The sequence below is a fragment of the Octopus sinensis genome, linkage group LG9 (assembly GCF_006345805.1).
Source record: "Octopus sinensis linkage group LG9, ASM634580v1, whole genome shotgun sequence".
Classification (NCBI taxonomy): domain Eukaryota; kingdom Metazoa; phylum Mollusca; class Cephalopoda; order Octopoda; family Octopodidae; genus Octopus; species Octopus sinensis.
The window spans coordinates 91,510,563-91,582,651 of NC_043005.1; the positions used below are offsets into that span (position 1 = coordinate 91,510,563).

Sequence of the window (72,089 nt, forward strand, 5' to 3'; positions counted from 1 at the left end):
AATTGTTTTAATATGGCGGGGAACAACTCCAGATAGGTTTTAGTCTTATGCCCTCATCAGCAAAATACATTCTTCACTGTACTTGTTGAAAGAATGATGAAAGAACCATTAAATAAATGTACACATTACACACTAATTAATGTCAGAAATATAAAAACGTAATGCTCTATTTCTTTTTTCTGTATTTTTGCATGCATTAAAGTAGAATTAGCAGTTCTACATCTTAATTATCCAGCTCTCCATGTATCTTTTGAAAACAGTTGTGATAAGTTTATATAAAAGTAGAGTTGAAGAAGTTTAGATCAGTTGTTTAAAATTTCTAATCCTTCTAAATGTGAAAACTTGAGAAAATTCCTTGGTACCCTCCTCTAAACCAGTTTCCTCAAATAAGAAAGTTTTATAAATTTTGTAAGAAGAGTTAGTGATAAGAGTTCAAATCCTGCATGACACTGAATTATTGGGAAAGCATGTCAATGTTAAATTTTTTGTATTTGGAAGAATGTCCTGTTCTACAATAATTTATTTGCAGAAATATATAAATTTGTTTATTTAGTTATGGTTAACTACAGTAAAAAAAAAATAACTTAAGATAGTTACTTTTTACTTTTATCGATTTTAATCTTTGCAAAACTTCTGATATTTTTATCTAATTTGTGTCAATGGTCTTAGGAAGAAAACTATGCAAGCAAGTTGAAGAAATCTGAGAAGAAAAGCCGTAAGAAAGCAGCAATGTGTGAAAATGAGATTGAAGCTGAATTTAAAGAGGAGTTGGATGCCATTAGTCGCCCCCAATTAATTGATTTGTGGCCACTACGTCTGACCTGCTGGCTCTATACAAACACCCTCAGTATTCCTCTCTACTACTGTCTACTTAGACAATATCTCATATCTTGGAGAGAGAGATGTAAAGAAGTTGAAGTGGAAGAAGAAAAAACCCCTATTCAAGGTTTGTGTTGTCATGGAAATTTTACAATTCACTGCCTGTTAACAACAGTCCATTACAGATTTAATATTGTTATTCAAAGTACAAATTTTCAATCATATTCCACCTTATTACTTATATTGTAAGACAGTATATAATTATCAGGGGATATTGTGTACACAATGTTACATCCATGTGTAATTATTTTATAGCATTCATTGTGATTTCCTTCTTTTTTTTGGTTTTGAGATTAGATGTAAACAAAAACATACCAATGATATTCTATCCCACTTGGTTTACTGAGATTATAAGAAAACAAAAGTGAACAGGACTTCTGGTGGACCGTTCCAGAAAAACTGCTTTACAAGCAAAGAAATTTTCTATGTAATCTCTTAATTTGCTAAAAATAACAGATTTTCTTCAAACCACATGCTTTGGTCTTAAAATAGGTCACACTGAATATCAGTGGTATATAAAAACACTGAATTGTCAGTGGTATACAAAAAGATAGTGCGATGGTCACAGCTGAAATGATCAAAAGTCTACTCAATTAAGGCTGATCTTGAGTAAAACAGTGCAGACAACAGCAACAGTCTCAGTTGTAAAATGTGTAGGTGGTTATGAGGTGCAGGCATGGCTATGTGGTAAGAAGTTTTTTGCTTCCTGACCACATGGTTCTCAGTTCAGTCCTACTGTGTAGCACTTTAGGCAGGCTAACCTAAGCCTTGTGGAAAGATTTGATAGACTGAAACTAAAAGAAGCATCTTGTGTGTGTGTGTATGCGCATGTGATACTGTCTCCTTGCCTTGTCATTGTGTGATAGTTGCAAACAAGTATTGTCATGCAAGCAGTGTCCTTAGTTACTAAACTTCCATGAAAACATGTCTAGTCATGGAGAAATGTTACCTTACTTGGAAACAGGTTAGGGTTGGTTATAGGAACGACATCCCAACAAAGGAAAATCTACCTCAACAAATTCTGTTCAACCCATGCAAGCATGGAAACAAATAGATTGCAGAACAATTGATGATAATAATAAAAGATGTGTCTTGATACAGTTTCTGTCTTTGATCAGTGACTCTTATCCAAGGGTTGTGCAATGGAATCACATGGTTCCAAGTCATTATTAACCTTTTTGTTACCATATTTCTGAAAAGCACTATTTTAAATAACGAGGGATTTTGTAAAATAACTTTTTCATTATTGAGTTGATGTTTGGAACCGAGATTAACATGAAATTTTGATGGGAGGTTTTGGTTTAGATCACTTCAAAGAGGAAGTTTGTATCCTAGAACCTGGGGTCAATTTCAGGTGAGTTAATAAGAGTTTGAGATTTCATTGAAATAACCAGCTCAGGTTTTTAAATTCAGCTTTTGCTCTCTCCATCTTCAAAAGTAGAATTTGTAGAAATTACAGAATAGGTCATTATCTTCCAAGCTGTATTAATATTGGAAGCAATACAAAAAGGAAGAAGTATCACAGTGGATTAAGACGGCTCTGCTAAAGTTGCTTGGTTTGCAAATTGCATTTGTAGTTTCATTCAGCTCCTGAAATTTTGCTCTTTTCCTTTGTACATTGTAGAACCAGTAAAGAAAGTCAAAAAACGTCAAAGGATTGAACTTCCAGAATATTCTGCAGAGACGTTTGCATCTACAGCTGCTGTAGCGTATACTCCTTCCATTGACATCACTCTTGATTCAAAGCCTGAACAAAAAATAAAGGTAAATAAATTATTCATCATTGTTTTAACATTCACTTTTTCCATGCTGGGTTAGCATGAAGCAGTATTCAACAGCCAGATGTCCTTTTTGTTGCCATTTCACTAAAAACTTTCTGGTTGAATATCACATGGGATTTTTACATTTTGTGAATATTAGAGATTGCATTGACTTAATTTTAGGTCAACGTGAAAGAAATAAAATACGTGTTCTCTTCAGCTGTAAAGAAGTATTTAACATTTTCAATTACCAAAATACTATGATTTCTTTTTAGAAAATTGTTATTGTTACCAGCATCGCCTTACTGGCATCTGTGCTGGTGGCATGTGTAAAAGATTCGAGCGAGGTCGTTGCCAGTACCGCCTGACTGGCACGTAAAAGCACCCACTACACTCTCGGAGTGGTTGGTGTTAGGAAGGGCATCCAGCTGTAGAAACTCTGCCAGATCAAGATTGAAGCCTGGTGTAGCCATCTGGTTCGCCAGCCCTCAGTCAAATCGTCCAACCCATGCTAGCATGGAAAGCGGATGTTAAATGATGATGATATTATGATAGAAGTAGCTTTCATACTTTATTTATAAATAACTGCTGTTTTTGTCTTGCTGGTTTATATTTAACTAAAGATTTTTTTGGGTGGGGGTGAATGCGTGTTGTTTAGTGGTTAGGGTGTTGCACTCATGATGTAGGATTATAGTTTCAATTCCTAGATTGGGCAGTGCATTGTGTTCTGGAGCAAAACACTTCATTTCACATTGTTCCAGTCCACTCAGCTGTAAATAAGTAACCCTGACAGACTGACATTCTGTTTAATAGGAATGTTGTGAGCTTAGCCATGTAAACAACATGAAAATTGGGTAGCCCTTTGGCTCCTGGGACTTGAGATAATTATGTCTTAGGGCTGATAACAACTAAGAAAAAAAGTTAGTATCAAAGTCAGATTTGGCTGTTTCTGTTATTTATTATTACTTTATGAATAAGTTTTAATCTTTGTGCTTTTGATTATTTATCTATATTCCAAGATAACTTTTATATCACATGTTCATGAGGAAAACTAGCTCTCACAGTAGAAATAAACAGGTTTCCTTTATTTACATGTAAATATAGTCTGGTGTTGAATGGAATGAAGAAGAATATGCTTTGCTGGCCAGAGCTATTGCAAAATACCCTGGAGGAACTACGGGTCGGTGGGAAAAAGTAGCTGAGATGGTGGCTCGACCGGTTTCAGAGGTAACATTCTAATTATTATTATATGTATAATTATTTATAATAAAGGAGGCAAGGGTGTTCCAAAATAACTTTTATCCTTTAAAAGTATGTTTTTTAATAAATGTATCATTTGCCGTGTGTTTGATGTAGACGACCCTAAAATAGTTAGATATCCATTTGTGTGCAATTTTACGTTGCTGAATTCAAATTTTGTTTCTTTTCTTAAACATTTATATAAATACAAGTAGTTAAATTCAATTGACTTTATCTTCTTCCTCGAATAACAAAGGACATTAAATCTAATCAAAAACAACTATTTAGAACATAGTTTATAATGACCATTTGGCTTTATTCTACTAAATATAGCCTTGTTTTTGAATATCATGTTCTCTATTTTCATTTCGTGTTATTTTTATCTGTTACTCATCTAATGTTTAGATTCTAAATATTCAGCAAGCTCTATTTAATTTGGCATTTAAATTTAGTTTCTCATTGTTTAGTGTATATTTATTTGTTTACATATGTATGTGTACACACACACACAGGACTTTCATCATCCTCTATATAGCTCTAAGCAATATAAAAAAGCAAGGAAATGAAGTTGGCATTTTATTAATTTTTTTAATAGTATTTTTCATCTATCATTATTTTTACACTAGAATAATTTCAGGTTCTCTTTCCAAAATTGGACATTTATATTTCCATAAAATGTGCTTCTTACAGTTAATGAAGTCTGTTGTCAGACTGAAGCAAGTAGGGTAATAAGTTTTGTCTCAAGCATGAAATAAAGTATGCCTAAGAGTTCAGAGGACCAAACTAAAAGACATCTTTCTTTCAAGTACTCTTCATGTATCCAGGAATGTAAAGAAGTTCTGTTTTTTTTGAAAATATAAGTTAAATTATTAAAAAAATCACTACTGCTATCACCATTCATTTTTGAATTACAGGTTATAAGCAAATCAAAAAGCAACAAGAAAAACATTCTAGCAAATTCTATATCAGGCTTACAAGGTCAGTTGTTTTTCTCTTTTTAAATAAGCATGTGGCCTAGTGGTTTGTGTGTTGTATTCAGAAGCATATGGTTGTGTGTTCAATTCCTGGACTGGCTGGTGCATTGTCTTCTTGAGCAAGGCATTTTACTTTATGTTGTTCCACTCTACACAGCTGAAAATGAGTACCACCCAGTACTAGTACACCTCTCACTGTGTTCGTTTGTTATTTGTTTCACTGAGTCAAAGGTTAGAGGGCTGAGAGTGTGTCTATGCCATCTTACAACTCCGTAGACATCTAAATCAATAAAAACAAGGTACATGCTGTAAAGTCATACTTGCTTGTGAATGACAGCTATGGGTGGTTTGGATTAATTTATTATCTCTTTTCCCTTAACTGGAAACTTTCATACATTGGCCCTTTCTCTTCCCTTTTCAGTTTTCTATAGTAGTGGTTTCATATCTCTTGAACTTGCTGTGTGCATTTGGCTTCTCTTTGAATTTATTCCATTTCATGCATGTCTGTACATTTCACCATCTGCACTCAATTTCTCTCTCTAAACACCTACCTCAATTATCATTCAAAGTTTTCCATTCTATACCTTATTATGTCATGGTACTTCTTTCTATTTCAAATATACTTGTTTTACACTAACCTCCATCTGTTTGATTCCATATTAACTGCACCAATATTACTCATCACCACCATTCTGAATCAAGAGCCTTCTCTACCAAGTTAAGATTATTGCCATATTCAAGGAGAGTGCCTCTCCTTCAATATGGCAATAAGTATTGTCACCCTTACCAACAATAACTCTGAGCACCTTTTCAAATTCCACCTGTCTAACACCCGTGGACATGTTTACAAAGTCAGAAAACAGCACAGCTCCTATGACTTTCGGAAACATTTTTTCATGCTAAGAGTTGCTGAAGCATGGAACAAACTGCCGGCATCAGTTGTTAGTTGTCGGAGCACTGCATCCTTCAAAACTTCCATGCTTCCCGAGATTCGCCAACACTACACCTGATTTTCTCCCCTCCATACACACGCAAACATGTATCTGACTCATACACTGTTCACTTTCCAGACATTTGTACATTACTGCATATGCTTTATATGCACTTTTGACAAGTTGTGGTGCACCTGAGCACTGTATACAATAATTTCATTATTATTATTATCAATCTTTTTTATAACCATCATTGACATTGTTCTGACATTCCAGTTTCTTCTAATTTCTCTTTCTTATAAACCTTTGTTTAAAAATTCATTTTTCTTATTTTATTATTTCTTCTTTTTTTTCAGATAGTGTAAATGTTAAACCAACAACAAAATCGAACTTTGTTAATGACAACATTATATCTACTAAAATGAATTCGGAAGTATTTTTAGATACAATGTATGGTTCTCAAACGCCAAGTGAAGAGAAAGGACTCTCATCTAATCAAAAGAAAAAAAACAATATTAAAACTGTAGCACAAAATATTGGTTCAATTGAAACAGTTGAGTCTGAAAAGGTCCAGACAAACAGTGTACCCTCAAAATCTCTATCAACTACTGATAGAAGCAATAGTAGCAGTCATAGTTCCCATATCAAAGTAACTGATGAAATGTCAAGAGACACTCCAGATTTCTGGTCTCAGGCTGATCAGATGACTTTTGAAAAGATGTTGCGGTTGTATCCAAAAGGTACTGAGTTAAGATGGGAAAAAATTGCTGAAAAAATCCCTTCAAAATCTAAGGTATGAAGCAGTTTTCCTTTTCAAATAAATTAAATTTTGTTACTGTTCAAGACTGTGGCATAAACTAGTTTATGTATATTCGTTACTTTTTATTATAGGAGGACTGCATTTTACGATTCAAATATTTGGTAAGCATGATTAAAAAGAAGAAAGAAAGTTCAGCAATGACGTAAGGCCACAGAGGTAAGAAAACAAATGAAGGTATTGCTATAACTAATATGTAATTTCCAATATCAATTGTCATTCATTGTTATTCATTTATACCCTTGATTATATGGATTTTTTTTTTCCTTTTCCATTATATATCATATATACACGCACACACACATGTATGCATGTGTGTTTATATGCATATATGTGTGTGTGTGTGTGTGTGTGTATATATATATATATATATATGTGTGTGTGTAAATTGGAAAAAAACACCTTTTATCAATTCAAAGTGAGCGGTTGGGTTGCACCATCTGGAGAGTTGCATATGGTAGAAATATTAAAATTACGGTGGCATGTAAAAAGCACCATCTGATTGTGGCCGTTTGCCAGCCTCGTCTGGCATCTGTGCTGGTGGCACGTAAAAAGCACCCACTACACTCACGGAGTGGTTGGTGTTAGGAAGGGCATCCAGCCGTAGAAACATTGCCAGATCAGACTGGGCCTGGTGCAGCCTTCTGGCTTCCCAGACCCCAGTTGAACCGTCCAACCCATGCTAGCATGGAAAGCGGACGTTAAATGATGATGATGATGATGATTTAACACATTTCTTCTTTGACATGATATTTTATCTTCATTTTTGAAGCAGGGTAACTTATGACAAAATTCTTTGAAAGTTGTTTAATACAAAAAGAAAATTGAAAGTATTGATGTATTATTAGCTTTAGTACCCAATAAACCCTCACCACCAAAAGGAAAATGTATGTTGTCAAGTTAGCAGCTGAATCGTGTGTTTTTAACATTAGTTTCCTGATGTAAGATATTAAGTATGTAGAATTGGTAAGACCTACAGTAAAAAAATGTCTTGCAGAATATAGTTACAGCTATGAGTTTAAATAACACAGGTTAATTTTACCTTTCGTCCTTTCAGAGTTGATAAAATAAAGTACTGCTCAAGTATAGGGATCAGTTTAATTGAGTTTATCTTGTAGTCAGATTTGAGGCTTTGTGTCTAATTAAGAAATCAGTATGACTGTTATATGTAATAGAAAAAAAACTGTGACATGTAGGTTGAAAGCCAGAAATTTGGGAGAAGTGTTAGTCAATTAAATCAACCCCAGTATTGGTCTACTACATTATTTTGTCAATAGTCCCAGAAGAATGGAAGGCAAATTGACCTGGCAGGATTTGAACTTAGAATGTAAAGAGGTGGAACAAATACCACAATACTCTATCAATTCTGTCATAGAAATTTATATCACTTTTCAATGATTAGATTGGAGTGAGAACTTTAGAATTAGTACTTTCTTCTAAGTGGTTTGCACAAATCTTACCCGGATTATTTTTGACTTTCTCTCCTCTGGAGAATGTAATTGCCAAAATCAGCTAAAAGACAGAGTAATTCTAGCGTGTTTGGGGGATTTGTGTCTTCAAATGTGAATTTTTTCTCAACAACTTATTATTAATAGATCTGCACTTTGTCTACAAAGGATCAGTTTGAAAACAAACAATTCCTACAAGGTCTTTAATTTATCACTGATAATTCATAGGAATTTCACAACTTAAGCTGTATACTAAAAAAGGTATGAACTAACAAAGAAATCCCTACATGGTCACTCAGCTTGCTAGAAATAGAAATCAAATATCCTTTGAACCACACTTCCATCTGAAAAAAGAAAACATTAGATGATGAAGTGTGTAAATCATCATTATCATCATCATTTAATGTCTACCTTCCATGCTGGCGTGAGTTGGTTAGTTTGAGTGATGCTGGCCAAGCTCTACTGTTTGTAGAAGACTGTGCCAAGCTCTACTGTTTGTTTTGGTATGGTTCCTAATGCCAAACACTTTACAGTGTACTGGGTGCTCTTTATGTGGCACCAGCATCAGTGAGGTCTCCAGATAAATTTGTTAATCAGGATGAATTCAGGAGTAAAAACTTTAAGGTAGTAAAACTGAAAAGAAGGCTCTTATTTTGAAATTTACTCTGCTTTTGTACGAAATTCATTGTATCTAGGTCCATCCTTATTACATTGCCTTAGGTACATCCTTACTGATAATAAATTATCAATCTAAGCTTTTTGCTTTAATAGTTTCTTTTATTTTGTTTCAGGGTTTCTAACTGACTATTGAAATTTACTGCTGGATGCTTGAGAATGCTTGACGAACAAGTGTTGTTTTCAATATAAAGTCTCCACACATCATTTATATTAAAATACCAAAGAATATACCTCATTTGTTGCTTCTTCAGAGCTGGAATAGAATGAAAAAAAATACTCTTTGTTTTGTTGCTATTAAATACTTTTGTTACTGGAAGTTACCATTTAATACACTGGAAAACAAAACTAGATTCATTTGGTGATCAGAACTGTTAATCATTGTTACATTATGTCTTTCTTTCTATAAAAAACACAGGTATATACTCACATTTCATAAAGTACATTTCCATATGGTATTGGTATACCTCACTGGGCCTTGCAGAATTATTTCAGGTTATTTCATATGTAATACATTTTTATTTTAAATATATGAAATCTTTTACTAAAAATGATCACCATGTATGTCTATTAGTGTTTTATATGTGTCTTTGTATATATGTAAATGTTTTTATGTTTGTGGGTGCTTGTTTGAATATGCAAACATAAACATGTTTATTTCTATGTATATAAAAATATAAAAACAGTTAAATGTATATATCTAGAATAGAGAGAAACAGAGAGTGTGTGTGTGTTGTTCACAATTTTTAGAGCAAGATGTATTTCTGTATGTAGATATATACATACACACAGATATGGTGCTGCTTCTTGATAACATTTGGTCTTCTGTACTACTTTCAAAGAAGTTCTGATTTTAATAACTGCCTCAGACACAGATTTCAATCAAGAATCTCTTAACTCTTATTTCTAATTTATTTTTTCGCCAAATATAAATGATATCAAAGACAAACATAATCATTTGGTCAGTATTTGTTTGTTCTTTTGTTGTAGCCTGTTATCTGCACTGTAAACAATATTTTTGTAGCAAAGAAACATCAAGATTGGCTTGGAGAATGTCTGTTGAATATTTCTATGATGGACGGAATTTATTATACTAACTCTTCCCAACATAAAAAACTGTAGTCATGATGAAAGACTATTAGTAAGATTGAACAACATTCCAACATGTAGGACTTGTAGTTCAGTTGATTACATTCCTTGAGACAGGATTTATACTTTTGATATTTTAGTCAGTTACTATGTTTTTTTTTAAAAAAAAAACATAATTCTAGTTGTTTTCTTTTATACTTGTACAAAACTCTCCACCCATCCCAAATTTTCAGTGTTTATATCAGTTGCAGTTTATTGTTGAAGTGTTATATAACTTTATGTATTAAATGTTAATTATAATTTATGATTTTTTATAAATGGGATATATACTATTTTTATAAAAATATATATTTAACTGTAAATAGTAAAATAGAAGTGAACCATATACACCTATCTTTGAAAGTTTTCAATTCATATTAAGGCTAATTTAATGCAGCTGGTAGAAAAGTAGTGCATCTATAATACATTTATAAAAATAGAATAACTTTTAATTTGAAGAATTTAAAAGCCAAGTGATTCTGTTTCAATTATGTTACTGTTAACAGTTGAAGCCAGGTGAGTCTTTTACAATTATATATCATCACTAGTATTATAACCCGATTTCATTCGGGTCTACTCGGCCAATGTTTTAAAGATGAGAAATTTTGCCCTAGAGGCCAAGCCTTTCAATTGAGCAAACTCAAAGTTGCGATGCAAACTCGCCAGCACTTTTAACATAGGTGTGCAAATTTTCAGCTCAATCCGACCACATATGCACACATTATATATATACATACGCATTAAATATAAAATATAAAGTGGGAAAGAGAGATAATGGAAGCTGTCAAACATTGTTACAGAGAGAAAGTGGAGGGAAGGGAGGAAAGAGAGAGATGGAGGGAGAAGGGGTGTTAGCCAAAAGAGAGAAACGGCAAACACTTGTTAAAGTTTGTTTAAAGATGATGAATTTTGCCCTAGTGGCCACGCTTTTCAATGGAGCAAACTGAAATTTGCCATGCATACTCACCAGCACATTCCCCACAGTTGTGCACATTTTCAGCTCAATCTGACCACGTTTACTAACACCTTTGCCTGCACAACTGCAGCTGAGACAACGTCAGTCTTTTCCACAAATATATAATTGATTAACAGTTGAATTTCTCTCATAAGACAAAGTAAAATCAATTTTGCCAAATTTCTATGTAGTTACCATTTTTCAAAGAAGTAGACAAGGATTAATATTAACATAGACAACAATATAAAAATGGAGAGAAAAGGAAAGAGTAAGAAAATGAGTCCCATTTGCATATAAAGATAAAATTTGCCAAGTAATTTCCCTATTATTTTTACATAATTAACATTAAGTAAGCAATTAATAATTAACTTGTGCAAAATGTGTTGTGTCAAATATATTTGTGGATAAATATTGGTACTTTCCAAGTTTCATCAACCAATTATTTATATACTAAATAAACCATTGAACAATTGCTCGATTCCTTCTCTTTTCTTTCTCCATGAGGTAGTGATAACCATTCTGAAAGCCTGCCAATCATCTGTTTCAGAAATCTATTGGTTTATTTACTAATCCTTTAGTATATAAAAAAAAAATTTGTCAATATCAGTAAAGTACCGATATAGTTTTGTAATAACCTCTATAGGTGTTTGAAAGTTACAGTGCAGCTTAAATGAACTTAGTGACTAGATTAGCATAAAATGACATATTTGAGAAATCTGAATAGAATAAGTGTAAAGTAAATATATTGAACTGGAATCTTAACATTCTTGAGTTCAGTCTTTGTGCAAAGAACCAGTATATCACATCCAGTCTGTCTCACTGACTTCATTAATGAATGGTAAACGAACCATTTGGAAAATTACTTCAACAATTCCTGTCTTTCATTGCAGTAGTATTTAATATACAATTAGCATGGGATACTGGACAAAGATTTGTTAAAGATGTAATCTTTTATGTTATTATGAAAAAAGAATACAAACATAATTGAGGTGAGACAATCATTTAAGAACATGGGCACAGATGTGGTTGTGTGGTTAAGAAACTTGGTCTGCAACCACATAGTTTTGGGTTCAGTCTTACTGCACAGCATCTTAGACAAGTTGAACAATGCCTTGCAAGTGAATTTTGGTAAACAAAAACTGTGGAGGCCTCTCCCTCTCTCTCTCTCTCTCACACACACACACACACACGTGTCTGTTCAGGACCCTACTGCTTGTGAACCAGTGTTGATTTGCTTATGTCTCTGTACCTTGGCCAGTTTGATAAAAGACTAATAAAATACAAACCAGGCTTAAAGAAAATTAGTATTGAAGTCAATTTGTTCAACTAAAACCCTTCAAAGCAGTGCCCCAGCATGGGCACAGTCCAGTGACTGACACAAGTAAAACATAGCCAATTGCCAGTTGTAAAAGGCTATTCCTTTGTTTTATTTTATTTTGTGTGTTGCAGAGATACACAACATGCTCTTAGGTTACTGGAATCATATATTTCCCCACAAATATTCAGTGTCTGGTCAAAATAATTTCAGCAATAAATGCAACGGAATAGTGCAGCATAAATCTCATCAGTTTCAGGTGAACACAGCTTTATTTTAAAGTTTTAATGTAGCTGAATGCTATGTGCCATCAAATATAATGACTGTTCCTTGACACTACCTCATATCACAGATTTCCTAGACTCTGTGCTCTTGCTTTCATTTCCCCACATATTGATAATAGTAGCATCAGTAAAAGATACTTCTTAGAAATATTTAGGATGGGATTTGAAATTCTAGCACACACAGTCATACCTTGCCATATCGTGGTTCACCTGTCGCGGTTTCTTATTTAAGCTTACGTCAATTCTTCTGTGGTGTTGCTTTGCATTTATAATAAAATAAATATATACAAATTAAATATAAAAAAAAATACAGTACAGTACTATTTCTACTTTGCGAATTTTCACCTATTGGCGTAGGAGTGACTGTGGTAAGTAACTTGCTCACCAACCACATGGTTCCGGGTTCCGTCCCACTGCGTGAAGTGTCTTCTGCTATAGCCTCAGGCCGACCAAAGCCTTGTGATTTGGTAGACGGAAACTGAAAGAAGCCCGTCGTATATATGTGTGTGTGTGTGTGTATATATATATATACTAGCTGAAGGTGACCCGCTCTACGCGCGGGTAAGAGTGTGGTTGTTACTTTCTGTTGCTTCCTTTCAGCACGTAAAAAGCACCATCCGAACGTGGCGGATTGCAGCGCCACCTTGACTGGCTCCTGTGCCGGTGGCACGTAAAAAGCACCAACCGATCGTGGACGCTCCCAGCCCCCCTGGCACCTGTGCCGGCGGCACGAAAAAAGCACCCACTACGCTCACAGAGTGGTTGGCGTTAGGAAGGGCATCCACCTGTAGAAACACTGCCAGATCAGACTGGAGCCTGGCCTGGTGCAGCCTCCTGGCTTCTCAGACCCCTGTCCAACCCGTGCTAGCACGGAAAACGGACGTTAAACGATGATGATGATTCTCCCTCTTTGTTTCTCTCTCCTTTCTCACTTTCCCCACTCTCTTACTCTTCCTTTCTCTCGGACTATCCCTCGCTTTCTCTTACTCTCTATCTTTATCTATCTCTCTCCCATTTATAAACAACAAAAGATCTTGAGTAAGTTGAGAAATAAAATATTTAGAAAGATCAATCATAAATATCAGGCAGTAACAACGGAAAGGTCTGCTTCAAGGCAGACAGCAAAACACTAACATTTAAAAGGGACAGACGAACTTGCGAGCTGAATAAAAATAATAAAATATTGGAAACCAAAGTTTGAAGGGATAGAATGTGAGGATAGTAGAGTCACCATGGCTGGCATTTCTTAACGACGGACAGCAACGTATTGACAGTTCAATGGCTGGCGTAAAATTTTGAACTTGATGTAAAAGAAAAACCCTAAACACCAAGTTTTGAGGTGATTCTTTCTCACGACAGTAGACTCACCATGGCAAGCATTCAAAACTTCATCATGGACGGCAACACATTGACGATTAAAAGGCTGGCGCAAATTTTTTAGCTTGATGTAACAGAGAATTCCTAAACACCCGCTCCTTTAAATTTTAATCCCCTTCCAGCCCCATTTAGACCCCTTTTCACATTTTGGTTAATATAACCCGATGTCATTCGGGTGTACTGGGGCCACATTTTATAAGATGAGGAATTTTGTCCTAGAGGTCACGCCTTTCATTTGAGGAAAAAAAATAGTTGTCATGCAAACTTGCCAGCACTTTTAACAGGTGTGTGCATATTTTCAGCTGAACCGACCGACCACATAATGCACACCTTATATATATATATATATATATATATATATATATATATATATATGTGTGTGTGTGTGTTGGAGTCTCTCTCATACGTGAGTGTGGACGCTGAATTCGACTGGTAAGCAGGTAGGTAACCTTGTGTTTGTTCAAATCTTGGGGTTAGTAACCCACGTTCTTAACCACTTCCCCACCCTACAGCACATCAGTAACACTTCTCTTTCCTTCTTTTCTCTTGCTCTTTGCCTCTCCCTCAGTGTATCATTATACTCCTCTCTTCTTTCTCCTGTACCTACATTTCCCCCTCTCACTTTCACTCTACATCTCACTCATTCCACCTCTTTAACAAACTAAAGTGTGACAGGCAAACAAACAAGCAGATTATTATTATTATTATTATATCATCATCATATGAAAGTTTAGACATAAGCAGTATTGTTGTTGTCAGTTCTCTTATTAACAAATCATCTTTTTGAATTGTGTTTACAAAGCCACGAGGAATAAGAGATCTTTCACTTGAAAAATAGGGGTAGATACGAGGAAGAGCATTTGACCGTAAAACAAAGCTTCAATGACATTTGTCTAACCAATGCATGCAAATATATATGTAATAAATAAATACATGTGTAGAGTGACCCGCTGTTCTTGAGACCTATTGAGTCAAGTACGTTAACACCAACATCAAAATGAAAACCAAATGGAAATTGCAGTTAAGATACCTGTGCCGGTGACACGTTAAAAGCACCGTCCGAACATGGCAGATGCCAGTGCTGCCTGACTGGCATCCGTGTCAGTGACACGTAAAAGCACCAACCAATCGTGGCCGTTTGCCAGCCTCCTCTGGCCCCTGTGCCGGTGGCATGTAAAAAGCACCCACTACACTCATGGAGTGGTTGGCGTTAGGAAGGGCATCCAGCTGTAGAAACACTTCCAGATCAGACTGGAGTCTGGTGCAGCCTCCTGGCTTCCCAGATCCCGTCGAACCGTCCAACCCATGCTAGCATGGAAAACGGACGTTAAACGATGATGATCATGATGTATATATATATATATATATATGCATATATCGTCATCATCATAATCATCGCTTAATGTCTGCCTTCCATGTTGGATTGGATAGAACGGTTTGACAGGAGCTGGCCAAGTAGAAGCCTGCACCAGGTTTCTGTGACTGTTTTGGCAGGATTTTTTTTACAGCTGGATTCCCTTCCTAACACCAACCACTCTGTGGATTGGACTTAGTCCTTTTTATGTGGAGCAAGCAAGGTTTTTACTGCTGGATGCCCGTCCAAATACCAATCACTTTACAGTGTAGACTGGATACATTTCAAGTGGTTCCTGCACTGACAGGGTCCATAACCTTCAAGACAAAAGTCTTTTGAGGAGAGGGGGGGGCGTTGGAGGAGGCGATAAGTGAAACAGAGAGATGGAAACAGGTGTAGAGGAGGTACGGGGTTACCTGGCTGGAGAGCGGGAGATCAGGAATGAGGACAGAGACGGGTGTGCTGCTGCAAAGGAGATACATGGTTACCTGAGCTGAGTGAAGTGCAGGAGAAGGGGGGAGTGGGAGACATCAGGATAGAGATGGTGGCAAAGTGCCAGGCATACGCACAAGTGACAGGGATCAGAATACAAATGGGATTGTCGAGTAAAAGCAGGGAGTGATGATGGTGGCAAGTACCAAGACATACCCTTGAGGTTTGAAGGTCATAATATAAGTGGCAGGATATTACTAAAGAAGCATGATTGGAGAGTGGGGAGGAGAAGTGAGTGGTGAAAACCTGTGTATATAGACTGGGTGGGGGACTACCTGATAGCAATGATACAGAGAAACAGGATTGGGGAGTGAGAGGTAGGCATAGTGCATAAATGAGGAAGAGAAGAAATGTAGATTGGTTTGTTCAGTTTTCTTGTTATCTGTGGGTAGAACACAGATTGGGAGCTAGCAGACACAGTGAGACAGGGCCAAAAGGACAAAATTGGGGAGTGGAAGGTAAAACATAGAGCAGTGGAAATGTGAAGAAAGAGATGTAGTTTGGTTTGCTGTGGTAGGGTGTGGGTGGGACACAGCAATTCTAGAACTCAGTTTTGCTGACATGGACGGGTCTTCTCAAGAACCTCATATCGCCAGACATCTTGGTCCATTGTCATTTCCTCCATGGAGCCCAACATCTTGAGATCAGTCCTTACCACTTCATCCCATGTCTTCCTGGGTCTCCCTCTTCTGTGAGTACCGTCCACTTTCAGTGATAGGCACTTTATGCAGCTGTCCTCATTCATATGCATCACATGTCCAAACCAATGTAGCCTTCTCTCTTGTATGCTACATTTCATTCCTCTTATGCCCAACTTTTCTCTCAATACATTTGCATCGAGAATTCTTCGTTGTTTTTGTTGAATCAATCTTGGCTCTTCCTTTTCGCCTACACAAAAAGCATAATATATGAATATATGAGTCTGTGTGTACATTCATACATGTGTATAAGTGTACGATAAAGATTACCTTAGAACCATTTCAAAAACTGCATTGAATTGCAACAAATGGAGGTTTAACCGATAAAGCAATGGGATTTTCACTTACATAGCATGGACTGCTGAGCACATTTTATGAAAATGAGACTACCATGCACACACAAAAAGCAAAAAATAGTCAAAATATCTTCTTAGTATATAATGGTGGCAAGTTTTACATCATCTGAAAAGTCATTGCCTTATGGTAGGGTGGTGTATAGGAGCGTTTGAATGACATTAGACCCCTAAGAAACGCTCATAAATTAGATGCATCTATCTGGTCCAAGATCGTGGCCTGGCGAAACCTGTGCCAGACTGTCACAATTGTGCCTGGTCGTGCTTTATGTGTTAACATGATATAAAGCAAAAAAAAAAAAAAAAATTATGAATTGGGTCACCTGGATCAATTCATAATTGACAGCAAAGAGTCTTGAACTACTGACAGCTACTTGGTATAACAAATTTCATAAGAGACATTGGTATCAGAGCTAAAATAAAAGTAAAAATGATTTAGACTCTCATACGTCGGAATCGACGAGAGAAAGTACAAGTGGAACAGTGTAGTCGACTTACCCCAACCCCTCTAAAATTGCTGGAATCGTACCAAAATTTGAAAGCATTATATCTCAACATTAAAGCAAATGAGTACTACTAGCGAACAGTGGTCCCGGTGCGCGCACTCGCTAGCTAGTAAGTAGTCGACCCTACAACGACTTTTTAACCCTAACCCTTACCCTTACCCTAACCTTTGTTTATAAAAATAATTTATTTACTTAGTTTATTTACTTTGTTCGAAAAATATTATTTAATTTTCTTTGATATGTATTCAGCCTTGAAATAGAAACATACGCACAAGTCGTTGTAGGATCGACTACTTACGACTAGCTAGCGCGAGTGCGCGCACCGGGACCATTGTTCGCTAGTAGTACCAAGCAAATGATTTATATATACATATACTATACATATCAGCTATTTGGTGTAATGTTATAACTAATCAACACATTATTCGTATCTAACAATCTTGTTTATGATTGACAATGTTTTACGGAATTGTTACAATAAATTTGGGATCTTTTCACTTTAATCGGCAGATTTTAAAAATATTCTCTATGTAACTAAAAAATTTTAAACTTCGCATACTGGTAAAGTGAAAAGATCCTAAATTTTACTAAAGATATAATCTGGGTGTAAAAATAAACGTTTCTAAGCAAGTAGTTATGTGAATAAAGCAAAAACATTGATATATTGTAAAAAAAAATAAGTACTGAACTATATAAGCTTTATTTTCAGTTTATTGTTGTTGACGATGATGATGACAATTAAATATTAGATCATAGACTATTACCATTTAATTTTAAAATTTTGACTATTATTTAACAATAATAAAAATAAAGTTTAGGTAAATGTAACCAATTTCTTAAAATGTTAAATATTTTGGTTGCATAGAAAATTAAAAAATTACGTAATTCAGCACGGTACATTTCCGGGAAGATGATGCAAAAACATTTAATAACTTACTAAATTAAATTATTTTTTTCACTAGAAATAATATCACAAAAATAATTAAATGTCATTAAAGCATTGAATTAGTTTTTTAATAATTTATAGTTTTATTAAACTATTTAATAGCTGGTACGGTGAAAATCGGAAAAAGCCGTGGAAATGAATGTGTGAACCCCTAATTAGAATAAGTATATAAGGCGACGAAGCGCTCCGTTCAGTCAAGCTGCAGAGGAGTGGAAGGTTGCGCCATTTTAGCTGCTCATTATGGCCTACGTAGAAGACTCCAATGCACCCTTAAGGGAATGTAAGAGGATCCAGTTCGGCATTTTAAGTCCAGATGAAATCGTAAGCTTGTTTGTTTACATATCATACATATGTATATATATAAAACATGTGACAATTATTCGGTAGCCAAGATAAAACTCTGAGTTTCGGATGCCGAGGTGGAAAATCCACACCACCATCTCTTCAGATAAATTCCTCTATTTACATAATATCGAGGCCTCTTTCTTTCCTTTATTATCTTACCGTTTTTACCAATATGTATATATATATATATATATTTTCCGTTTGAGAGGTAAAGATAATAACCAATGGAGATTTTGGTTATTGAAAGAAGTGATTGCGTATATCAAATCCGTTGAGAAATTCCCAGTCATTATCAAAACCCAAAATAAACGTATTTATTGGATTTCGTTTTTCCCTGCAGATTTTAAATAACAAATTATGGTATCACAGTTGTTTAAAAACTTGAAATATTTTAAAAATTAGTGTTTCCATAATGAAAATTTGAAAGTAATTTTGTCTTTTGTGTGACTTCATTGTTTCTAAAGTTCAACAGAATCAACCTTATTATGCTGTGAAGAATTTATTTATTTAAACGTTCCTTGTTCATTAAATATAAAATTGGTTACCATTTAAAAGTGTGTCTATGCCGAATGAAGCTTAATATTCAGCAAACAGTCCTCCCTATTGAAATGTGTCCAAGTAATAATAGTCAATGTTAGAGGTGTCATTAGATAAAATTTATTTTTCATTTCCCGCAACCTTTTTATATATTTGAGGAAATGTTGGTTATCTCTGTAGTATTTTTCGCATAATGTGATACAGGCCAAGTTCTTTACCGTTCTTTTTATTTACTCTTCATTACTCCTGATGCTGTGTAAGTATAATCCATGCGGAATTAGGGAACAAGCCCTTCCTCGAAGTCTCAATGGGAAAGGAAAAGAGTATGGAAATTGGGGACAAAACTAGTGTGTGTCTATGTATGTATATATATATAATAGGAGGGAATTTTTCATTTTAAATTGATAAAAGAAAAAATATATAGTATTGTAAGATCAGCAAAATTTAGATTCAGATGAATATGGTACTTAAGTTAAAAGCACCAGAATTTGGTAGGGTATTTATCCATATAAATCAAATGGGGTAATTATAATCAAAACAAGCAACAAGGATATCCTTGTTACTTATTTTGATTATATATATATATATATATATATATATATATATATATACACACACACACACATTCTTGCCTTCATTCATCGGTATATAACGACCTATGGAAGTTAGTTTTTGCGGTGGAGGCGGCGGCGTTTGCCCCACTAGAAATAGCAGCTAAAACTCGCTCTGAAATCACATCCTATCGTCTAAAAGGAGAGGAAGACACATTGAATAATGCGGTCTTGGAAATTCGCTGTTCGAATAAGGGATAGAATGCTCACAAATTAAAATCTTGGATCTTAGGTCTGACATGAAGCTGAACATAATAGCATATATCACGAACCAAGGAAAGGACCTCTGTATTTAAGTAGTACCGGAGCCTTTACGTAGTCGTTCGACTTGCTAGAGCTTAGTCATCAAATCCTACCTTACCGTCTTAAAGAAAAGGACACATGGGTGGTCGGGCGGGTGTTAACATCGAATATACAAGTTCTGTTCATCACCGATTGATGAAGAGTCGGAAGTGAAGCCATGCTGCAAGAAAAAAAAAATCAAAATAAACTCTTGCAGTTCCACACACCGATTTAAAGTTAGCATTACTTTTATACACTTGGAACAAAGATTAGACATCGTATTACATGTGTTATGTTGGTTCATTTGAATATGATTTCTAACAGGTATCTCCAATATTTACTGTTACGGTGTCGGGGGAAGGCACCCAGTCGATTATATTGATCTCTTCCTTTTATCGGCTCCGTGTGACTCAGCAGCAAAATTAAAATCGGCGGGATTTAAATCCAAATGTTTCATTGATGATGGTTCTACGTGATTGCTTGACACGTTAGAAGTAACAGCTATATCTCCCTCGTTACGGCTGGTATACCTGAGGTCAGGAGTTTTCAACCATTTTCCATCTATGGACCCTATTGATTACTATTTTAGGCTAACCTTCGTTTTGGGCTATCTTTTATTCAGGTGGACCCCCATAGCCATTCGATGTTTAAAAACTTGTTTTATAGAAATTTCTTTCAAATTCCTATTTTGTTTTCCACACATTAATTTGTGTAGGTTGAACTACACAATGTTAGAGAAAGAAAACTAGCTGTTTCTTCCAATACGTACGTCTAAAGAAAACTATTTTCAGGGGTTCTTAAAATACTATTGTGGATCCTCGATTTACTATTTTGTAGCATGGACCCCGGTTGAGAACCACTGCCTTAGGTATTAGGTGTGTCCGATCAAAGCCAACCTGGGCTAAAAGACTACATTAAGCTCGTTGGATCAACGTCTGTAATATCATATCGAAAATATAAGGGGTGCGTTAACTGTAGCCACCCACTTGCATAGTTTGTAACCAGTGGTATCCATAATCGCCACGGAAAAAGTAGGGAATGTAATTCGATGTCATTAAATTTATGTATAAACCCAGCTTAGATTGTATTTTTTCTTTCTCATCCATTCTTTCCCTAATATGATCATAAAACAATTGAGCACCTATAGTCAACAATTGTAAATAACCCATATTACGATCTCAAGTGGTAGTTAAGAGCCAGTGCTTGGTCCAAATTTATGGTGTTAAACTTATGAGAAACATGTTTTTTCTGGTTTATATGCTGGTCTGTTGCAAGTGTTTATCTTGATCTGATAATCATTTCTGACAGTTACATGAACTGATAGTAGGTAGAATAAAGAATTATTTCTAAAAAAAAAACATTGAAATTACCCCCAACCCATAGATTTGCACTAATGGCTTATGATCATACGTATTTATTCAGCCTGGTGGTCTCCACAACACACTCGTTTTATTTACTTTATTTTGCCTGGGAATCGCTTCATAAAGCACTATATAAAACGTTGTGGGCCTAAACGACTTGCTAGAAATTGCAGCCAAATCTCTGAAAGCATATTTAAAGACATTTTGGATAAAGTTGTCACTCAGTACACCATCAGAAACTGACAGTTGCTTGATGATGATGAACTTGGCACTAACATTAGTAATAAATCGTCGTGTTGAATCCTCTTTTTTTTTTTCATAACGGCGATACTTTGGCTATATAACCCTTTCTCCATCTTTGTTATTTACAACTTCATGGCTGCTGTCGGGTGAACTGTAGCCAAGTCGAGTTGTCCTTACAACAGGAACATTTTAGTATAGGAATTTTTGTTACTTTGCATATCAATTATTGATTTTCTGACTTGGTTTATTTCGTAAGTATTCCTTACAGCCTTCTCTACATCCCACATAAACAAACTCACAGTACCAAATCTCCCAAGTGTTCAAAGAGGAAAAAAAAAAAACCGGCAACATTTTGAAGAAAAATTGCTTACCCCTTCAAACTTGATAGCTTTTACTCTACATCACAGCTCCTGCAAAACTAACATGCAAACTAGTCGTTCCTTTTGCTGCCTTGTTGCAAAGACCTTTGCTAGCTCTGTGAACTTATCTTTTCTCAGACATGATGGTTTTGTATGTAGTATTCTCACCAAGGGAAGCCTCCACATCCTCTGCCTGTTTTGCATGCAACTGCACACACTAACTAAATTGGTACTTTTTGGTTATCTCACCCCCATTAAAAAAAATGGGTTATCTCCCCACTAAAAAATTGAGTTTATGTGCAGACATTAGATTGGATTAAAAGTGTTAGATCCTTTTGATTCAATACATTGTTGACGTTTGGCCTCCTCAATAGGCATGGCATGATTTGTTATAAAAAATGTTATCAGATTCAATAAGATGGTTAATCTGTTCACTTTTCATGTTTTTTTGCTTTATTGAGGGTTAAGCAATTTTTTAGTTGAGGGAGATAACCAAAAGCACCGATATTTCTCGTAAAACGGTGGGGAGATAACCCAATTTTTTAATGGCGGTGAGATAACCAAAAGGTACTCTCCCAAGTGTTCCATCACCATAACTGGGACAGTGCTACCAGCTACACAGACATTCTAAATTTCTTCCACTCAACGTCCCAACATTTAAACCTTTGACCCACAAATGTGATGTTTCTCTTTTCTATCATTACTGTAATAGTCTCCTGAGAGACGGCTTGTCACGTACTACCTTCATTCAGCTACTTTGACTCACCTGCCTTATCTCTTCTTGTCTCCTATATTGTGTTTACGAAATAATATACAAGTAGAGCTAATTAAGTATAAGGCCACGGGCAAGTGTAGGCAATCACACATCCAGTCCTTACTTGTCACAATATTATTCTTGGAATTTTTTTGTTCCAGATGTTTTTTTTACAGTTGTTGACCAGTAGTTGCTTATTTTTCTTACAATTGTTGACAGGTAGTTGTTGATGTACTTTGTATTGATCTTACTAGACCACAACTCTCACCCCAAAAGGACTGCTTAACATTTTCTACAATCTCATAATTACACCTCTACCACCTCTTTCTTATGAACAATTCTTATGGAAATCCCTCAAATGCTCAGCATACACAAAACTGAGCAGATTGTCTTAAAAGTGCTCAAGTTCTACACAGTAACTGGCCTTTTTCACAAAGCCAAAATATGCTCTTTAGTAGTTGTATGCCTTTACGTGCCAGTCAGGTGGCACTGTCATCAGCCACGAATTGTAGTTGCAGCCAATGACAGTGCCGCCTGACTGGAACCTGTGGCAGTGGCATGTAAAATGCATCATTCAAGCATGGCTGATGCCAGTGCTGTCTGACTAGCTCCCGTGCCAGTGGCATGTGAAAGCACCCACTACACTCTTGAGTGGTTGGTGTTAGGAAGGGCATCCAGCTGTAGAAACCTTACCAAATCAGATTGGAGCTTGGTGCAGCTTCCTGGCTTGCCAGTTCTCATTCAAACCATCCAACCCATGCAGGCATGGAAAGTGAATGTTAAATGATGATGATGGTGATATATTTATATATATAGTTCAAATTTACAGAGAAGAAAAGACGAAGACCGGTGTATTAGTTTAACACTTGGGAAGAAATATATATATATATATATATATATATATATAATAGGACAGCAAACTAATCACATTCACCATTTCAGGAAAAAAAGAAAAACGAAATTCAAGTTTGGTGGATACTCACTCATTAACATCCGACCAGTGATCTTTGTGTATTAATACAATGACCCTTGTAAAAGTTTCTGCTCTTCTAAGGTTACCAGCTTTTATAATAACTCCAGATATCCTACATTACTGTATTATTCAGAAGCTTTCTTTCTGTAATTCGTATCCTCTTCAACTAATTTTTCTATTCTTTTTTATAAGAGAAATAAATCTTAATATTTAAAATTGTAAATAATTTTAATATTATAATAACATTTCAGCGACGTATGTCGGTCACAGAAGGGGGTATTAAATACCCAGAAACAATGGAAGCAGGTCGTCCAAAACTTGGTGGCCTCATGGACCCTCGACAAGGGACCACTGACAGATTGTCCCGATGCCAAACTTGTGCTGGCAACATGACTGAGTGTCCTGGACATTTTGGCCACGTTGAATTGGCAAAACCTGTTTATCATATTGGCTTTTTGGTGAAGACCATTAAAATAATCCGATGTGTCTGCTTCTTCTGTTCAAAACTCTTGATGGACTCGGTATGTATTTTCATGATTTAAATTTTTACTTGTCTGTGATTTTTTTTTGTGAAATATTACCAAAGTTACTGTTAATTTCATAGTTATTTAAAACAATTTATATTTCATGGAAAAACAATTAAATTTTTTATAAAGATGTATGTGAAGCATGAATATTGTAACTTCATATTTCATGTTTTTAAAAATGAGGTTCCATACCTATGGAATAGATAAATATAATTTTCTAAAGCAAGCGATTATAAGATTATGATGCTTGGTTGTATTTGGAGTTCAGCTATGTACCTAGGCATGGCATTATTACACTTAACTTAAACCTGCACATCTGCAAAAATAATAAAGTTAGTTCTGTCAAAATGCAATTAAGATTTTCTTGATCTGTGCTACCATGCATATAAAAATAATTGAATGTGTATTGCTATTGGAAATGTTGTTCAAGTAATTAAGATTAATATTAATTGATTTGTAATGTTACATACAAAACATTGTTGATCAGTGGATGTGTAGATAGCATTTAGTGTGAATTCATAAAATTTATAGCTTTTAAATGGCAACAAAATTAGAAATTTTAAAATATTAATATTTCTATTATATGTCCAAAGATGTAATGTTTATATCCTTTGAATTATTTCTTAACATTTTATCCTTTAGGAGACTTAAAAATTCAATTGCAATGTTAATGCTTTTGTAAACCAGAATGCTAATTGATTGATTTAGATTAAAGATTATAAATTTTTTTGCTTCAGCAAAACCCCAAAATCAAAGATATTGTGAACAAGTCAAAAGGTTACCCACGTAAACGTCTTGCTCACGTGTATGATCTCTGCAAAGGAAAGCGTATTTGTGAAGGTGGAGATGAAATGGATGTTAGCAAGAATGAAACTGAAATGGAACAATTAAAAAAAGTAAGTATATTATATTTACAGTCAAAATGTTGGTTGAATTAATTTTGTAATCATTATCAACAAGCTGGGTTGGTCAATATTTTCCTCCATCTACCACTTTTCTTCTATTTTGTCCTTTATATCTATCAGTAAATCCTAAATTTCATAGACCACATTTGACGATTTAAAAAGTTCAAAACTAACTGTCTAAAATAACATATCTCAAATATCAAATGAAACTTTTAATTTGTTACTTCAAATAAATATCAGCTTCAAACGCCCTAAATCATTGATACTTAAAAAAAAAGAAATCCAAGTGTCAGTGGAGCTGCTTCGTCTCTCTCATTCTCAATATCATTTCTTACCATTTTATTTTCTGCTCAACACCCTCATTCTTCTCCATTCTTTTATTTTACACTCTCTCATTCTACCAATTTTATCCCCTACAACTTATGTTCATCTCCTATTTCCACCCCTATATACCTCTGACATCCCTGGCACTGTGCATCTCTCACACACTACCCACACTCAACATCACCTGTGTTGCCACCTACCTCCTCGCTGTCCCAATCCTACTTCCTCTCTTCCAAACTGGTATTCACTGTTGGTTACATCTTTACTCATATTCCCCATTCACTGTATTCCCTCTTTTCCCATCTCTGTCCATTTATCATTCTCCTTTCACACTCTTGGGAACTTACCTATTCACCCTATCCAATCCTCTGGATCACTTTACCTTCCTGTAATTTGAGGGTATGCCTCTTCACTATCTCTCCTTTCCCTACTGGGGCAGCCACGTATCTCCTCTACTGCATGACACCTGATTTTGACCTCATCATCTGGCTTAAATCTACCTTCCTCAATACTACACCTCTCAGTTAAGGGCTCTTGTCTTTCAAGTTATTTGACAACGTTGTTAGTACTGGTGCTATGTAAAAAGTAGCCAGTGCACTTTGCGAAGTAGTTGGCATTAGGAAGAGCATTCAACCAAAGAAACCATTCTAAAGCATTGGAGCTTGGCACTGTCCTCTGGCTCATAGGCTTCTGTCAAACCGTCCAACCTATGCCAGTAACAGAAACTGCCATTAAATAACAATGATGATATATAATATATATATGTTCATACAAATCATCATCATCTCACCTCTGTTTTCCATTCTGATATGGGTTGGTGGATGGTTTGACAAGGGCTGGCTAGACAGAAGACTGCACCAAACTTCACTGTTTTGGCAGGGTTTTTACAGCTGGATGCCCTTCCTAACACCAACCACCCTACAGCGTGAACTGAGTGCATTTTACGTGACACCAGCACTGGCAAGGCCTGTTCTGGCATGGTTTTTACAGCTGGATGCCTGACCAAACACCAACCACTTTACAGTGTGGACTGGATGCACCAGCACTGGTGAGGGTCACCAAGTAACTTGCAAGACAAAGACTCTTTGAGATGGGGGAGGCATTGGAGGAGGTGGCCTTGTGCCAGGTGATGAGAGGTCAGAGTGTGACAGAGATAGAAACAGGTGTCTTGTTGTAGAGGAGATACATGGTTACCCCAGTCAGAGGGAGAGAAAGTGAGTGATCAAGAATGCAAGAGAGTGTGGAAGAGAGTGCAAGCGAAGGTGGGAGAGAGTTGGTGGTGAAGTACTAGAGCATACCCTCACATAAATGCAAAGTGTGTGGGTGTGGGGAATGCAGTGACTGGTGAAACAAGGGTATATAGAGGAGGTGAGAAACAACAGGATAGCAATGAATACTGTGAGGAGAGGATTGGGGAGTGAGAGATAAGCATAGTGCATGAGAAAGAGGAAATGTGAGAAGAGATGTTTAGTTTGATGGTGTAGGGTGTGAACATTTTCTTTTTTTTATATGTGCATACAAATATATTTACACATGCACTATAATGTATTTGTTGTGTCTGTAACAGAAAGATATTACTCTTTGTTAAAAGTGGATGTATTTTTGTCACTTTTAATGAATTCTTTTACAGGGTCATGGTGGATGTGGTCGTTTCCAGCCTAAAATACGTCGGATGGGTTTGGATTTGATAGCAGAGTGGAAGCAAGTGAATGAAGATTCACAGGAGAAGAAAATTACCCTAACAGCTGAACGAGTTTTGGAAATATTTAAAAGAATATCGGATGAAGAATGCCAAATTCTGGGAATGGATCCCAAATATTCTCGCCCAGATTGGATGATAGTTACTGTATTACCTGTGCCTCCCCTTCCCATGAGGCCAGCTGTTGTTATGTATGGTTCTGCCAGAAATCAGGTTAGGAAGGATCTATCTTATTAATAACTTTATCTCAGTCATAGCAAGTGTTCAAATAAACTTTATAAATATTTTAATTATAAGTGAAATTTTTTTTTTCAGTGTGTATATTTTCAGTATAGAAACACTGCACAATTTATTTTATTGTAAATTCACTGTTTTGTCTTTATTAATTCCTAAAAAATAGATGCTGTATATCTGAGAAATGTTTAGGACAAAATTTATAAACACATATGCAGGCATGGTCACATGGAGACAGGGTTCATTTGTGTGGCAATTTAGCAAGTGTCTTCTATTCTGTAGCTTTGGGTTGATCAACTCCTTTTGAGTGTAGTTGGTTGAGGAGGCACATTGTGTGTGTGTGTGTGTTTACGTTCTCTATTTGTGAAAAAAGGTGATTGTTGACATTCCCTGCTAACAAATTATCTGGTAGCTTAAGATAAATTGTGTAAATGATCTATTAATTAAAAAAAAATGATAACAGTGACAAGAAGAGCATCAACTGTGAAAACAATTCTTGAATATGTATTTGTCCAACCCATGCCAGCATGGAAAAAGCTAATGAACAAATGAAAATGCATATATGATACTAACTTTAATATTTGATGAATTAATCGACAATAGAAATCTGAATATGAATTCTACAAGACAAGAATTTAAGAATAATATGGAAATGATAACTAGGATTGTGTAAACTACATGACAACTCTAGGATCTCGTGAACATTTTTTCCTTCTTCATATATAAATGTTTTTCTGTCAAGCATTTGTATTCATTTAAATTTTGAATTTCAGGATGACTTAACACACAAATTGGCAGATATTGTCAAAGCAAACAACCAGCTTCGTAAAAACGAACAAAATGGAGCTGCTGCTCACATTATTGCAGAAGACACTAAAATGTTGCAGTATCATGTGGCAACATTAGTGGATAATGAACTGCCAGGCTTACCTCGGGTAGGTATATTAAGCTCGTTTCTTTTGTTTCTTAATTGTTTTGATGTTTTAGAAGTATTAAATATCTGCTTTTTGCAGGAAAAAGTTTTCCAAGAATGACATTTCAGGGGAAATTACTTAATTGCTGAAATGAATTGGATTTTGTTATTTTACTAGTTCAGGGCAATGGGTTGACAAACTTGTCAAACAAAATGCCTTGCAATATTTAGTTATAGCCCTTTAAACTCTGAGTTTAGATCCCACAAAGTCAATTTTACCTGTTGCCCTTCTAAGGGTTAATAAAATAAAATTCTAGTCAAATACTTGATTATTCTCTCCCAACAAAGTTTCTGGCCTTCTGCCTGTGTTAAAAATAATTATTTACTAATTTGGTATTATGCATGTCTAACCTATGCCCGCATCATCATCATCATCATCATTTAGCGTCCGTTTTCCATGCTAGCATGGGTTGGACGGTTCTACTGGGGTCTGTGAAGCCAGAAGGCTTCATCAGGCCCAGTCAAATCTGGCAGTGTTTCTACGGCTGGATGCCCTTCCTAACGCCAACCACTCCGTGAGTGTAGTGGGTGCTTTTTACGTGCCACCCGCACTGGTGCCAGACAGAGCTGGCAAACGGCCACGAACGGATGGTGCTTTTTATGTGCCACCGGCACGAGGGCCAGGCGAGGCTGGCAACGGACACGAAACGGGGCGGTGCTGGCAACGGTCGCGAAACGGAAAGTTCTCTTACATGCCACCGGCACTGGTAACACATCTGCAATTTCCATTGATCGATTTCGATTCTGATCCTCACTTGCCTCAATGGGTCTTCACAAGCAGAGTTTCGACATGCCACCGGCACTGGTAGCACATCCGCAATTTCCATTGATCGATTTCGATTCTGATCCTCACTTGCCTCAACACGTCTTCACAAGTAGAGTTTTGTGTCCCAAGAAGGGAAGGTATGCATACGTAGGCTGGCTCCATCCCATGTAGAAGGCCACGGGTTGTGGACTCACTTGTCCTGCCGGGTCTTCTCGCGCACAGCACACTTCCAGAGGTCTCGGTCTCTAGTCATTTCCTCAGTGAGACCTAAAGTTCGAAGGTCGTGCTTCACCACCTCGTCCCAGGTTTTCCTGGGTCTGCCTCTTCCACAGGTTCCCTCAACCGCTAGGGTGTGGCACTTTTTCACACAGCTATGCCTCTTCCACAGGTTCCCTCAACCGCTAGGGTGTGGCACTTTTTCACACAGCTATCTTCATCCATTCTCGCCACATGACCATACCAGCGCAAACGTCTCTCTTGCACACCACAACTGATGCTTCTTAGGTCCAGCTTTTCTCTCAAGGTACTTACACTCTGCCGAGTGTGAGTACCAGCATTACACATCCATCGGAGCATACTGGCTTCATTTCTAGCGAGCTTACGCATATCCTCAGCAGTCACGGCCCATGTTTCACTGCCATGTAGCATGGCTGTTCGTACACACGCATCATACAGTCTGCCTTTCACTCTGTGCGAGAGGCCTTTTGTCACCAGCAGAGGTAAGAGCTCTCTGAACTTTGCCCAAGCTATTCTTACTCTAGCAGTTACACTTTCAGCACACCCACCCCCGCTGCTGACTTGGTCACCTAGGTAACGGAAACTATCAACTATTTCTAGTTTTTCTCCCTGGAAAGTGACGGAAGTTGGTCTCAGAGCATTTTCAGTGTTTATTGTTCCTGAGCATCTGCCACTAGGGATATTAAATGATGTGTTATTTTAAGTATTTAAAGTTTATCTTCACAATTTCTATTGTATGTGTATGAAATATTGTTCAAATGATATTGAAACATTTCTTATGCGTTGGTATTGATTGCTATGAGACATGTGTTTTGTTTTCAGAGGAAATTTTAAACTAAATGTTGTTCATGGGCGTTTAAGATGTTGAATTGTAGATTATAAATTCGAACATTGGTTTATATTAAGCAGAATTCCTTATCTGCTCAGTTTATCACACAGAAATTTGTTATTCCTACATCACAATTGGCTCTGCAACTGTAAAACACATCTTATGTAAATTTTGTACAATTGTAGAAATGTTCAGCTGAGGTAGCATGATAAGATAGTTTTGGTAATTGAATAAATTCGGTTCAATTTGGTTCTATAATAGATCTTTGTATTTTAATTCCAGGCTGTACAAAAATCTGGCCGCCCATTAAAATCCATAAAACAACGCTTGAAAGGAAAAGAGGGCCGCGTTCGTGGCAACTTGATGGGGAAACGTGTAGACTTTTCAGCTCGTACTGTTATCACACCTGACCCCAATCTACGGATTGATCAAGTTGGAGTCCCTCGAAGTATTGCACAAAATTTAACTTTCCCAGAAATTGTCACACCATTCAATATTGACAGGCAAGTGAAGCATTAATTTCCTCTCAAGCATTCACCCGTTATATGATTTTATTTAAATGTTTTTGAAACGAGACATGTTTGGTTGTATTTTTGCAATTCATTTAAAATTTCGATTACGTATCTGTTTTGAGAGTTTGGACTTGAAATTTGTATTAATAAATTCATTCTCTGCAATCCATATGTTAATTATGAAATAATTGGATAACATTTTGATAATTGTTTTGAAATTAAAAATATAATTAAAGCTAATTTTGGATCAAAATGTGTTCAAGTAAAGTAGTTTTTACTTGTTTGTCATTTGACTGTGTCCATGCTTGAGCACCACCTTTATTTGAACAAATCTACCCCAGAACTTATTTTTGTAAGCCTAGTATTTATTCTATTGGTCTCTTCTGCTGAACCGCTAAGTTCTGTTGGCGTAAACACACCAACATTAGCTGTCAAGCAATGGTGGGTGGGTGGGACACACACGTACACATACATATATACGATGGGCTTCTTTCAGTTTCTGTCTATCAGATTCACTCACAAGGCTTTGGTCAGCCCAACGCTATAGTAGAAGAGCCCAAGGTGCCACGAAGTGGGAATGAACCCGGAACCATGTGGTTGGAAGTAAGCTTCTTGCCACACAGCCATTCCTGGTTCCTTTTTTTTTATTAAAAAAAATTTTCTTAGAGGATTTTTAAGATGTGAACAATATTGGGACATATAATTTTCAATTTTGGGGTAGATATAATTTTTGAATTAGTTTTTCTTTTTCTGTTAAAAATACTTCAGTTTATCATCTAACAAAATGGGTTTGTACTGGAGATGAAAAGAAAGTGTGGTATAATAAAGTTTTTAAAATGTTCATATTTTCAGAATGCATGATTTGGTCAATCGAGGTGCCAATCAATACCCTGGTGCTAAATATATTATCAGAGACAATGGTGAAAGAATTGATCTACGATACCATCCTAAAGCTTCAGATCTCCATTTACAAATTGGTTACAAGGTATGATAAATGTTATTTCTTTCCTTGAGGTCACATTCCTTCTGCAACAAAATTATTATTCTATACCTGTGTTATTGTTGCAGTTAATAATCTATTTTTTATTGATTTTATTAAGGTTGAGAGACACATGCAGACCAATGACGTTGTCATCTTTAATCGACAACCAACACTTCACAAAATGAGTATGATGTGTCACAGAGTCAAAGTTCTACCTTGGTCTACATTTAGATTAAATTTAAGGTAAACTTGAATTTAATTATTTCTATTGTATTTCTATCATGCATACTTCAAAAATGATGTTATTATTGAATTAAATTGACAATATTATGTTATTACCATTGAAGATAAAATTTATAGAACACTGTGGTAAGTTCAAAACAAAAAGATTTGGTTTAAATTAATTTCTTGGATTTAAGTAAAAAGGAGTTCAGTTGCCAGGAAGACTTGTAGCTTTGTAACTAATTAAAATCTTCATTAAATTTCCTTATGGAAATTCAGTTGATTTGTAAAATGGGATGGTAGATTTTGTACTTACATTTCATGTGTATTTGTACTTATATTTTAGTGTAACAACCCCTTACAATGCTGATTTTGATGGTGATGAAATGAATCTTCACTTGCCTCAATCTTTGGAGACAAAAGCAGAAATTTACAACCTGGCTGCTGTACCTCGTATGATTCTCACTCCTCAAGCCAACCGGCCTGTCATGGGTATTGTACAGGACACACTTGCAGCTGTCAGGAAAATGACAAAACGGGATGTCTTTTTAAGCAGAGTAAATACGTTTGTCTTTTTATTAAAATTTGTTTTTTGCTTTCATGCCATTTTTTTTTTGTTCTGAAAGTAAAGATTTAAAAATGCTTTTTCCCTTCCTCTTATTCTTTCAGGCTCAGATGATGAACTTACTCATGTACCTTCCACGATGGGATGGACGCATGCCTCCTCCTGCTATTTTCAAACCCAAACCACTGTGGACTGGGAAACAGCTCTTTTCTCTGATCATCCCAGGACGTGTCAATTGTATCCGTTCACACAGCACTCACCCTGATGCTGAAGACGAGGGACCTTACAAATGGATATCTCCAGGAGACACAAAAGTTAGTTTTTGCTTGTCTGTTTAGAAGATAGCACATTTTCATGGAATGTCATAAATGGGATTAACTAGTTAAACAGTTTCATTTAATCCAATAATTTTGTTGTGTAGTTCAGGAAAAGACTGTATTCATAATCTGTTGAGTCTGTCATTATGCTGCAGCATCAGGTGGCAAGTGTTATGCATGATATTTATACAATTAATATTCATCATCATCGTTTAACGTCCGTTTTCCATGCTAGCATGGGTTGGACGGTTCGACAGGGGTCTGGGAAGCCAGGAGGCTGCACCAGGCTCCAGTCTGATCTGGCAGTGTTTCTACAGCTGGATGCCCTTCCTAACGCCAACCACTCTGTGAGTGTAGTGGGTGCTTTTTACGTGCCGATCTGGATATTTCTGAAAGACAGCAGTAATCAGTATTTTAGTTTGTCTCTGCATTTGCCTTAGTCAACTATTGCTCATCACACAGTGGTTGCATCATCCCAATGTGCTTTAGATAAGGAGTAACACTGAGCTTTTGAAGAATGTCGACATGCATTTCTAAATCATGGTTTTATTTTAATTTTCATGCAAGTTTAGAGTTTGATGCAGTTTACAAATATGAAGTTGTAGCTGCTCTTGTAGTTAATAATTGTAGAAAAGTGAATGAGGTAGAGTTTTGAGACTCTGTAGGAATGTCAATTAATCATGAATGTAGCTGAGAAATCTTTAGGCAGGGTTTAGTGTCAGAATTTAACATTTTTGCTACTACATTTCTAACTAAAACACACCTGTTATGTGCTTCAGTTAAATTCTAAAATAATCATAAATTTAGACTGGTTTCATAAAAAAACGCTTTTTATTATTGATGTTATTTTTGGAACTCAATTTTAAAAAAAATATTCTTAATCAAATCTTTGCATAATTTTTGTCTCAGAGTTAATTTTATTACAGGTAAATAGAGGTAAATTTAATGAAATGTAAAATTACAATTTTGTTTAGGCATCACCATAGAAAATGAGTTATTAGCTAATATTCAGTTGGGTCTACAACAAAATTTTAATATAGAAGAATTGTGTACATTACTGAATTATCTACCCATTTATAATTCTGGGTTGCTTTCTTATACCCATAATAATGTTGATAGCAAGAATTGCTTAGATTTTCTCTTGGTTTATTGTTCTGCATAATGATTCATTTCCACAATTGCTTCAACCAAATTCAAAGGAAAAATTAAAAAGAAAGTCTGATTTTGTTTCCTTGGAAAGGCTGTTCCTAGGTCCAGTCTCTTCCAAAAAAAAAAATCACTAAGAAAAAGTTACTCCATTCAAGTGCAAATTCATGTCCTTTATTTGCTGTTGGAATTGCTGGTTTCACTTTTAGGAATCGAAATGGCCAGTTCATAATCACATATGTAGTTTTTATGTTTGTTATATACTTTGCTATATTTCTGCATGTCTTTTGAAAAGCCTTTGAATTTTGATTCACTGCTTGACTACATGAAACTGGTATCCATTTTTTGTCAGTAAAAAATTGATGTCGCTAAAAATTCTCTGAAAATTAAAGAGCTCATATCAAGTCAATGTCAGACACTGTAACACAATTGTTTACATTGTGAAATCATGTTTTCACAAATGTACAAATGTGATTTGTGCTGAAATTCTCATTTAAATTTACCTTGGGTAATTCTAGGCAGGTTGGTGACATGAGCCAAAAAAATCCTCTGGGGCTTTGGAATTGAAAGGTTTAAAAATTTTTTGACCTTGAAATTAAATCCTACTGTAATTTAGAAACTAGATTTAAATTGTTTTCATTTTGTGTAGTTTGTGAATTTTTTGCCTTCTCAGAAACCTAAGTAATTGTTTTCAATAATATCAATGTGGTGTCTTTGAAATGGCAACCTAATGTAAAGGATTTAGAACAACAGTTTGTATTTTAAAGCAAGTCAAGTTTAAGAAGTTTGCTTGGCAACCATGTAGTTTCAGGTTTAGTCCCACTGACCAGCACCTTCATAGCCCCGAGCTGACCAATTTCTTGTGAATGGATTTGGTAGACAGAAATTTGTGTATTGTCTTGACAACACATAATTGTAAATGGACATCACCATTGTATAAATGATGCTCTTTGAAATCTTTTGTGAAAACCTGTCCAGATATTGTGCTGTCTTTATTTAATGGAGGAATATTTACTTGCTTGGAAATAGATGAATGTTGATGACAGAAAGAGCAGTCTGACCATAGAAAATCTACCCCCAGTGAATTTCATTGAACCCAGGCTTTTAAATAGTAAATTTATGATGTTAGTCATTTAAATTTTGTACTACTGTAATCATTTAAATCTTATCTACAATTATAATAATGAAGAGTGATTCAAAATAAGTTTTAATGTTTGACTGCGGCCATGCTGGAGCACAGCCTTTAGTCGAACGAATCGACCTCAGAACTTGTTCTTTGTAAGCCTAGTACTTATTCTGTTGGTCTCTTGCTGAACTGCTAAGTTACGGGACGTAAACACACCAACATTGGTTGTCAAGCGATGGAGGCGGGGACAAACACAGACACATGCACACACACACACACACACACAAATATACACATGTATATGACGGGCTTCTTTTAATATCTGTTTACCAAATCCACTCATAAGGCTTTGGTCAGCCCAAGACTATAGTAGAAGTCATTTGCCCAAGGTGCCATGCAGTGGGACTGAACCCAAAACCATGTGGTTGGGAAGCAAGCTTCTTATCACACAGCCACTCCTGCACCTAAGTACATTTGATAATTAATACTTACTATATAACCAGTGGCAGTTAAAATTGTTAAAACAATTTTTCTAATTATATTTATTATAGGTTCTTATTGAAGATGGTGAACTGCTGTCTGGTATTTTGTGCAAAAAGACTCTTGGTACATCCGCTGGTTCTTTGGTTCATATTGTCTTCTTGGAGTTAGGGTATGAATGTGCCGGCCTCCTGTATGGTGATATTCAAACTGTTGTGAATAACTGGCTTCTTCTAGAAGGACATAGCATTGGTATTGGAGATACCATTGCTGATCCATCAACATATCGTGCCATCCAGGACACCATTCTCAGGGCTAAGGTGAGTAGTGTGTTCCTCTGTTTCTGTGATCTGTATGTTTCATATTGAAGGTTTTGTACAAATTGTTTTAATATTGGCATCTGAGAACAGTAAATGATTTGATCAGGATTGTTTTTGATGCAGAGGGAACTGTAACCCATCAGCATATCAAATAAGTTGAAAGCTTGGTGCAGTGCTATGTCTCTGGCAGAGGCATTTAGTTCTCAATACCCAGTTCACTCAGCTATAATTACATAACAGAAGTACAGCTTCTTTGAAGGAAAATATTTTCATTCAACTGCCTTTTTGCATAGCTACCTATTTACAACTTAGCTTTCAAAGGAGGTAAATGCCATAAAGAGTGAGGAAAGATTTCAAGTTGAGTTTAATCAATAAATTTATGACTAGATAATCCATATGTTGATTGAACTGCAAGAAGTTGATGGAACTATAATTAGAATTAAAATTTATATAGATGTGAATTTTTATTATACTCTCATCACTTTCTTCCTCTTTGCTCTCCTCTCTATTCCTCAGATCCTCTTTTTTACCAGTGTCTCCAAATTATTGTAGGTCTTTTCCAGTGGGAAACTTTGATGAAATCTTGTTATCACATAAATGTTTGTGCTGATATTAGATAGATCTAAGTGATATCTGATACAAATGACAAAAGATTGATATAAAATGCTGAGGATTTCAAATGATCTTTTGTCACTGTTTACTTGATTTTAAAATATAGTTTTATTCACATTTTTTTTAGTTAAAAATAGTTCGATTTTGATACTTTAAATGATGCTTACTATAATAGTTACATAGCATTAAAGAAATATAGGATATTGTTAATTGTTTGTAAATTTGTTTATTCTTTTTAAAAGAGTGAAGTGAAGGAAGTAATTCAGAAAGCCCACAATGATGAATTGGAACCAAGTCCTGGTAATACCTTGAGACAGACTTTTGAAAATCAGGTAATGTTTAACATTTTCTTGTGAGAATTAATGTATAGTATTGTAATATTAAATGTACTAAGTTGCTGACATTTAACGTTTTTGTTTCAATTTTGTACTTATTTTGCTTGCACTGAATTAATCTGGTTGAAAATGTATGTTTCAGGTGAATCGTATTTTAAATGATGCCAGAGACAAGACAGGTAGTGCTGCTCAGCGCTCATTGTCAGAATACAACAACTTCAAAGCTATGGTTGTAGCTGGTTCGAAAGGATCAAAAATTAATATTTCACAGGTCAGTTGCTATTAACAATATTTTTTTCTGTCTATTTTCATCAAATATATTAGTACTTTTAGTTTATGCTTGAAATACTCTTGTGTAACAATACATGCTTTGTATGTTATGTAAAATACATTGCATCTATCTTCTTACTACATACACTCTTGAGTTGTTGTTCTATACAGTACTTTGTTTTTGTTATGCAGGTTATTGCTTGTGTAGGCCAACAGAACGTTGATGGTAAAAGGATTCCTTTTGGATTCCGACATAGAACTTTACCCCACTTCATCAAAGATGATTACGGCCCAGAATCAAGGGGTTTTGTAGAGAACTCCTATCTGGCTGGCTTGACTCCTTCAGAATTTTTCTTTCATGCCATGGGAGGTCGTGAAGGTCTGATTGATACAGCTGTGAAAACAGCTGAGACTGGTAGGTGTTTTGTATTATATCACCCAATCTCCATGTTTTAATGATTTCAATGTTAGAATGGTTCATATGTTGATAGGCACTGATGCCTTGGATGCTTTTTGATGTTGGTTTCTTTTTCATAGTATTGTTATAATCTTCAATTAGAATTTTCAACTTGCTTGCTCTAATATCAAATGCTTAAAATTTTATAAGAAATAACTTTTTTCTCTTGTAATTTGGGAATACAACTTGCTGTTTATTCCTGGATAATTCTGACTTTATAATCATAATGTTTCAAAGTAATAAAGCTTCATTGTGTTGCAGTTGCTGAAATTGCATATATTAGTCATATATAGTAGAGAATATTGACAAAGAATACCATAGTAAATTAATGTTATGAATGTTGCTTAGTTTTTTTCAACATTACATTATTTTGTTTTGTGATAGGGTATATTCAGAGACGTCTGATAAAAGCTATGGAAAGTGTAATGGTAAAATATGATGGAACAGTCCGAAACCAAGTAGAGCAACTTATTCAGTTACGTTATGGTGAAGATGGTTTGGATGCATGCTGTGTAGAATTTCAGCAGATGCCTACTTTGAAACCCTCCAATATTGCCTTTGAGAAGAAATTCAAATTTGATGCTTCCAATGAGCGGTAAGTGTTGATAATGGGAAATATTTCAAATATTTGTACTGTTGAATATAGATGGCGTTTATTAGTATACAGACTAATCTATCTTAGTATTGAACAAGTCTTATTGAAAGAAATAGTGAGGATCATTATCTTTAATATTTTTCATGCTGGCATGTATTAATGGGTGTGCTGTACAGCACCTCCAATCTCATTCTTTCTGTCATTTCATCTTTGGTGTTGTAGCATACTAAGATTTGACCTCACTGCTTATTGAGTCTTCCATTATCTAATCTTATCAATTAATATCACAAGTTTGAGCCCACTAGCCCTCTACATCTTTGCATGTTGAAACTACATCATCATCATCATAGTCCGCCTTCCATGCTGGCATGGGTGGACCCAACTAATTATATTTGATGTCTCTCCTCTCGCTGCTGATCTTCTACACTTACTCTGCCTCCTGCATTAAACAGTTTATGTTTTGTGTGGAGAGAGAATTGTTTCTTCATAACTTTTGCTAACACTAGTTTGATCATTTACTTAGTTAACTGTCTCAGTAGTTTATGAATTTACAATTACTGCTAACTATTGTATGTCTACCACATATTAACTACCACTTCTCTGTTAGTTTGTTAGAGATTATATTAAATATTTTGTCTGCTTATCTAAGATTTTTAAAAGGCAACTATAAGATTGTGCCTTTAAAAAAAACAATAACAAGGAAAGAAAAACTAGTTAATGCAGAAATATATAATAATAATGAAATTATTGTATATGCATTGGCATTTTCCATTATTTGTTACTTCCACAATAGATTTGTGCCATTTTAAAAATTCCAGCTGGTAATCGAAGATAATTTTTTTGTCTATTTGCAGTAATATGAAGAAATGTTTGACTGAAGAAACAATGAAGAGTCTGATGAGTGATCCACATTCTATTGCTGAACTTGAACGAGAGTGGGAACAACTTACTTCTGACAGAAATATCTTGCGAACCATTTTTGACAAAGGAGACAACAAAGTAATATGATTTTACTGATTTCACTTTACAATGTAGAATTTCTTTCCTTTTTGAGTTGAAAGATTCTTGCAATAAGATGATTGTTTTGTAGACTTTTCTCTAGAGTGAATAAGTATATTTACACTAAAGTTTAGTTGTTTTGATCTCCAATTCTTATTGTCTTACTCCTGAATATGTACATCGATTCTGGCTGGGTTTGAATCCAACCTCAATTAGTTTACATATTCAAGAATAAGACACTTGTTAATGCTTGAAGAGCAAATGGTAGATATTAGATATTGTAAACATACTATTAAAAAAAAAAAATGAAGTTAATAGTTCATTTTAATGACATTAATTTCAGAACATTTTGACATTTGATTGGATTGACTTTTAACAATGTTTAATCATAATTACAAATTTTTGTCCTATGCAATTATTAAGTAGTTATAAATTTGACTCCAGTAAAAAATTGTGTGTTGCAGTAATGTTTTAGTTTAGAAGATTATCTCCTAAAGATAAATAAATTGTCCTTCAGTATTATCTTTGGTGGTGGTTGGACTTACCTCCATATATCTAGCTTTCATTATTTTTTAAAACAAAATTATGGATTTTCTTTTCCAAAGGTTGTTCTTCCTTGTAATTTACAAAGACTGATTTGGAATGCACAGAAAATCTTTCGGATTGATAAAAGAAAGCCATCTGATCTTCATCCGATGAAAGTTGTTGACGGTAATAATGTCTTAATCTTTTACGTTTATTTTGAGGTGGTGAGCTTTTGCCAACTAGTGTTCTGAGTTCAAATTCCACTTGGGTTGACTTTGCTTTACATTCTTTCAGGGTTGACAAAATAAGTAACAATTGAGCACTGAGGTTATTGTAAGTGACTTATCCCTGTCCTTGAAATTGCTGGCCTTGTGCTAAAATTTGAAACCAATATTTTAGGTTTATTTTCCTAGCATTAATTATAGTTTTGTATATGTCAGAATTGCAGTATTATGTAACAAATCAGAATTAAATTATTTAGCTTTCCATCCTTTGTCGTTTCATTCTTTAAGCATGTCACTAATAAACATGAAGTAATAGGTAAGTACCTGATAAGCAAGCCCATAATGTGGTTTCAACCGATTTGTCAAACTAATACAAAGTAAGCTGAAAATTCCCCAACATAAACATATTGCATTCTTTCTAAAATATAAAGCTTTTGTGCATTATGCATATAGATCAATGTTATTTATATTTAAATTCTGTAGCAGATCTTCGTTTTCATACCACTTGCCTCAGAATCAAATATATAGAGCTTCCAAGATTAATATAATTAAGTGGAAACATCACTTTTAAGATTTATGAATTAACAAAACTATAATGTGGTAGATATAGTTACTTGCCAGTTAAGATTGAACTTGTTCTGCATACAGTATTGAGATATTGGTTGGGTTTTTTTTCATCACAGGTGTTCGTCAGTTGTGCAAGAAACTGTGTATTGTGGCAGGTGAGGACCGATTGAGTATAATTGCTAATGAGAATGCAACCCTTTTGATGAAATGCTTAATCCGATCAACATTGTGTGCCAAACGGGTGGCTGAAGAATACAGGCTTTCTACAGAAGCTTTTGAATGGCTCTTGGGTGAAATTGAAACCCGCTTTCAACAGGCTCAGGTAATTGATTTTACGAATTAATAATGAATCTTCTGGATTCAAATTTTGATGTTTATTTTTAGATTGATACTGTAGGGTAAGTGTGAAGGGCCAGATCTGGTTGGTTTTAACATAAACAGAATATATGTCTAGATTTGAAGGACTTGCTTCACTTTTTCTTTATTTTTCTAATTCCTCCTATGTGATAAGTTTGTTTTTCTATTAATTTCTTAAAGGCCCAACCTGGTGAAATGTGTGGTGCATTAGCTGCCCAGTCTTTGGGAGAACCTGCCACTCAGATGACATTGAACACTTTCCATTATGCTGGTGTGTCGGCCAAAAACGTAACCCTAGGTGTGCCTAGGTTAAAAGAAATCATTAACATCTCAAAGAAACCCAAAACCCCTTCTCTTACAGTCTATCTCACTGGTCAGTCAGCAAGAGATGCTGAAAAAGCTAAGGTAGGTTAAATTACAAAACTTATACTCTTGTTCTTTGATCATTCATTTGACTGCAGCCATTTTAAGTCTGGTCCTTAATGGGTGCAGGTGTGGCCATGTGGTAAGAAGTTTGCTCCCCAATCTCATTGTTCTGGATTCAGTTCTACTGTATGGCACCTGAGGCGTGTATCAGACCGACCAAAACCTTGTGAGTAGATTTGGTAGATGGAAACTGAAAAGAAGCCTGTCGTGTGTGTATGTGTGTTAGTTCCCTCACACCACTTGGCAACTGATGTTGGTTTGGCAAACGAGACTAATAGAATAAGTTGCAGGCTTTAAAATAAGTACTGGGGTCGATTTGTTCAATTAAATCTTTCAAGGTGGTGTCCCAGCATGGTTGCAGTCCAAAGACTAAAACACGTAAAAGATAAAAGCTAAATCTATCAAATTCCTTTTTGCTGGACCTCTACATTCCGGAGTTGATTTGTTGATGTTTAGTTCTACTGCTAGGGGAAATAACTTGTAGGGTTAAACGTTTAAATCAGTTGAAGATTTAGATGTTGGTGAAAGTGTAAAGATGTTCTGGAGCACCTTAACTGAAAAGGTGTATATAATAGCAAGAAAATATATTGAAGTGAATCAAGATTATGTTTAAAAATAATTATAAAAGTTTATTTAACTACTTCTGCAGTTCCAACTTGTTGATTTCCTGCAAGTTCCTCTCTGTATAGTAATAGTTGACATTGTATAAAGAAAGGTGAGAGATACAGAGAAAGTTAACATAAGAGGTGCAGGGCAAGTGAATATAGAAGGCTTCTTGACAGGCAATGAGTAAATGAATGCTACACACAGTGAGAAAAAATCATGGAGGAGGAGGAGAGGGTGTATGTGTGTATGAATATATGTTTTTTTATTGTCTGGGGGAGAGTCATTCCCTTTTACTGCCTCATCAGTTCAATTTCCACTCATTTACTTAGTTATTTTTCTCAGATTTTCATTGTCTTCCAACAGTCATTGGCTCTGTTATCAGTGCCAAGTCCTTTTTGTTTGTGCACATCTGTGTGTGTCAGTGTTCATGTGTATACACATGTATGTGTGTGCATGTATATATATATGTATGTATGTATGTATGCATGTATGCATGTGTATTCTGTATATTCATGTGTTTGTGTGCATGTTTGTGTCACTATACATGCATCCATTATGTATGAATGTGTCTCCATATGTGTCCTTGTCTGTGTGTGTGTATGAAGTGTGCATGTATATATGGTCATGTTTCAGTCTTCATTTATCTGTGTGCCTGTCTGTCTGTATTACCTATGTACCTATCTATTTATCTATATGCATATATGTGTGCATATATATATATATGTGTGTGTGTGTGTGTACATATGTGTGTATGTAATCGGTGTGTTCATGTTTGTGTGTACCTCTGTTTCTTTGTGTGTGCATCTTTGAGTGTGTCTATGGGTATGGATTTGTGTGACTATGTACATGCTTCTGTTATGTATGGATGTTTCCATATGTCCTTGTGTGTACGTGTGAAGTACGTGTATGTATGGATATATGTATATACACACACAGACATGAATACATACACAGGCATGCATACATAGCATGATGGCTGCCCCCTCATTATTGAGTATGGCCATTGCACGAAGCTTAACTGTTACTGGTGCTGTGAACGAATGTGACTTTTTAGCCCAGCTAAAGATCTGCAATGTTTTGTACAGAATTGGCAACCAAAAACTTTACCAGTAATAGCTGGCTGTAGTTGCAACTGGGCTTCATGTACCTTTGCATGTCGTTTAAGTCCTCCTGCCGAATTACACTCTCTTCCACGTTCCCAACAGATATGATTAGTATGGTGTGTTACACCACCACCAGTGGCCAGGTTGTCACTCATCTGTCTCCCATTTTATGACTACGAAGGTGACTCTTGAGTCCAGCTTAACTGAGGCAGGGTCTTGCACAGACACTGCATGTCAGCATCATAGGAAGACTCTTCCCATCTGGAAGTGTAACAGTGATGCTCTTCCTGACATCCCTCTTTACTTTCTCATGTGCAACTCTAGATTTCTCAAAAGTAGCTGTCCCCTCATGCACAATCCTTCTCCACCTGTTACGATCAATAGCTATGCCTTCCTATGTGTCAGGACAGGAGAGATGCTAGCATCTCTTAAGGAAGCCTTCAGCAAGTCCTTATACCTCTTTTTTGGTTTATGTGGGGGTCGTTCTCCTTTAGCTAACTCCCCATAAAAGAGTTGTTTTGGCATCTTTGAATCCTTCATCCTGACCAGATGACCACTCCATCTGAGCCTTTGCTTAACACAAGAGCTTCTATACTTTCACTCCGAGAGCCTTCCAATATTTCAAGATCACTGATGCGGTCCTTCCACTTAATGCCATAGATCCGTCTGAGACACATCTGATGGAAACGTTCCAGTTGTTTAAGGTGGTATCGATATGTGACCCACGTCTCGCAGGCATAGAGAAGAGAAGGGGGGAGCACACATGCCTTGTACACCTTTATCTTTGTCTTTCTGCATATGTCTCGCCGACTCCAGAGGCGCTTTTCTAGCCTTCCGAAAGCAACACTTGCTTTCCTAATTCTATATGGAATTTCATCATCCAAATTGCTATATCTATTAATAGTGCTTCCCAGGTAGACAAACTGATCAACTACATCAAGTCGTTTACCATACACATAGATATTTGGTACACTATACTGCTTACCAGGGACAGTTTGGTACATGACAAGTGTTTTCTTGAGATTAACTGTCAATCCTAAGGCAGTGCAAGCATCAGAGAATGCATTCAAAATGTGTTGCATATCAATCTCTGTGTGTGCTATTAGCTCACAATCATCTGCATACAAAAGGTCTCATATACATAGCATACAGTTATGCATACACACACACAGTCATGCATACACACACACAGACATGCATACACACACATACAGACATGTAAAATTGGAGTATTATCCTATTGAGTATAAATTTGCTGATCTTAACTGTATCAGAGCTGGAAGGGCAGATGAGGCGAACGGAGTGGTCCACTGCGAAGTTTTCTTTATGATCCTTTAAGCTTACATGGGGTGGGCTAGGTGTGTAAGGTTTGGTCCTGTCCTCAAGTCCAAGTTTTTTGTGGTTGATTTCTATAATATATCAGCATGGAGAGTAATTTTTTTTGCTTCTTGAATATTGTTTATTTAATTTTATTTTAAGGTAATGATTATTTAAAATATTTTTCTTGTAAAAATGTGTATTCATTTCATCATTTTGTATAAGCACCAGCAAATTTGGTAAAAGTTAAAGAGTAATTATTGTATATATGCCATATATCCTAATATTACCCAAGGTAGTAGAAGTTAACTGTCATGTGATGAATAACACTTTCAGTTTATACTATAAAACACCATTTTTTATTATTTCAGGATGTCTTACATCGTCTGGAACACACGACATTGCGGAAGGTTACAGGGAATACTGCCATACATTATGATCCTGATCCTCAAAATACAACCATTGCTGAGGATCAAGACTGGGTCAATGTCTACTATGAAATGCCGGACTTTGATGTGTCACGTATTTCTCCCTGGTTACTTCGCATTGAACTGGACCGGAAAAGAATGACTGATAAAAAATTGACAATGGAACAGATTTCAGAGAAAATCACTGCAGGTAAGGACTTTCTAAAATTGTATTTGGTATAAGCAAATTCATCTTTAAATTACAATCTTTATCTTTTTGATTTTCCAATGAAAAATATTTGTATAATTTGGTTTAAACTGAAATTTGCTTATGATTTATTGCGTGTCCTCAATTCTGTAAGTGACTGATTTGTTCCCATTTCAATTTGACTTTAGTTACTACCATCCTCTTGTATTCTTTTCATCTTTCTCTGAATTCAAACATTAAACTTACCATTCCATTGTGTATTTTTTTGTTTTACTGAAAAACCTTGCTAGTCTTAGCTACCTACTCATCTTTAATCCAAGTTCTCTCTTTGTTTCAAATTTTCCCCATACAATGAATAAATAACTCAATCACTGTTTTGACTATAGCATTTTGGTTTTGTGATTACAGTTCCCTTAATACTACATACATTTTAAAATCTCTTAGTTTTGTCTTGATCATTTCTATTTTCATACATCTTAAAATCTCTGTTTTGTTTTTGATCATTTGTATTTTTCACTAGGATTTGGAGATGACTTGAATTGTATTTTTAATGATGACAATGCTGAAAAGTTAGTCCTTCGAATCCGAATCATGAGCTCAGATGAAGGTAAAATGCAAGATGTGAGTAGTTTTGCTATCGAACATTTTCTATTCCTTACATAGAAATTTTATAGTTTTGAAGGTTGAATAGGCTTACGATGATTTTTTGCCTAAAATAATTGACAGATATTGTTTGTAGTTTCTAATATGTGCTGGTGGTCAAACCAATGATCAGAGCACAAGTATCACAGATGTGTAGAGTAATTTTTTTAGATATTTCACTCTAAAGAGTAAAGGATGATAGCCTTTGCTGGATCTCAGACTTGTGTTGGTAAAGGAAGGAAGCAATCATGACTAATGTTGCTGCTAATTGCTTCAATCTTTGTTGGAAATCAGTGGTAGCTGGTGAGCAAATGAATCAGCTTCCTGAGCTATTACCTAACTGTTAGAACCCCTGTATAACATATCAATGGGGTTCTGCTGAAAAACTAGATCCACTAGTATCCTTTAACAAACGTGACTCTTTGCAGAGAAGGTCCCGTAGGGACCAGCACTTTGATATTGAATCATCCTTAGATTAGAAACTTGGGATCTTTTGCATTTGGTGCCAATTTCAATTTCTGTTTGAACTGATTTCATATTCAGTCTACTGATACACTTTTATAGGCTAATCAGTGTCTTGAAAAATCAAAGTCATTGTCTGGCTATTAAAGTTTGAAAATTTTGGGTAATTTTAGCCACTCATAAGCCACAGACACACTCATGCCTATTTCCATAGTTACAAGCCAAACATGGGAACTCTTTTGTCTGTGAGAAAGCACGTGTTGACAAATATATTGAAACCACTTGTTGATGCTGTGTTCTACTGTTTTACTCGCCAAAATGCATATCAAATGCTTAAATGTTTGTTTTTTAAAAATATTTAATTTGTAATGTGCTGTTTTTCGCATTAAATGCATATTGAATGCTTAAAACTACAATAAAAACCGTGTCGTTTACTCATTTTCTGCGTGTAGAATGCAAATATTAACAACACCTGCTATTTTCAGGATGTTGACAATATGTGCTGTCATGTACAAAATGACAGCTTCCAAAACCTGTTTCTTGACCCTCTATAATTTAAAAATTTTATTCTGGTAAAAGTGAAATAACTCCAGCAATTCAGCTTGGAAAACTACATTAATCTACCAGATTTTAAAATTTTCAATTAAACTTTAATTTTTGAAACCTTGGCAGCCAAACAGAAAAGATTCAAAACTTGGTCTGAATGTTTACAACAGTACAGACTACATGAAAGACACCATGGGTCAGGTTATAATCAAGCAGTCAACAGGTGGATTAGGTCTATCAATAGTTTATAAAAATAACTGTATTAAAAAACTTCTTGTATATCAATTCATTGTTTTCTTGTAATATATAGGAAGAAGATATTGTTGATAAAATGGAAGATGATGTTCTGTTGCGCTGTATTGAAGCCAATATTCTAACAGACATGACTCTGCAAGGCATTGAGTCAATTTCCAAGGTAAATAAACTTTAATTTAATTTTCTAATGATTTCAGTGGGCTTCTGTAGTGTCTGCTGGTTTAATATCTTTTGATTTAAAAAATTTGTGTTATCTTTTTGAAGACCAGTATATTGTCTTCCAGTGATGCCTGTGTACATGCAGCTGTGTTACGTGGTAGTGAAACATGGGATTTGACTACAGGGGCTTGCGAAGGCTTGAAAGAAATGAAACTAGCATCTCTGCTGGATGGGTAATGTTGGTGAGCATGCACGACAGAGTGTAAATGGTTTAAGAGGAAAACTGGGTATAAGAGGCGTTAGATGTATGTAAGAGAGAAGACTGCACTGGTTTGGTCATGTGATGTGTGTGGATGAGGATAGCTGTGTAAAGAAGTGCTGAGCTCTAATAGGGGAGGGTACCTGTGGAAAGGGTAGACCCGAGAAGATGTAGGATGAAGTGGTGAGAAAGGATCTTCGAAAGCAGGGCCACACTGAGGAAATGCCGAGGGACCTGGAGATGTGGCACTTTGCTGTACTTGATAAGACGCCTCAAGCTTGCTGTCTTCCACACATACAGGCTTATTTTTTCAGGTTCCAGTGCCACATAAAAGCACCTGTGCCAGTGCTGCATAAAAGCACCTGTGCCTGTGCATCCAGCACACTCTGTTAAGTGGTTGGCGTTAGGAAGGGCATCCAGGTGTAGAGACCATGCGACAACAGACAAATCTGTTCAACCTATGCCAGCATGGAAAGTGGACATTAAATGATGGTGATGTCATTTATTTTTATGGCAGGTGTACATGCATTTACCAACAACTGATGACAAAAAACGTATCCATATTACTGACGATGGTGAATTTAAAGCAGTTGCCGAATGGATTCTTGAAACTGATGGGACTGCTCTGATGAAAGTAATCAGTGAAAAAGATGTTGACAAGTGTCGAACTACATCTAACGATATAGTTGAAATCTTCTCGGTAAGTAATTTTGAAATTTTCTGTGTTTAAGGTTGTATTGTAACAAGTTTTGATAACTTGGGAGATGAAAATCAAAAAAATTTGTATAGCAGCATAGACAGTGATGTATAAGTGTCCTACTATATAGTTGTACTAAGCAGCTTACAAATGTTGCCTTGAGAATGCTTTGTTTAACAACCCATTATTAGTTGCTGATATTTGACTTTTTTATTGTTAACCCCTTTCATTGCTATATTTCTAACTAAACACACTCCTTATGAGTTTCAATTAAATTCTAAAATAATCACAGATTTAAACTGGTTTTATTAAACAACTAACTTTTTTTATATATCGACATATTGTGATTTTTGGAACACAATAGAAGGAAAAATTCTTAATGAATTCTGTTGGATAACTTTTGTCTCAAAGTGACTCTAATTACAGGTAAATTCAGTAAAATATAAAGATATTTAAATTTTGTTTAAACATTACCATAGAAAATGAGTCGTCAGCTAATATTCAATTGGGTACGTAACAAGATTTTAATATAGAAGAATTGTGCACATCTCTAGATCATCAGTTGAATTTAATGCACAACAGAACAGGTGTACCATAAAGGGATAACAAAATGAAATACTGGAATTTGCTTTTGAAGAAAACTAGAAACTGAAATACATCATCTAAATGAAATAAACTCAGACATACATGAATACACAGAAACATATATAATAAAGATTTACAATAGAAATTAAGTGAAAACTTTAAGAGATTTGGTTAATGCATGAATTATTCTTCCTAAACCATGCTTGCGCTTCCTTTAACATGTGTTCTGCAGCATTTTTCAGTCTTTTAAGTACCATCTTTGCAAGTATGTTGTTGGATACTGACAGAAGCAAGATGATATGCTAGTTATTGCACTCCCTAAGATTTCCTTTTCTCAACAGTGTCACCAGCGATATTCTATCCCTTTCCAGTTCCATCCAATCACTCAACTTCTCTTCTAAAATTGCTCCTCTACAACATAAAAACCTATTCTTCTGGACGCTTCTCTAACCCTTTAACTCTGTACCTCTTAGCATAAAGTTACCTCCCTCTCTACTGTGGCCCTACTCAGTTGAAGGAGATCTTAGTCTTGCAGGACGCATGGTAACCTCACTAGTACTGGTGCCACAAAAAAAAAAAAGAGCACCCCTTTACACAATGTAAAAGAAGGGTATCCAGATATAGAAACCCTGCTAAACTAGAGATACTGAAGCATGAAGCAGTCCTTGACTCGTCACACTGTCAAACTGTCCAACCTATGCCAGCATGGAATATGGACATTTAAATAATAAAATTATATCTAATGCTATAATTTTAACAAGTGCTGCTTTTTCCATTCCAAGAACCACAAAAAAAAAAAAATGGTTCTTTCACAATTAAAATAGTTCATCATCATCATTATTTAACACCCATCCTCCATCTTCAAATCATCAATTCTCAATTTGATTAACTGTAAAAAAAAAAAAAAAAGCTTTCAATTTTGGAATTGCTTTTGCATCATCCTTCAATAAAGACACTCATTGTCAAATGACAGGCAATGGGAGATTGCTGAAAGCTTTCAGATGTAAAAGCTTTATTGGAACAGTAGTTTCTATTATCTCTGATAGTCTTCTTGATAGTGAGTAACTAGTTGACGCATCCCAACTATGCAGGCTGAAAGTAGTAATGGTGGAGACAAGCTGATGCTAGAGGAGCTGGATTATGTGAACCGACATTTGCTTGATATCATAGGATGTTCAAGGCAGGCAGAGAAACAAGACAGGGATCATAAAAATACAAAGTGATTTCTCCGCCTCTCTCTTATGGTAAAAAATTATAATGAACAAAGGGAAATGTTTTGTGTTTCTTGGAAGTGGAACCTAGGAGCATGACACTGTGAGACTTAGAAAAGCAAATCAAGCTTTCAACAATTGAAATCCCGTCTGAAGGACAAAGATTCTGTTCACACACTCAGCATCATGCACATTTCAGTTTTTGAATAGTCTCAGCTTAATGATAGTAAATCTACACATATATCCTCAAAAAGCTGCAAACATTCATGGGTAAATATACTTCAGCAACATCTTGTGCATTAGTAAAAATAATTTTACTGATGGATATGTGAGCTCTTAATTGTATTTTTTTTTTTATTTTGTAAGACGTATAATTATACAGTATTTTATTAACTCTGTAAAATTCGAATTGCTTTAAAGTTTCTTGTCTGGCTCTTTGTCTTCTAAGTTAAAGTTAACTGACCTAACAACTATACGGACTTCATATTAGACAAAGTTTGAGAAATGGATAAATTTCAATTGAAAATAATCAGTCCCTTTGGTAAAAATACAATTTCTAAAATTCTTTGTTTTAACATTGTTGCAATTCACAAAACAAATAATTTTGTTTGTTCTTTTAGTCACTTGGAATTGAAGCTGTTCGAAAATCAATTGAAAAAGAGATGAACCATGTAATTTCTTTTGATGGTTCATATGTAAATTACCGACATTTGGCCTTGTTATGTGATGTTATGACAGCTAAAGGTCATTTAATGGCTATCACTCGTCATGGTGTTAACAGACAAGAAACTGGTGCATTAGCTCGGTGTTCTTTTGAAGAAACCGTAAGTTATTTCTCCTTATTAACCTATTTAAATTATTGCTGAAAGTAATTTCAATATTTCATCCTAATTTCTGTGTTTGTATCACTGATTTAGGTTGATATTTTGATGGAAGCAGCTTCTCATTCAGAAATTGATCCAATGAAAGGTGTCTCGGAGAACATAATGGTGGGGCAACTTGCACGGATTGGCACCGGTAGTTTTGATTTACTTCTTGATGGGGACAAGTGCAAATTTGGTATGGAGATACCATCCAATGTTGGCCCTGGCATGCTTGGTACTGGTAAGCAATTTATGATTTTATGTCAGCTTTTTGCATTGTTTTGTGATCTATTGAGGGAGAGGAGAGAGAACAATGTAATTTATTTCTTCTTGGTAGCAATTTCTTAGCATAATGACTGTATAGTTAATCTGAGTAATCAACAAAGAATTAATACTTGAATGCGAACTGCTTGACAGATTGGATTTTTTAAATGTAAGTGGTTTACTTCAATTTTGAATTTTGTAACAACACGTTCCTTGGTAATATAATTTTACCTCATTTGATATGGCTTTAGACTTAAAGAATCATTTCAAAATACGAGAGATACTCATCTCTGAGCTGAATACCAGCTGTTTGAATCAAATCTAGAGATTGAGACTTTGTACTTACGCACAGGGCCACACATTTTCAGAGAAGTAATACAGTTAACTGAATTGACTCATTGATGTGCCCGAGAAATGAAAGGCAAAATTTAAGTCCACTGTTTTGAATTTGGAATATGGAGGACATAATTAAAAATAAGCATTTAGTTTGACACTCTTCTTTACTTGTCAACATAGTTCTCTGATGATAATGTGATATAAATAAATGTTTTATTTATTTGAATGGATTTCTAATGCTAACTATTAAAAAAAAATAATTGTGTGACATTTGGTCACACATTACCTGACCAAACTTCCTATAATTTTATGCAGCATAAATTTAGAGTTGAGGGAACTGAAAATTGTGAGGGTCTGTAATAAAGTTTGATTGTTGATTGCATAAGCATATTAACGAGTAACATCAAGTACAAACTAGCTTAGAAGGTTTTCAGAATTTAGAAATATCAATCTCATTACTATGAATGAGAAAAAGTGAGCTTTTCTGATGAACACTAATCATGAACTGATTATTTTAAATGTGAGGCAGTTAAATCTAATTTAAGGGAAGTTTAATTGGAACCGACACTAACACAGCTGGTTATTCTCTTGTTGTGTTCACTGTTTTTATGTAATTTACATGTTAGACATATTTCAATATTTTATGTAGCAATAGCTTCTCTCAGTATTGATGATGTTCTGGTCAGCATTGACTGCCATATATATTCATGGAATACCTCTCATTATGTATCACTTACATAAGCAAATTTTTGTAATATTAACACAATTTCTTCTGTTTAAGATTTTTTTGCCATTGAAATTTCTTTACTTAGTAAGAATTCAAAATCACAGTGAAGGTTTTTAAATACATCTAAACCCATCCTTGTTGTCTTTGCCAAACATGTACAGTAACAAAGTTTTGTATTACATGAGGTTAACTAATTTAACATAGATAAAAATTTTAGTAAATTTTCGTTTAAAATTTATTTACAGGTATGGGCACTGGAATGTTCTTTGGATCTGGTGGAAGCCCTATGACTGGAATGTCACCACAGATGACACCATGGCTCACAAGTGCCACACCTGGTTATATCGGCTCTTGGTCCCCTGGTATTGGAAGTGGAATGACACCTGGTGGTGCTGGCTTTTCACCATCAGCTGCAAGTGAAAGTGGTTGCAGTCCCGGCTACAATGCATACTGGTCTCCCCTCAGTGGATCTCCGTCATCTCCAGGCAGTGCTTACATTCCGAGCCCTGGTGGCGCACTGTCTCCAAGTTATTCACCTAAATCTCCTGTTTATGTACCCGTGTCACCAGCTATGACACCACACAGCCCAAGCTATTCTCCATCAAGTACATCATATTCCCCTGCAAGTCCTGCTTATTCTCCATCTTCACCAAGCTATAGCCCAACATCACCATCTTACTCACCTACCAGTCCTTCTTATAGCCCAACTTCACCCTCTTATTCTCCAACCAGCCCCTCCTACTCCCCAACTAGCCCATCATACTCCCCTACCAGTCCTAGTTATAGTCCTACTTCCCCCTCATATTCTCCAACAAGTCCTAGTTACAGCCCCACATCTCCTTCTTACTCTCCAACCAGCCCAAGCTATAGCCCCACTTCTCCTTCTTACTCTCCAACCAGTCCTTCTTATTCCCCAACAAGTCCATCTTATTCTCCGACTAGCCCTAGTTACAGTCCAGCAAGCCCCAGTTACTCGCCTTCCTCTCCTAATTACAGTGCTACCAGCCCTTCATATTCTCCAACCAGCCCATCTTACTCTCCTACTAGTCCTTCATACTCTCCCACCAGCCCCAACTATAGTCCTAGCTCTCCTAGCTACAGTCCTAGCAGTCCAAGTTACTCCCCCAGCAGTCCAAAATACAGCCCTACATCCCCTTCTTACTCTCCTACATCACCATCTTACTCTCCAACTTCTCCTTCTTACTCTCCTACTTCTCCTCAGTATTCTCCTTCTTCTCCAAAATATTCTCCTACAAGCCCTGCATACTCTCCCAGCAGTCCAAAATACACACCCACATCAACTTATTCTCCTGCTTCACCAAAATACAGCCCTACTTCTCCTGAGTACAGCCCAACGTCCCCTCAGTATAGTTTAACTTCTCCTAGATATTCTCCAACCAGTCCTACTTTCAGCCCAACTAGCCCCAAATATTCTCCGACCAGTCCAACATCAAGTCCCAAATACTCTCCTACCAGCCCTACATACAGCCCCACAAGTCCTAAATATTCTCCAACTAGTCCCACATATTCTCCTAGTTCACCCAAACCTTCCCCAGCCAGTCCGATTTACAGCCCAACTGATGACGATGATAAAGAGACATAAGCTTCTGGAGAATTAGGACCAACACACACTACAGAAACTATACATATGTACTTATACACAAAACTAAACATTCATCATTATAACACACTGATACACACACACACACACACACACACCTGCTCCAATTAATCATTGATACAATTCGTTTGTATATACATATATATTTGTAAATAAATTACCATGCTGCCTTTTATGTAGGCTGGGTTTTATATTTATCTATTGATATAACAGTTGCCAAGATTTTTTTTATAGTTTTTATTTTAAATAATTATCAGGAATTAGAAAAACTGAAATGGTAAAAAAAAAATTCAACGGAATTGTTTTTGAAATATTCCAGAGTGTTTGTAAATGTTAACTTCTAAATAATATTGTAGTTGAAAAAAATAATTCACTTTTGACAAGATTCTTATATCTTTTACATTTGAAAATTTCATGGGAATACAGTGCTAGTTTGACTGAGATTTACTAAAAAACACTATTCCAAAACAAGCAGAAAAAATTTGTTTCCAGGATTTTATTTTTCGTTTTCCTCCAGCTTATTTCCAGTCTGCTAAGCCGAAAGTTGATACCACACTTGCACTTCAAAGTGGGGCAGTATTAACAAAGAACACCTAGCTACAGAAATATATATATATATATATAAATTAGAAAAAAACCCACCTTTTATCAATTCAAAATGAAAAATTAAATTACACCATCTAGAAAATTACATATAGAAATATTAAATATAAGATAAAAAATATAACGATGATTAAGTAATGTGCAAAATAATAAATAAAACGTATATATATATATATATATACATATATATATATATATAAGGAAATTCATTTGTAAATTTCCAAATGCTATCTCCCATAAACTGCATGTAAAAGTATGCTTTTATATTGTATTTAAGAAAATGCAAGTGTGTCTGTTGATGTATGTATATGTGTATATATATATATATATATATATATATATATATATATATATACATACACACACATATAGAGAGAACAAACTTAGCATATTTTTTATCAAAATGTTGGTGGGTAGTAGTAGAATCAGAAGAGCACTGGACAAAATATGTCCTTTCAGGTTGATTTATCCTAATATTTGGCTGAATTTTATCAACTATACTCATCTGGTTATGTGCTTGTTAAAAATTATTAAAAATGAAACTATTATTATTATTATATAGGACAGTGGGGTGGGCAAAATCTGTAGAGCATTGGTTGACATCCTGCCAAGGTCATCCATTTTTCCTTGAATTTTTATGAAGTACTGATCAAGTACTGGGGTTGATTTAGTTGATTAACCCTTTCTGACCTTATGTCTTTGATAAGAATTTATTTATTACATATTATTTTAACCTCTGGTAATAAACAAGAAATTCGTTTTGAATTCCAATTGAAACAATTTCACTTGTACTGCTAATTATTTTGAGAAAGGCATGAACATCACAGTATCTTAATGTTTTTTTTGTCTCTTTCAAACATAATAATGGAGGCCTTGTGTCTGTTCAAAATAGAAAACTAAAATAAGAATGATATTTGGACAAGTCCTACCATCTTATATTTGTTGGTAAATCTAATAAAAACTTGTACATAATTGACAACAAAACATTAATTTTGAGACTCCTTCATAATATATCTCATTACTATTTTTGTTTTTTCAAGCTTACATTTTTTGGGACATTTGTTTCTTTGTTAATTACTTTTTGTCCCTTCTTTCCTTACTAATCCTGTTAACATACTCCCCACCCGTTTTACTTCCTCTTGCATATGGGCCTTGTGGTTTGTCTTTAGCTGGTTGTCAATATCTTCCCCAACCCATTATTTTTCTGGTAGACCAATAATGATTTTTTTTGTATATATTTGAAATAAAAAAATTTAAATAAATTATTTGGCTGGACTTCAGATTTATTGTGTTGATATTTAATCACTTGAAAGCATTTGCTGTCATTGTTGATCTTAAGGTTCTTTTTAAACCCAATAAGATTTTCTAGACTGTGTGACGCATGTGTATGAACAGCCGTGAAACATGGGCCTGTGACTGGTGAGGATATGTGTAAGCTCGCAAGGAATGAAGCCAGTATGATCCTATGGATGTGTAATGTCAGTGTGCATACTCGACAGATTGTAAGTACCTTGAGAGAAATGTTGGACCTAAGAAACATCAGATGTGGTGTTCAAGAGAGACGACTGCGCTAGTATGGTCATGTGGCGAGAATGGATGAGGACAGCTGTGTGAAAAAGTGCCACACCCTAGCAGTTGAGGGAACCTGTGGAAGAGGTAGACCCAGGAAGACCTGGGTTGAAGTGGTGAAGCAAGACCTTCGAACTTAGGGCCTCACCGAGGAAATGACTAGAGACCGAGACTTTTGGAAATATGCCGTGCGTGAGAAGACCCGGCAAGCCAAATGAGACCATAATCTCGTGGCCTATACCAAGGGCGTTACCAGCCCACTTATGTGTACCTTTTCCTTCTTTGGACACTAAAACTCTGCTTGCGAAGACCTGTTGAGACAAGTGAAATCAAAAATCAAATTCGATGACTGGCGTCTGTGCTAGCGGGGTGCAAAGAGCACCATACGAGTGTGATCATTGACAGAGCGGCTAGCCGGCTTCTGTGCCAGTGACACTTAAAAGGCACCATTCGAGCGTGATCATTACCAGCGTTGCCTTACTGGTGCTTGAGCCCTGTGCTAGTAGGGTATTAGGAGCACCATCTGAGCATGATCGTTGCCAGAGCGGCTATCTGGCCTCCGTGCAGGTGGCATGTAAAAGACACGATTCGAGCATGGCCGTTGTCAGTACCGCCTGACTGGTCCCGTGCCGGTGGCACATAAAAGCACCCACTACACTCTCAGAGTGGTTGGCGTTAGGAAAGGCATCCAGCTGTAGAAACTCTGCCAGATCAAGACTGAAGCCTGGTGCAGCCCTCAGTCATTTGTCTAACCCATGCTAGCATGAAAAGCGGACGTTGAATGATGTTAGCAAATACCCAACCTTGATAAAAAATGTATCCTACACCTATGCATACAGACAATGTGCGTTTGTTGATTACATCACAAAAGAAGTAAAGGAAGTGCCCTAAAACGTTTCAACTAACGAGTGGTTTTTCAAACTGAAAATGTATGATATGTGAAATTTTCTTGGCTTCCACATTTTATTAATGAGATGGCAAAATAAATTGCATCTATATAATTCTTTCTTCACCATACTTTTCCATACTTGCATGAAGGGGGAAATAATTTGTCGAGGTGGATTTTGTATGGTCAGAAGCTCTTGTTGCCAAGCAAGATGACAGTTTTCCATGACCAGAGAAGTTTTCATAGATTTGAAATGGACACTGCTTACATGATGGAAAAAAACTTGTTTAAAACGTATCGTGTGGTCAAGGCAAGGAGACAGTAATGCACATGAACAGGACAAGCTCTTTCCTTCTACCGAATCCACTCACTAGACTTAGGTTGGCCCGAGGTTATAGCAGAAGACATTTGCCCAAAGTGCTACACAGTGTGCTTGGAAAGCAAACTTCTTGCAACAGCCACACCTGTACCTATTCTAATATGAATATTAAAAGGTAAAAGGATATTTTTATGCGTTTATGAACACTTGAGGTTTAAGTATACATTAAGCACATTTGTGTTTCAACACTACAAATTTGATGAATCAGTGATGGAGCTTAAAATAGCAACCAAATCTTTACTGTTCTGGAAAAGGGCTAAACACAATCATCATTTTAATGGCCACTTTTCCATGCTTGCATGGGTGGTTGGATAGAGTTCATCAAGGCAGATTTTTTTGTGGTTGGATGCCTCCTTTTTCTATCACCAGCCTTCATCCGTTTCTAAGCAAGGTGATATTTCTCCATAATTGGATGTTTCCACAGCAGATTGGAAATGATTTCTATCATTTGTATAGATGGTGACTAAGTTTACTATCACATGATGTTGAGACAAGGTGACAAACGCATTTATGTACACAACAGGTCTCACTGTGTGGTACCTGGACCAAGTGTCTTCTACAATACCATGGTTTTATGAATATATTTGGTTGAAGGAAACTGTATGAGTGTGCATCTTTGTGTTTGTCTCTTGGTACTTGATAAGCGATTTGTGGCCCAAAAAAGATTGATTGAAAATTGCAAACCCAAAAATAGTACTGGAGACGATTTGCGATCATCTAAACTCTTCTGAGTGGTGCTCCAGTATGGCTGCCGCCCAGTAAGTGAAAGAATAAAATGTGCTGTATATTTTTGAAATTTGGTGTAAGAATTCCGACCAATATTTTGTTGTGGAACGTCTTTGATATGAGGCAAATCTTAATTAAAAGATAAGTTAAATTATAGTTTTTCAAAAATATCAATATTATTTAGCTTGTAACGATATGTGTTCGAGTGTTACACTTTAACCAACGTAAAGCTAAGGAGAAATATTTAATATTGTAAATGTGAATGAAGATGTGTAGATTTATGCATTAAAATAGCAGTTATTAAACATAGAACTTCCGAGGGTTCTGTGAGTCATTGATATGTTTAGCGGTATACATTCAACCAGTTAACATTCCAGATATGGACATGCTGCTTGGAAGTTCACCTCACTATTACGTAGCTTCCGATTCAGTCCCATTATTGGATGTCTTTAGCGTCTTCTATCATAGTCCCAAGTTGAGAAGAGCAAATGATGCGAGAGAAAGTTGAAAGAACGTCTTCTAACGGTCTAATCGACAGACAATACTTCGGCTACAAACCATCTCCTGTGTGTTTCTAAACTATCCATTCATTTTTTTTTTAACAAAACTGTATAAAATTATTTTACTTTTTACAGTTTATGTAGAATTTTTTTTCTTCTTCGAATAATACAGGCGTTATATATCTTTCTACAATTGAAATAATTTTAATGCGCAATTAATTCAAATGATTAAAAATTGTCGGCAAAATAAGTTTAATACCGTAGGAATTCTTCAGTTGGACGGCATCTTACATAAATCTTTCCGTCTGATCTAAAGATGCAGAAGCGGGATTCGTCGCTCCAAAGTACTTTCGACCCGTCTTCAGCCGTCCATTCAATTTAGCTTTTAGTAAACTTGATCCGCTTACGCCGGTTCGTCTCAGAAATTGTCAGTTTCTTTCGAGCGATCCAGCCGAACAGTCCAAATTCTTTAGACGGTTTCAGACCAGTTTGTGGTGTAAATCTGATGTCAGTTTCATCAGATAGTTGCTTGCAAATATCCACTGCTGTTAGCATTTGGTTACCTTCAGAGAGCATATGAATTCGCCGATCCATCTGTACTGTTGTATTTCTCGGAGCGCCCGCTCTTTGCCGATCTTTGTATTTTTCAGTTGCTTGGTAAAGATTCCATGCTTGAACACAAGCCGTTTTGCTGCATCCAAATTGGTTGCTAATGTTCATGAAAGACACATTTTGCTGATGAAGCAACACGATCTTTGATCTAGTAACTGGGCTGACACTACGACGCTTTCCCAGAGTGAATTAATGTGTAACAATGCTCGATTATTAAACAAAACAGTGCAGTACGACCAGCCATTTGGTTTATTAATTTGCATAATCTTAGTACGGTCCTTAAACTTATTTTGCCAACAATCTTTAATCATTTGAATTAATTGTGCGTTAAAATTATTCGAATTGTAGAAAGATATATAACGCCTGTATTATTCGAAGAAGAAAAAAAATTCTACATAAACTGTAAGAAGTAAAATAATTTTATACAGTTTTGTTAAAAATATATTTATGAAGGAATAGAACTGTCTTTATCGGCCTTAAACTTATTTTGGCCAGTGTTTATTTTAAAATAACCTCAAACTAAATAAGTTCGTCATTTCTTTACACTTTCTGTAATAGATATATACTTCTTTTCAAGTGATGTAAAATTTTGTCCAAGTCGAGAAAGAGTTCTGAGTAAGAAAGCGTCAAATTTATTATACTGTGAAAGGACACTTAAACTTGTAGTTACAGAAGCATCCCTCTCAGTATGTAGTGGAACTTCTGGTCGAATTGATGATGCAGAGATATTAACTACTGAAGTTTGAATTAGATGGATAGCATACAATGTTTGAAGTGGAAAAGTACAGTTTAGTTGGGGTTGAATTCAATCTTAGAAAAGAAATACCCGTGGTCGTAGTTGTTTAGCATTGATAGAAGTCGGATACACAACGAGGGCTTTCAATCTTTTCAGATCAGGTTGCGGAAAATAATTTTCTCTTTTGTATCCTAGGTTACAAATGGATGTTTGGTAGAGCAGATATTTGCCATTGTTCAATGTAATGTTGAGTCTTAGCAACTGAAATAAATTAAGTCAAGTTCTGATCGTACTCCACAATAGCCTTTCCAATGATAATAACACTAAGACAAGCATGATCTTCTTTGATATCATTGTCTTTTATTATCTCAATAATCACTCTTTAGAAAACACTTACAGCATTGGTCACACCAGAAGAAACCTTGTAAATTGGGACAAACGTATATCAGCTTGAAATGCTGCGAGTCTTCGAAATATAGAATCATTTGATGGTATGCTGTTTTTAGGTCCAGTTTCGCACCTTGAAGGCCGTAGCAGTTTATAAAGGAGTTGCTGTTACTGTGCTTGGCTTGGAGAGACGAAGAGTACATCATCGTCGTCGTTGTCGTCACCGCTGCCGCAGCCGCCAACTCCGCCACCACCACCACCACCACCATCGTCATCATGAAGAAGAAGAAGGAGAAATCTTTTAACTTCCTTTTAAATAAACTTTTCAAGTGGAGCGGAAATTCTGTAGCACTTGGTTTCAAATCATTGTAAAATACGTGGCATGAGGCACCAACAGTTGAGTATCAGAAAGAATTAGTTTAAGAAATTCACATCTGGAAATTTTCAAGAAACACAAGTTAAGGAAAACATTTGTAGTGATCCTATATAACGGTGCGCGCTCGCGCACCGTCCATTTCTGTTTCGCGCGTGCGGGGTTGGTGCTTTCACCACCGGAAGAAGGACCATTTGCCTACGTGGCAGTTTAGCCGCGAGGCAAGGGGAGCGTAGGACGTTGACCACCAGCGTCCAGTAGGCAGTGACTTGAGACACAGCTATCGAAGGTACAAGACGTGTGGTTCTCTCTCTGTCCGGATTTGATAGCAGCAGTCAGACTTTTCATAGAAGAAGACGCTTATTATCTTCGTTTCCCCCTGACATTTGTTGCCGACCACATCATCTTCTCCCTAATCGGACGCCATCTTGACCAGTGTCGTTTGCATTTGAACACTGTAAATTCTACAGCGATAAAGTTCAGCTCTGACACATCCATACCAAAGGGATACCAGATACACCACTTATTTGTTACTGTCATAAGAGAATAAAGTAGATATATATTTTTTACGTCTGCGTCTTGTTGTTTCTGACTGGTGGAATCTGGATATTAAAGCAACGGAAAGTGATTGCACCAACTGCACCCAAAAAGTGCAGAGAAGCCGTTCACTTTCGTTACACATTTAAATGTATACTTTCGTAAAACTGAAGCAATCAGGCCAAATCAAAGACCTTGCTAAGCCTCTGCATTTCTCTGAGTAGCTTTCTGACAACAAGTTTGCAAGACTGTTCCAAATTCAATGAATAGTTCTTGAGGATTCTTTGTCGAATGCAGCTAGAAGGGGTCCCGGAAATGAATGAATTTCTTATGTTTTTCTCTCGGCATATATAGGTAGTGAGAAACTAAAATTTGTTGCGTTCGGTGATGATGCGTAGAAATGTAACATAACTTTGAAAGGTAATTAAGATACACTTGGTTGCTATAAAGATCTGCAAAACAATGTAACTCTCTGTTTAAGATAATCTCTACAATATTGTAGTTGAAGAACTCTGCAATATGGTTGAAGATTAAAGCTGAGATGGAATTAGTACGTAGAGTGAGTCTTTGTTATTCAGTTTAGTCAAAATTTCGGAATGTAGTTTTCCAGTGTAGTCACTTCTTGCCTCTGTCTGATGAAGTGTTATCAATGAAATGTAGTCGAAAACATTTTTCCATTATTGTTACTGGTGTAACAGGTAATGCACATTTATTCCAGTAACAATGGTAAGTATAAGTCAAAGAGAATTTGTTGATATCAATGAATTTTAATGACTCTCAGGAGATGTAAGATCTGACGTTTCAGTCCAAGATACTTTGATGTCGATATCTGTCGAAGAACATTAATTCAAAACAGGATTTTCCCAATCCTATCAGTTACAAATTGGCAAAGTCATTAGAATGTTGGACGTAACGCCTTGGGATATTTCTTCAGGCTCATTGCGTTTTGAGATCAAACCCTGTCAAAGTCAATATAGTCACATTTTCCAGAGTCGATAAATAAAGCGCCAGTCATGGAGGCTGGACTGTCAGAAACGTTAGAGCGTCGGGTAAGAAGCTTGCCTTTTGCAGTGTTCATTTCGTTTCCATGTGCTCTATTCAAATTTCGCAAAGGCCTGTTTCGGTGGTAGGCTTAATCAGTCGACCGATTTAACATCCGGTCCTTGGGTACCTTAGCGGACTCACTTTGCTGCAATTATATTCGAACCAGACCACTCAAAAATAACAATGAAGATTCAAGGGACATTCATATTATTAAGTAGGCGCTCAAAGAAGGAAAAAATGTTATCGTGTAAAAGTGTATTGTTTCGGACATATTCCTTCATCGAATACTAGAGGGAAGTCCAGGAAGAGACAAAGAAAACAGGAAAGGAGATAAGGGATATATATATATATATATATATATATATATATATATATATAATATATATATATATATATATATATATATATATAAATATGATAAAAAAAACGTGGAACACAATGAGAAACGAAAACATGAAAACAAAAACATAGAAATGAACTTTTTTTCAAACAACGAAAAAAAACAGAGTACAGGACATACAACACAAGGAATATTCCCCCTTCTTCAGTTGTATCTGTTTCATCTACTCCGCGTATAAGTGTGTGTGTGTGTGTATATGTGTATATCCATATGTAGTTCAAATTTACAAAAAACGAAGACAGGTGAAGGAACAACAAGCAGGTGTATTAGTTTAACGCTCGGGAAGAATGGAAAAGTATTTGACGTTTCGAGCCTACGCTCTTCGACAGAAAGGATTAAGAGGGGGAAAAAAGAGAGAGGGAAAATGTGTAGGGATTAACGATTCAACATGATAAAATGGTTGGAAAATATATATTGTTATATCTAGGGATGGTCATATTTTTGTCAATTAACCACACGCATTATATACTTGGTCTTCACTTCAGCTTCTTATTTTAGTGTCCTTTGTCTGAAATCTTTCGTCACACATCTTCTGTAACCTCATCAACTGCTCTCCATCCTACGTGTCTCCTCATGTTCTCTTTAGTTCATTTTGTCTTTCTGAAAGACAGAATGTGACGAAAGATGTCAAAGGACGGCATTTCCCAATCCAAACAGATCAGGTGTTGGAACATAACAGAGCGGACCTAGTGGTGGTGGACAAGGTGCACCACATATGCTGCATGGCTGATGTTGCATGCCCCTTCGACCCAGGAATAGTCAAGTGGGAAGGCGGAAAGATAGATAAATATAACCCCCTTAAGTACGAAATAGCCCGGCTATGGAAAATGGAGACGGTGACGATAGAGCTAATTATTGTTGGGTCCTTGAGAAAAGTATCAGATTTCAAGATAAAGGAAGTTGGAATAGAATGCCAAGGAAAACTGCTACAAAAGGTTTGCTATCTTGGCATGGCCAGAATAACCAGGAAAGTAGTAGATAGCTGGAAAAAAAGGACAAAAAAACGGATAGGATCTTACCGTAGCCCCGCTACACATGCAAGACTCCAGGAGCTCCAAAAACCTGTGATAAAGAGAAATAATAATAATAATAATAATAATAATAATAATAATAATAAAGCTGAAGTGAAGACCAAATATATAGTGCCCCAAATATATCAATATCTGTTTCAATACACGCTTTCGCATCAGGAATCTTGCAAAATAAACACACAAGCATGTGTGTGTATACACACACACACACACATATAATACATATGAAAGAAGTTGAAAACATGGGAATTCGAAGAAATTTTTTGAGGTTAAAAAAACAAAAAGGGCTCTCATATTCTACTGTTTAGAATTAAGCAAGTAATTTCATTGTTTAGTGGATTATTTTTATTTTATTTTATCACTTAGAGGAATTGCCATTTATTATAATTTATCAATTAACTCTTTCAAGCCTGAATTATTTCTTTATTCAGAAAAAAAAAGGAAAAAAGCTTTTATGGTTTAACGTAGCTCGTGTAGTGAATTGATCCTAACAAAGTAACATAACCACAAGCAAAATCGTACATTGAGGTCAGAATTTTGTAAAATTACCATTTCAAGAGTAACTTTAATAACTTTTTACATGATATACCAAACTGCAAGTGATGTGGAATATGACTTCTTAGAAATCTTTATTACAGATGGCGCTGTTCAACATGTCTTCAACATTCAGTATTATTCTGATCATAAACCTGATGAAGATGAGGAATATGACAGCTTCGTGTTTCTGCCATACACATTATTTTCCAGTTGTCTGATTTAAACTCACTGTCGCATCAGGTACTTAAACGTTCATAAGTGATATTATAGATCTGAATGGGTTAAAAATTTTCATTTTTTCAGGATAATAAAATTAAATGAATTGTCGACTGTCCGCCGAGACTGAAAAAATGTTTTCTTTTATTTCAAAAACTGAGTTAATAAGATTATGAGACAAACCGACAAACTGACAATATATGGAAAGCAACAAGCAATGGTAATTCTTTTTGAACCGAAATCGAGAAATCGACAGAAAACAAGTGATGCTAATTTTTTTGCCCCATATAACATTGCTGACATTGTTATATGGTGCAGAGACGTGGGGGCTGAGAGAAGCGGAAAGGAGGCGACCAGAAGTGGTAGACAGACCTCGGTTTGCGTGGATGGATGGAGTGAGGAAAGCTTTGGTGGTTAGGTGTTGGAGTGTGAGAGCAAGAGAGTTTATAAATGATAGGAAAGCTTGGAGAGTGTTTGGAGATGGATGATTGAATTTGATGTTGCTCAATGGGATACAGAACCAGCACAAGCTGTCGGGCCCCATTGCTGATATTGGGGGTTGCGTTCAATGCCTTGACCCGAGCATAGAACGGGACTCGCCTTTTTGAGCTGGGAAATGACTGGAATGCCTAGTGTATATCTTGTTGCAGCTACCTCTTCATAAAAAAAAGGGGAATAGGCCTGGGTACATAGATATAAATCTTTGTTTTGAGAGAAGGCAAACAAAGGCTCTGTGACAATAGCAACCGGCTTTCAAGAATCAAGAAATTATCCGGAATTGACATGCCATTAAGAGGATAGGTTTGGACTCACGTTTCTGTGTGAAACTCTGTCATTAGTAGAGGAATTGTTCTATCACAACTCCAATAGACACACGTTGCCAATTATGTTGAACCATACTCTTTAAAAAAGTTGAAGAACATAAAGGAAAGTTATGTAGAGCTCTCGGCTTGTTAGCTCCAATTTATGACATAGCAACATAAGAACTCTGGGCAATAAGCATGTCTAAAGCTCTAACGAATACCACAAGTTTTCCTCCGCACAAATCTACTTTTATTGAAAAGACAATGAAAATAGGCTGTAGCTCTAGAATACTCCATTCAACTTTATATTATTTGTAAACATCGATGTTTTAACTTTTAGCTGTTTAGTGAATCATAATTTAGTAAGTTAAGAGGGAATAAATTATAGTTCTTCATACTTGAGTAAGTCGAAATGAAATGTGGTCAGAGCCAGATGTTTTCCCGTATTCTAGACATACTACCACTAAACGACAAGAAGGTTGTTTTACTTTTCTTGAGAACCATTTCTGAGAATTTGAACAATGGATGGTAACCTCAACTTACAAAACGTTTAGCATTTGTACAGGCGGACACGAGCAGTTAGCAGCAACAAAAACAACAGATCTTAAATAAAACTACAACATAAAAAAAAGTCAAACAAAACATTTAACTAAACGGATATGCTTGAACCGGTTTCTATCTCTCTGGTGTTTGTTACAATGACGTCAACGAAATAGCTAATAGATGAGTAAGCAGGTGTAAAACATGAAATATGCATATGAAAGAGATGATGTGTGATAAACAGAGTTTTAGAAGCAAAGTGGTTTTCTCAATAGAGTAAAGCAACCTTGTCGTTTAGCGACAATGTGTCTAGACAACAGGAAAATAATTTGGTTCTGTCAGTAATTTATTTTGATTTACTGGAGCATCAACGGTTATAATATATTCATCTAAACTTAACTAAATCATAGTTAACTCAGCAGTTAAGATTTGAAATATCAATGGTCATAAGTAATATGAAGTTATTTATTGGAATATTCTTGGGTTACACCCTCTCTTTATTATGCCGTGAAACTTAATCGGTTCATTTGTGCTGAAGAAAACTAGGCATTCATATGATATTTATTTACGTGTCCAGAATTCTTCTGTTGCTATGTCTTTGGAAATATAAATTGTAACTTGAAAGACTCGGTTATGATGATCTAATATGACCAAAGAGTGGAAATCTTTTAGGATTTGTGTTTTATATTTTATGGTCTTTGATTTAGGTACAAGGCCTGGAATTTTGGGGAGGGTTAGTCGGTACCATCCACCCAAGTGCTTGACAGATACTTTATGTTATCAGTTCCAGAGAGGTGAAAGGCAAAGTTGACCTCAGTGGGATTTGAACTCAGAATGTACAGACTCGGAACAAAAACTGCAAAGCATTTTTATCGACGCTCTAACTATTCGAACAGCTTGCTCTTATGTTTATAGTGGGGAAAAAAACCCAACAAAACATCTAAATAGTTTTGCATAAGTTTCCTAATATTTCTCTCTCTCTTCCATAGACACAAGACTTGAAATTTTGTGGGGCGGGGATAGTGGATTACATCAACTCTAGTTCTCAAAAGGTACTTATTTTATTGACCCCGAAAGGATGAAGAGCAAAGTCGACTTTGGTAGAATTTGAACTCAGAGTGTAAATAGTCGCAAATATTAATATCGATACTTCATATATTTTTCGAAGACTAATGCTAAAACTATATCTAAACTGGCAAGGATGTGGCATTGTAAATGGTGTGTGGTAAACAAGAAAAGGGAAATGACAAACAGGCTTCAGAGAATACAGCGCTCCGAGATTTGCTTCATTACTACACCATGTTGCTTTAGCATTAGTTGTGTGAATGGCATTTGGAATGCTGAACATGGTTCTTCATGGGGGGGGGGGCCCTGAATTCAAGACACGACGACCAGGTTAGTTGATTTATATCAGTTTACTTTCACAGGGTTTTCCCTTCTTCCTCCACCATTCCCCAGAAGCGCGCGTGCACACACACATTCACTCCTTAATGGTTCAGAGCAATTCAAAACAATCAACAATGTAGTGGAAGCAATCAACCAGATTCGGTTTCTTTAGAAAAAAAAAAGAAAGAAAAAAAGTTAAAGCAATTAGGAATACAACTTTCTCGTTTTCAAATCAGATCTAATTTTAGAAGCTGTTTATAAACAAAAATAAAGAAAGAAACGGGAAACCTTTACTTTCTGCTTATTTTCCCACAGCTTCTTTTAACAAGATTTTGAAATATCTTTATAGGATGTTGAGATTTTCTTAATGTGAGAAAATTGATTTTATTTATCGTACTTGTTTGACATAAATAAATATTGACTGCTCCAGGTAGTATCACACCTGTTCAAGACTGAAGCAATATTTTCTTGCACTGAACATGAAATTTAGACTAAGAGAAATGTAATTTATGGTTAAATGGGTTCTATACTACTTAATATAGGGAGCAAAAAAGCAATTTTCAATCAATTGAAATTATATCCGGAATGAAACGAAAAACAATTATCATAAAAAAGTCTTGTTAAGAAAAGGAAGGGAAATAAAGAATATGTTTACAGAATCTGCCTTTTTGTATTGTGAAGTCTCTTTCACAACACGAATTATTCTTACTGTTTAATTAATACAAGGTAAGCTCTGACTAAGCAAACCGATGATCAAAGTTTATTCCAGTTGTAACCGCTTGTATTTCAGGTAGTGTTTCGAGCTAGTCTTGTGTAACTCAGTGTGTCTTTTCCTTTTTTTTTTTTTTGTAAAATGTTAGGGTGTGATTTAAGCGAGATTTACCGGCTGTTACTAGAATGCCGATCGATCCCATAGAGGCTTATTTGTTGGAGATAATGTTGAGGAATTCGAAGTCACTGTTCATGGAGATTGTGTATGGCTGAATAGAAGTGTCAAAATTGCAAGTAGGTGATATTTATGTACTGAAGTTGAATGAGGAATGTGGTATGGTGATATTATTATTACTATTATGCAAGGTGGTAATCTGCCAAAATCGTTAGGATGCTGGACAAAATGCGAGCTGGTATAGGCGGTGAGCTGCCAGAATCATTAGCATGCCAGGCGAAATGCGTAGAAAATAAAACTCAGCCCAGAAAATAAAATGTAGTTTCCACATGACCCAGTTTAGTCGTAGGACAAGTATAAACAGGAGAATTACATAACCAAACATTATCTTTACTCAGTATTTGTCAGAGTTTACCTCCCCATTCTCTCTCCCCTCGCTCGGCAACTTTCAGAGAGCAAACCTCTCTCTACTTTTCATCTTGCCATCAATGGTGAGCCCTAGTTCATTATCATTTTCTCCCCACACAACTTAATAGAAAGCCTTCTATAAAAACAATGACGAGGGATTATCAAAGAGACTAATTGTTTTTATTTTTATTCCAACTCGTCGCAGTTGTGATAAACTTCATAACGGTTTAAAAGTTAGAAGTATGAACCGTTCCTTCTTTTAATTTATTTCCAGGTATCCTGACATTATCAACTAGGGAACTTTTCGTAGCATTATCCAAATTACCAAATATACCAGTCTATGACAACCTGACTGTTGCAGGTGCAACTACGAAAGGAAACTGAGTTTCGGACAGTTTACCAATTCTTTATTGCGATTTACTGCAATAATAAAGGAGGGCTACCATAATGCTGCCTCTAGTTCGTTGGAAATGAGTCTGACATATCCACTGTTTGCTTTAGTTTTTCTTCTCGTGAGTTTTTGTCCCCCTCTTTTTATTTCCTCTTCAATTCTCTCACATATAAGCTCACAGACCTGAATATTTAAACTGTGCTGGTGTAGTTCCAACGTACCAGGTTGTTAGCCAGGGTTGCCAGGGCGATTTCCTTTGAAAATGTCAAACGTCTTTGAAGAATATGCAAAACTGTCCCATCCCCTCCACCTTACAAGATTTCTTACACCAGTACGAGGTCTTCCTGGAGTTATATATTGAGAATGAATATTTTGTTGCTTCCCCATTGAAACAAAGACGGCCAGCTGGCAGAAACGTTAGCATGGCAGGCGACATGCTTAGCAACATTGCGTCTGGCTTTACGTTCTGAATTCAAATTCCAACAAAGTCGGGCTTTCATCCTTTTGGGGGTCGATAAATTAAGTACCAGTTGCGTACTGGGGTTGATCTAGTTGAGTGAACCCTTCCCCCAAAACTTCAGGCCTTGTATCTAAAGCAGAAACAATTATCACCGTTGAAACAAGGCGGCGAGCTGGCAGAATCGTTTGCACGCTGGACGAAATGCTTATCGGCATTTCATCTGCCTGTACGTCCTGAGTTCAAATTCTGCTGAGTCGACTTTGCCGTTCATCCTTTCATGGTCGATAAATTAAGTACCAGTCCCCCAAAATTCCAGGCCTTGTGCCTATAGTAGAAAGGATTATTACCGTTGAAACAAAGAATACGTCGCCGCCGTCGACAACGAGGACGCTACCACTGCTGACATTGTCAACACTGATGACACCATCACCACCTCTGATAACATTGTTGAGGCGACGACGGTACCGCTGACAATGATAATGACTAGACTCTCAGGAAATTAGTAATGGACTGCATGGACAAGAAAGTTAAAAATATGAAATTTGCAAAACAAAATGTGTGACTTAAGAAAGAATTTGTTTCATGCAAAATATTTGGTCAGAGATTTGAGAATAACGATCCTCCAACACTCGCCATTACTTTGGAGAAAAGCCCTGCTCGAAACGCCAGAACTCATTTTTTCATATCTTATTTTACAAACTTTATTAAAGACAAAGTTTGGCAAAACAGAAAAAAAAAGATCAATGCTTATCTGAGTTTGAAAATTGCAAACTGCTATAATTAAGTCAGGCCTGATAATTCTAAAGCATTCTTACCGACCTGTAAAAACAATCCGATGTCTAGACTGTCAAGATGACCGTGATTAGAAAGTGATTTACAACCATAAAAACAGATATTGCAACTTGATCGGCAGACTAAATACTTTTCACAGTTCTATTCTGATTTTGGATTACAAATAAAAATATTTCTTGCACTTTTTTAAATAAACATCTATGATCTAAAATTTATATAAATATTTGGTAAATGCTAATGCATGGAACTTTTGGGGATCTATTTCCATCTCAATCACAGATTTTTTAATTAATTTTTTTAACTAAACAGTTTGAAACTTTGAATACTGATGGAATTTCTCACGTAGAACACGGTTTACTCTGAACGTTTTTGACAACATTTCGTATTTTAGAAGTTATTTCGTGTTAAAGTTGTCGTATTTGGGTAATTTCAACCAATCAACAATGTGTATTTGGTTGAAGAAAGTTACTACTGTTTGTGATAATAATTGAAGAGGAACAACTTCTGGGTCATCTCTAATAAATGTCACCACTCTGTTCTATTCGTATGGCAATTGAACCATCTTTATCCTTTCTTCCTTTCTAGTCAGCACCGTGCATTCCTTACTCTTTCCTTCCCTTCTACACTATCAACTAGCAACCAGCGAGCGAACTTGTTACTGCCACCATAATTGCAATATTTTCCGGTGTATAAGCCACTATTTGTTTTGTTTTACCTTCATGTTTTGATAGTGTTAATTTTTATCTAATAAAGACTTTTATATTGACGAAATGTGTTTGTTGCTGTTATATATATATATATATATATATATATATATATATATATATATATATATATATATTATATATATATATATATATATATATAATATATATATATATATGTATATATAAGATAAAATCATGACAATAACAGTACGCCCCATAGTTGTAAAATAAAGCATTTTAAAACTACATATACATCAACAACCAAAAAGTTAGCTGAGGACCTGTTGCACTATGGTGTTGATTCTTCGAACAGAGTGGTGACATTTAGTAGAGATGACCCAGAAGTTGTTCCTCTTTGATTACTATCGCAAACAGTAGTAACTTTCTTCAACAGAATACACTTTAACACGAAATAAAAACGTCCAAAGTAAACAGTGTTCTACGTGATAAATTCCACCAGTATTCCAAGTTTCAAACTGTTTAGATAAAAAAAAAAATTAATTAACAAATTAGTGATTGAGATGGAGTACATCCACTTTCGGTGCTTGAGTCAATCTGTTACTTCTGCTAAATATTGATTTCAAAGTTTGACACAAGGTCAGCAATTTTGAGGGAGGAGATAAGTCAATTACATTGATGCCAGCACTTAACTGGTACTTTGTATTATCGGGCCAGAAAGGGATGAAAGGCAAAGATGACCTCAACGGAATTTGAACTTAGAACGTAAAGACAGATGAAATGGCGCTAAGCATTTTACCTGGAGCAGAAAAGTATCTATTAGCTTGCTGCCTTACTTCTGCCAAATATCAATTATATATATATATGAATATCTATAAAGCTGAAATGTTTGCCTTTGTAAACTAGTGTATAATTTATATACTATTTCTACACACTTCAATCTTGATGATTCAATTTCATTTTGGAAGTGGCACGAGTACTTGATATTGATAAACCACAAAAAAATAACGAAATACGTATGTGTCATTCCTGTGGTCATTTCTGGGCAATTTCATTTCGCCTAACTCTAAAGTATATTGTTTCTCTTTCTAACACAGTATGCTTATAAAGCACACACACACACACACGCGCATATATAGACACATAGTTTTAGTGACTGGACACTGACAGGCGTGATACTGTGAATGGTTAGAGAGAAAAAATGTAGGGATGCCTGCTGCATGAATCACAAATGGTAAAGTTGATGCCAGTATACTTAATACATTGATCCAAGAAATTTTACCTTTTACCTTGAAGGAAAAAGAAGAAAACAGATGGAAATCAAAGATTGCAAAGTTGTTTCATGCATTAGGCATAACACAGAAGAAATTCTATTTAAAAAAATTCTTTCATACCAAAATAATAAGTTAAAATTGCATTCGTAGTAAAGAGAAAAATCATTAGCTAAATAACTAATTCTAGTCAAGAGATACAGGGGAGATAATTTCAAAATGTCTTCTATATTTTTTTTTTGTCGGAATTAGTAATGAAGCTAATCTACTGTACTTTGGGAAGACAATATTCTGAGGCTGATTCAATTTAATAATTTTCAATTGTTTATTATGTTTATCAAATGTTTTATCATGTTTCATTCTTTGTTTCACAATTTTAAATTTAATTTCAGTTAAATGTTCAGTTTATTCTTTTAGATTTCTTCAAATCGTTGAATTAATGAAGCAGAAAATGTTAGTGCCATAACAGATTTCCTCATTACCTGAAAGATTGTGTTATGGTCTATTTTCTTAGTTTTCCTTATTTAATTCAGAGAACAAAAAAAAGCAATCAAT

General features: G+C 35.7%; 2 protein-coding genes across 3 annotated transcripts in view; both read left to right on the forward strand.

Moving 5' to 3' along the window:
• LOC115215628 (uncharacterized protein F54F2.9) overlaps positions 1-11,279 on the forward strand; it is a 23,484-nt gene extending 12,205 nt beyond the window's left edge. Inside the window, exons 5-11 of one of the 2 annotated variants that reach the window (XM_036506142.1) lie at positions 670-946; positions 2,504-2,643; positions 3,744-3,866; positions 4,793-4,856; positions 6,141-6,577; positions 6,676-6,778; positions 8,841-11,279. In XM_036506142.1, coding sequence (XP_036362035.1) covers positions 670-946; positions 2,504-2,643; positions 3,744-3,866; positions 4,793-4,856; positions 6,141-6,577; positions 6,676-6,750 — 1,116 coding nt within the window. In that variant the 3' untranslated portion in view covers positions 6,751-6,778; positions 8,841-11,279. The remainder of the gene's footprint in view (positions 1-669; positions 947-2,503; positions 2,644-3,743; positions 3,867-4,792; positions 4,857-6,140; positions 6,578-6,675; positions 6,779-8,840) is intronic. The other variant, XM_029784877.2, reaches the window with a different exon arrangement.
• A 7,013-nt stretch (positions 11,280-18,292) lies between these two features.
• On the forward strand, positions 18,293-53,851 carry LOC115215864 (DNA-directed RNA polymerase II subunit RPB1). The gene is made up of 26 exons (XM_029785209.2): positions 18,293-18,453; positions 23,849-24,118; positions 24,862-25,020; positions 26,984-27,265; positions 28,060-28,221; positions 30,374-30,594; positions 31,456-31,588; positions 31,704-31,828; positions 32,154-32,364; positions 32,477-32,686; positions 35,513-35,761; positions 36,616-36,705; positions 36,851-36,979; positions 37,171-37,393; positions 37,820-38,030; positions 38,885-39,029; positions 39,635-39,740; positions 40,462-40,667; positions 40,883-41,107; positions 44,526-44,772; positions 45,290-45,390; positions 46,730-46,834; positions 47,610-47,792; positions 50,206-50,409; positions 50,503-50,689; positions 52,021-53,851. The coding sequence occupies exons 1-26, from the start codon at positions 18,373-18,375 to the stop codon at positions 53,376-53,378; spliced, it is 5,823 nt and encodes a 1,940-aa protein (XP_029641069.1). The 5' UTR covers positions 18,293-18,372; the 3' UTR covers positions 53,379-53,851.
• The last annotated feature ends 18,238 nt before the right edge of the window (positions 53,852-72,089 follow it).

Coding starts and splice junctions, on each gene's coding strand:
- LOC115215864 (XM_029785209.2), top strand. CDS start 18,373: ATGGCCTACGTAGAAGACTCCAATGCACCCTTAAGGGAATGTAAGAGG. Junction 28,222..30,373: donor AACTGCCAGGCTTACCTCGG/GTAGGTATATTA, acceptor TTTTAATTCCAG/GCTGTACAAAAATCTGGCCG. Junction 31,589..31,703: donor ATTTACAAATTGGTTACAAG/GTATGATAAATG, acceptor GATTTTATTAAG/GTTGAGAGACACATGCAGAC.